Source organism: Thermobia domestica, chromosome 8 (assembly GCF_964235325.1).
Source record: "Thermobia domestica chromosome 8, izTheDome1.hap1.1, whole genome shotgun sequence".
Lineage (NCBI taxonomy): Eukaryota > Metazoa > Arthropoda > Insecta > Zygentoma > Lepismatidae > Thermobia > Thermobia domestica.
This window is the reverse complement of record NC_137461.1, coordinates 137,556,706-137,611,965: the sequence shown is the minus strand read 5'-3', so window position 1 is coordinate 137,611,965 and position 55,260 is coordinate 137,556,706. Positions and strand designations below refer to the sequence as shown.

At 36.5% G+C, this 55,260-nt stretch overlaps 1 protein-coding gene across 2 annotated transcripts; it reads left to right on the top strand.

Annotated features, from left to right (window-relative positions):
* Positions 1-26,149: 26,149 nt before the first annotated feature.
* On the top strand, positions 26,150-52,923 carry LOC145693239 (ubiquitin-associated domain-containing protein 2-like). 2 transcript variants are annotated; one of them, XM_081769046.1, is made up of 9 exons: positions 26,150-26,426; positions 34,858-34,988; positions 37,555-37,637; positions 38,035-38,184; positions 44,477-44,645; positions 47,873-48,097; positions 50,454-50,556; positions 52,116-52,268; positions 52,653-52,923. In XM_081769046.1, the coding sequence occupies exons 1-8, from the start codon at positions 26,387-26,389 to the stop codon at positions 52,253-52,255; spliced, it is 1,041 nt and encodes a 346-aa protein (XP_081625172.1). In that variant the 5' UTR covers positions 26,150-26,386; the 3' UTR covers positions 52,256-52,268; positions 52,653-52,923. The 2 variants fall into 2 exon arrangements, with proteins under 2 accessions (XP_081625172.1, XP_081625170.1); XM_081769044.1 differs by having other exon boundaries at positions 52,116-52,923.
* Positions 52,924-55,260: the final 2,337 nt, after the last annotated feature.

The window sequence follows — 55,260 nt, the reverse complement described above, 5'->3', positions numbered from 1 at the left end:
ATGAGTTCTGTCAGCAAGGTATAATAGACTGTATCTTCTTTGACGGCCGTTAAGATATTACGGACGTTATGTTGGTAGCAGAAAATTCAAATCACCAGTTTCCTGGGATTATATGAGAACAAAACTATTCTGTTTACAGCGAACCAGGTAGACCATATCTTTATAATTTCAATCCTCAGAAAGATTGTAACAACAAAAAGCAAGCTAAAATTTTTGCTGATAATCTTGAAGATTTTAGAAGGGCATTATAAAATCTTACAAGCAATTGGAGGTGATTCTACTAACATCAACACTGGTTGGGAAGGTCGCACTATGCATTGGGTAGAAGTCAAACTCGGTCGTAAGCTAAATTGGTTAGTGTGTGCTCTTCACACCAGCTGGTTACCTTCACGACACTTAGTCACAACACTGGATGGCATAATTTTGTCTAGCAATCAGTGGAAAGGTACAATTGGAGATATGCTAGACGCAGTTACTGGACTTGGAATCGATCCTTCATAGCAAAAACTCCCAATTGGAGAGCTCTTATTGCGCTGAGTGAAAATATCGTAAAAGATTTAACTACAGATCAAGCATACGGCTATCAGACTACACAGGCTATTCTCACTGGAAAATCTCCATGGGATCTGGCGCTTCTTGAAATTGGTTCAGTCAGTCATTCAAGATGGTTGACTACAGCACATAGACTGCGTCGTTTGTGGGTTTTTAAACATAAACTTAACGTCAAATATCTCATAAATATTAGGCGGATAGTGAAATACATTGTTAGTGTCTATTACCCTGCTGGTTCAACATCAAAGTCAAGCATTGCTGGGAAAAAGGGCTACGCCACATCTTGTTTCAGCTGCAGTGACTTCATATGCAGAAGAAGATTGTTGTGGATGCTGTACTTCAAAAGATACTTAACTTGAGAAATGAGGCAGTACAAGGAAATCTCTCTGTACGTCCGGGGAAAACACTTGCTATCGACGCCAATGCTTCGTTCGTGCTAGATATGATCGACTGGTCTAAAGGTGTTTATGAACCTCCCTTGACATGCAAACTTTCAACAGTAAGAAATTTGTAGACGTTCCGATAAAAGTACCACAATGGCCAAATCACGCTCAATCTATAGAAAAGTGTATGAAACAAGTCACAGAGGCAGCAGCAAAAGTCTATACGCATGAGAAACGTGAGGGGTACATGATAGTTCAAGAAGCAAGTCCACAGATGATGTCCGAAAATGAATCAAAACAGGACATAATGAAGCTTGTTTTGTAAATAACTTGTGCTTTAATAGTATTGCTTACTTGTTGCTGTTTCTTTTTACATTTGTATTAAGTAAAACAAGGACAGCTTTATCACAAAATGTAACACAAATGTAGCATATATATAGTAATACTATAGTAGTAAGTAAGAAGTGTATGAATTGTATGATGCAGCAGTTACAAAATAATTCATTATAATTGAAAATTAGTAGTTTGTCACTGTGGTTGAGTAAGGTACTTTCGAAATCAATGAAAAATGTGTTTCTCAAAATTTGTAACACAAGCTATACACTTCAAACATGGAGAATGTTACATGTTTTTTCTAAAACAATTATAAAGTATAATATTGCATGGCATTTTCGAAAGTATTTCAGTATGAAATTCCGAAAACTGCTCTTGTGCTATATTCAAATCTTGATTTACCTAGCTAGAATTTCTTTAATCACAAAACTAAGTACGGATTTGAATTTCTCATACCTAAAAACATACTTTTAAGACCCCTCATCATGCAAAATTGCAAAAAGTATATTTCACCCTCAAAAATGACACTCGCTAACTTGTATTCTTGCTAACTGTTAGGAGACCATGCAAGTGAAACTTATACGGATGTAGTGCTAATACATACATACGAAGAGTGTTCAACAATTATTGTCCCGGACTTAGAAGATCTGTCATTTTTCCACATATTCCCCCCCTCATGGTAATGCACTTCTTCCACCTATGTCCTAGAGCACGAATACCAGTTTAAAAAAAAATTGATGGCTTTGCTCGAAGTAATTCTTCGACAGTCTGTATAACATGCTCATCGTTGGCAAACTTTGATCCTCGCAGGTGCTGCTTAAGCTTGAGAAACAAATGAAAGTCACTTGGAGTAAAATCTGTAGAGTAGGGAAAATGATCAAGTATTCCAAACCCGACATCAGCAATGTCGGGGCAAGAAGGTGACTTCTGTGAGCAGGAGCACTGTCCCGCAGCAGCAGCACTTTCCCTCTGCGTTTCTTCTTGATTGCCTCCCTAACTTTTAGAACCAATTGTGAATAATAGTCACCTATAATTGTCTTTTAGCCCTGGAGATAATCAATAAACAGTACGCCATTACTACACCCCCTCAAAACAAAAATCGTGGCCATAAGCTGGCTCGTATGTACGTTACCCTACTCCATACGATAACTATTGAAAAAAGCGAATTTTTGAATTCTGTTTTTAGCAATAGATAGCTAGAACAACTATCTTGTCTGAGTTTGTTAATGGAGTGACCCGCGTTAACATCTTCACGGGTAACTGTGACTTTAACGATGGCAATCATATTTCCTTTGTTTCAATAGAAAAAGGAATAATTTTAGAATACTAGAAGTTACACATCTCGCCGTTAGATGTTTAACGGTTGATACCAGCCGTTAAAATTGAAACTTTAGTATGTAATTCTGTTCACTGTATTTATTTATAGTAGAGTTTATTTATACGTACAAATCTGAAAATATTAATTGAGATACAGATGGTGATCAAAAAAATGGAAACACCTTAACGAAATTGCAACTTACCAGATTAATATGGTGTCGGGCCACCTTTCGCTTTCAGAACAGCCTTGATGCGATGTGGGATGGATTCATAGAGGTCGTGAATAGTAGCAAGTGGAATTTTACACCATTCCTCGTGCAGGGCATCGGCCAGTTCTGTGAGAGAAGATGGAGGTGGAAATCGTCGCCGGAGTCGTGTTTCCAAGACGGACCACAGATGTTCAATTATGTTGAGATCTGGGGATTGGGCGGGCCAGGGGAGGTGTTGAACTTCATCCCGATGTTCCTCAAACCACGCTGCAACAACGCCAGCTGTGTGAATGGGTGGATTATCATCCTGGAAGATGGCGTCATTGTCCGGGAACAACATCCGGACCATAAGATGCAAGTGGTCTCCTAAAATTGCGACATAATCGTTGGCAGTGATTCGTCTGCTAAGTGTGATCACAGGACCCAATGAAAACTATGATATGGCGGCCCACAGCATCACCGAGCCGCCGCCATGTTTCACAGTTGGGCGGAGACACTGCAGATCATAAGCTTCTTTGGGTGTTCTCCACACATAAACACGGCCCGTGGTTGGGAATAGGGTGAAGGATGACTCATCCGACCATATCACACGTTTCCAGTTCTCAACGGTCCAAGTTGCATGGTCGCGGCATCATTTGCGGCGTGCGAAAGCGTTATGGTCCCTGATGAGCGGTTTGGCCAGTGCAACACGACCCCGTAAGTTCATGTCATGTAATTCGCGGCGGACTGTGATTGTCGAAACAGGGTGGGGGAGGTGATGATTGAGTTCCTCCGTCACTTTCTCCGCAGTGGCACGACGGTTCTGCGTGACAATGCGCTTTAATACCCGGAGTGACCTGTCACGCATGATTTTCTTCCGCTCACTGTTCCGCTTCCCCGATGTGGTTTTCCCGTGGGTTGTGTAGGCCGTCATCACCTTCGACACTGTCCCACGCGACACACCTAACATAGTAGCCACTGCCGTCACACTCACTCCACAAAACGGCGCACCTACAATTTGCCCTCTTTGAAAATTTGAGAGGTCTCCCATTTTACACTACCTCCGTCTGCTGCAGCCACTGGACACTGCTATTCTACTGTGCCTGACGTAGTATAGAGACCGACCTAACACACCACCACCAGCGGTCCGGCGCTGCGGGCGCCATGACACCACTGCCAACCCATACATCTGACGTGTTGGCAACTACAGGTGTTTCCATTTTTCTGATCACCATCTGTATATCTAAAATTATAGTTTAAGTGTTAATTATCTCATTAATCAAAGTACATAATATCCTCTTGCTATTGTCATAACAAAAGGCTTGATGGGGGTAAGTTCTACTATCAGTTTGATCGTAATAGCTGGAGCGCTTTTGAGTCTACTATTGTTGAAAACGAATGACATTTCTTTTTAATCATAAAAATTTACATTCGTCGATTTTCTCGAATAAACGCACAAGGAAGTACGCTCTCGCGTGTCTTATTTTTTCATCCACAAGCTAGCCGAAAGCTAGAACTCATTAGAGGGTTACGCCCTCTGATGGGAAGTGTTCGGCTTAATGCGATTTATCAATTTATATACAGTACTTACACGTTATATTGCAGGCATTCAGCACATGGTGTACTACCTTATCACAATATAATGAAACTTAATAAATAGTAGTTAAAAGAATTTCTTTCTCAATTTTGTTAACATTTTATAACTTCGTTTATGAAGAAAATTCTTATGCAAACATTCATCAATTTCATTATCTTCTTTGACTCTCGAGCTTATTTCCAGTGCCGGCCTTAGGTGGTGCGGGGCCCCAGGTCTATAACTTGCACCAAGGTCTGTAGAACCTATACATACACACACACACATATATATATATATATATATATATATATATATATATATATATATATATATATATATATATATATATATATATATATATATATATATATATATATAACATTTTTTCATCTGTAAAATGCTCGGGTGAAAACGCTCATCCTGTTCATTGCTTATAACAGCTAATTTTTCAGGGAAATAACTCAAAATGGAAATGCAGACACTGAATGAATTTTAAAATACGCATTTCATCCTTGTGCCTCGCAATTTTTCAAGAAGATTTTGTACCAGTATTTCATAGTTTTCTTCTCTTACAAATAAACCTATAGATGTCGAAATTTAGTTTCTAGATCAAACTTGGCAGAGAAGTGCAGAATACCAAGAAACGAGCGTAAGCAAAATTTAAAGTGTTTCTGTCTATAAAGATGGTCGCAGTGGCCAAAAACCTGATTGATCAGAATAAGCCATAATAATGTGTTTCTAGTTTGAGAATTTCATTTTATTTATAAAACGGGTAAAGGGATAAAAGGCAGAAACACATTAGCCGACATCGGGGGGAAGTAGACATTTATCTGAGGGTATGCTATCATGGGCGCCATCTTGAAGTAGGTCATCTTGTACCTCGCTCGATTGCGCCGATGCCTACAACAATTTTCAGTGCCAAGGGGGCTGGATTCGAATTAGGTGATATAGAATTATTAAAAAATAATTATTCATAAAATACGAAGGAACTCCTCTAGTTGTTTTCGAAAAGGTTACAATTTTCTATTTTAGAACCTTTGATTATTGTTGTGATGTAGGAAGAAAATGCAAACTCTTTTCTTGAAAAAATCATTGAGCCTTGAGTGTAATTTAATCTTGATAGCCTAATAATGCTTTAACTTCTGCCTCTGCAAATAGAAACGGACACGTGGGCATCCAAAAACTAATTTTGGAAATAATAATGAAGCATATAAATCCGTTTAAATAACGAATACTTTTGTGCATAACATGACCTTTAATGTTATCATCGTTCGAAGGTAAACGTTAACTATTTTATAAAAGAATACAAAATCTTATCTCTCCATCTGCCGTCACTGAAAACTGTGGAATGATATTATATAACTCATTCGAATGACACGAATCTCCACTAATTTACAATTCAAATTTCTCAATTCACAGGCTTCTTAGATGAAAAATAAGTTAATAGCCATAGTTATCAGTAGAAGTTATTGCTCTTCAAAGTGCTCATGTACTTTAAACGATTATTGACATTTTAACCATAAATACAGTATAATGTCAATTGAACATGTATCGAACATTTTCAAATATGGTTACGAAAGTACGTACTTATACAAGGAATTTTTAATCGTACTTTAACAACTAAATATTAATGTCCAAGTATGAAAGTTATATGACTTACAAATAAAGTTCAGCATTTGATTGTCTCGTAACTAGGCTATATTTGTAAGACGTCTGTATCAACAAAACGTCGAGTTTATCTACTCGCTCAAATTTATCCTACCCAATAATCCAATAACATCTCATATATTTCTGTAAATATCTACTGAAGGAAACAGTATTACCTTTTGAAAAAAAATGTTAAAAACTGAAAAATACTGCTTCAAGGACGAAGTGTGTATATTCATATGTGACTTCTCAAAGTTCTGAGCTGACACATGCAAAATGAAAAGAGCTTAACAAAAAAAGAAAAAAGCCATTAAGTTCCGATGCAAAACTGCTGAAGAGTATTCATTTATCTCATCCACTTACACCAAACAACAGAAAATGCAATATACCACAGAAATATAGGAACGAAATCAATTGCTTAAGACAGTGGCACGCCAAGTTTATGTCACCATTGATACGAAGGGCATTCGTCAAGATCTTGCTGGTCTTGCTTTGTCTGTCTTGGATATTAAGCAACTAAGAAAAAAGAAAATTCTCAGTTGACCGAATTATTATCTCTCCTCCAAGTCACTTTTACTAAGTCTCCTAAAACTGCAAAAATATATGATCTGCGTTATCTCCTCAGCTACAGGGTGTTTGTGAAGTTTTCACCTCAAGAATTTCTGCGATGGTACAGAAGTTAACATCTACGCCACTCTGAAGACATCAACGCTTTGCCTCACTGCTTGAACTGTGCAGGTCAAGATCCGAAAAGCTATCAGAAGAAACACCGAGCTAAACCAGCCTTTTATAATTACAAGGACGATCACTCAGTTAATATTGGCACAACAAAATTTTCCAGAAGATGTAAGATCGGCGCGGCATACTCAACAGAAATCATCGCAGAACAGAACATCAACCTTCATAGCTCCACTAACTTTTATTTCAACCAAGGCACACATCCAAAACATCAGAGTCCACTACATACGCGCAGAAATTCCAGTAACTACTACTACTACCAGCACTACGAATCATGTGACTGATATTTCATCACATCAATGAAGTCATGGATGTATTCAAGGGATTAAATCTCCAAATCATGAAAAAAGTCAAGCTAGAACTGTACAAACTCTACACTCCAATCGACACAGTTATTAAGCTAATTTTCTTTTTGGAAACCATAGCTAAAATCTTCTATAAATGCTAGGATGAGGACCATTCCGCCACATCCGCATACCATAATGTATTAGAATTGTGATTGAATGTCTGATCAAAATCGCACATTCACTCATATTCGAACAGGATATCGACATTGGCTGCCTAAAGGAAATTACTTGAATTACATTAAGCTTTCAAAATCAGAAATTTACATTTTACACACAGAACCCGAAACGACTCAAAACGACACTTCAAATTTGGACACACTTTAATGCGTACAAATGAATTGCCTTCTAATGGTGGACATAAGGAAATATGTCGATTTTTTGACATTACGGATATGTCCGCCATGAACATAAAAAACGTGAGCAACTATAGTATGTCAAAATGATCTACTCCCTTGTTTTCATTAGTTTTGACGGATTAGTATGTTTATGGTTTGATCATTGGTGCAATTATACCATTGTTTGATATGATAAAATTGTACATCAAAAATTTATACACATGCGCGGAACCGTGAGGCGGTTGTCGTTTGTCTCTTGTTATCAGTGTTACCAATGTAGCACTTTGTCGCTTGATCCACAAATTTTTAAGGATATTTTTATAAAAAACAATTGGTTCATTTATCCTTGTTAGAATAGAAATTTAGCACGTTTTAAATGTTGTCTAGTGACTAAACTAGCATTATTTCCACTAAAATTAATATTTCTATAGCGTCTTCTTATAGTATGTTTAGTGACAATATTATTCACATTGTTGGCAGTGTGTTTGGTATCATTACGTCATGTGTGTGTGCCCTATTACGGACAGGTTTGACATATATTTTTATGCCATATCAATGTCTTCGGGCTCTGTGTGTAAGAGAGATTGATCTACTCGAAATGGAGCAGCAGCCACACGAATGAAGAGGGTCTTATACAACCAACTTCAAGTTCCTGTATTGTAAATAAATAGAAACAACAAAAATTACTCTTCTACCTTTACTAGTGGCGTATTTAAGGGGGCTTCCGGTCTTAACCCCCCGAAATTTTATTTATTATATTAAAGTAAATGAAATATCTTGCAGAGTTTTCACATTTCCAGGAATAAATTTAGCAAAGCCCCCCAAAACAAAATCGTAAATATACACTGATCATGACACTTGACTATCAAATTATCGCAGCTTACTTATTGTCCGATACACCATTTCATGAAGATCTCATCGCTCTCGGAATCTTGGTCAGCTATCTTCATAGGGGGCATGAAAACGCTACACATGCATTTCGGAATTTCATGGGTTTTTACTTGATGCACCACTCTCACTCATTCACTTTATTTTAACAATATTTGCAGCCAACCTACTTTTCAAAAAGAGAAGGTTAGCCTGAAATCATTGGCATGGCTTTCTTAGTGAACCTAGACATGGATACACAACCTGAGTCTAACTATGTCCTTGACCCAAATCCAGTCGTTTGAAAAAATGCATATGGACACACCAACTGAAGAAAACCATTCCGGGCGTTGAAGACAATAGGCTAGCACAAATACAGACAAATTCTTTGTCAATTCAACGATTTTACTGCCTTGTTGACAACTGCACTGGACATAAACCCTCGGTTGAAACATTAACAAACCGGACCCAAATCACCTACCAAATTGCTACTACAACAATCCATAGCCCATTTCTGCTAGTACCATCGGAAATCTTAGTACTCGAATAATCACTCAACTTTAGCGATGAGCAAGAAGCTAACCTACCATCCTCAAATGAATACTTTACACAAGGATTAAGAGGCTGACCATTGAAATTTATCGTGTAGAAAACAGGATTGCTACTTTGAGCAAGCTGAACCATGAATAACGAAGAAAAAGCAATAGAGGAATAATTTAGCAACAATGGAGAGCAGTACGATGATGATGTTGCCACGATACAACGCTTTGTTCATCACCAGCTGACAGCATAGAGTATTCATGGGAGCAAGAGAAGAGCATAGAGTCTGAGATAGGAAGAGAGCATAGATTTCAGTCTCCTCCTATCTCAGAGGGGAGTGAGTAAGATTTTTTAATATGTGAAACCTAGAAAGGCTGCAAATCCAAAATCCCATTGAACACAGTTCTTGCAAGCCCCAATTCAAATCTTCAGACTTTTCAACGGTATATTATATGCTGGTTAGTGTTCAACGAGCTGGAAAGACACCATTGGTATCATATTGCCCAAATCAGTTAAGAACGCGAAGTTTCGGCATAATTATCGTTCAATCAGCCTGCTTAATCATCTTATAAAAACATCGAACGGCTTCTACAGTGAGGTTACTCTAGCATCTGACTGACCAATCGATATTCCTGGATCACCTGTTTTTACTTCAGGTCTGCATTCAGCTCTATCTTACAATTAATTAGAAAGTTGAACAAATCTTAACAATATGCACGCTTTAGGATTTTTCATGCGTATCGAGAAAACCTTTCTAAAAATGTAACATTCTGTACATATTTACAAGACGCAGTATCAATGCTTTTTAATATCCTATATCAGGCTAATTATTTCCTTCGATAACGCGTCTCTCAAATTAATGTCTCTTCTTCACTCTCACCACTCATTGCATCACTACCGAAAGTCAACAGGGTATACCTATTGTTTATTCAATTTACAGACTAGACATTCCCGGAGACTCCAAACACATTTCCGAGACTACATTCGCAGATGACATTGTTGTATTTACTCAAGATATAGAAATATCTACTATTAGTAACTATTACCATGGCGACATCGGAAAAACTTTAATTCTGGATCTCCAAGTGGCGCATCAACCTAAATGCAACTTAAACACAATTAGTACACATTTCAAGAAGGTGACGCTACATCCCGATCTCCATTAATCTATGTAACATCCAGCTTCCGTTAAACCAAGAGTTCGCTATCTTGGAGTTTGTCTCAACTCCGAAACATAGCTAACTACAAGCTCACTACTGTTTCCTTCGATCCCATTAGTTTTACTTCAGCATCCGAATTCAAATCTATGATATGATGTTGCGATTTCAGATATTGTAAGCATATTTGGCTGTGTAACTTGTAGCTGCTACCTATTTGTTATCTCTTCAACAAATAGACGATGAAGCCACAGGCTACAGGACATGAAGACGGTACCGATGTACGAAGACTTAAACATTTCATATATAAGAGAAATCATGAAACGTCAATATTATCAATTATAAAGGCAAATTCACCGCTCGCAACATCAGATCAGTAGTGATCAGATCTTGTCAAACACAATACCTTGATGTTCCTCGTTAAGCCCGTGCAATGCCATCCACGTGGTAATTCGTCAGCCCAATAACGATGCTTCACGTCAGCACCCCTACTTTATAACATATTCGCTAATCTATCTCAAGGCATACTTCTAACTGTCAAACGAAACAGATATATATATAGTCTTAGAGCTATTATTACGCTCAGGGAGCATACGGTTGTAGGCTCCAATATTGTTAAAAGTATAACACTTCGAATAAAGCTTAAGTAGAGATTAGGTTCCGATTTTAATAGTTGAACCTATCCTTTTTACTTTTGATGTTCCATAGGGACGTTTGCTAGTCAAAAACGTATCGCTTTATTCTAATATATATATATATATATATATATATATATATATATATATATATATATATATATATATATATATATATATTTGGTCTAGGAATTAATTCGTGCGGTTGGTACGCACACATTGAAGCTGTAGTACAAACACAAAATACATAAATACCTTAAGAAAAATATTGTCCATCGCTAGCCACCACTTTCGCCCATCTGTCAGGCAATGTACGGATTCCGTGGCGAAAGAAGTCCTCATCCTTGGAAGCGATCCAGTCAGAGACCCATGTTTCGATATCTTCTGAAGAAGTAAACCGCTGTCCAATCAAATCGTTGTTCATGCAATCGAACAAGTAGTAGTCCGAAGGAGCAACGTCTGGTGAATACGGCGGGTGGGGTAAAACTTCCCATCCGACATTTTCTAAATAGGTTTTGACCGGTTTTGCGACATGTGGGCGAGCGTTATCATGTTGAACAATAAGTTTATCATGTCTGTTCTCCCATTCTGGTCGTGTTCTGGCCAGAGCTTGCTTCAAACGCATTAATTGTCGTCGATAACGTTCTCCATTCATAGTTTCACCCGGTTGCAGCAGCTCATAGTACACCACACCTTTCATATCCCACCATATGCACAGCATAACCTTTGCACAGTGAATATCTCGTTTTGGTTGTGATGGACCTGGTTCACCTGGTTTCACCCAGGCCTTTTTTCGTTTAGGGTTCTCGTAATGGATCCACTTCTCATCACCCGTAATAATTCGATGCAGAAACCCCTTTCTGCTCTGTCGTTGAAGCAGCAATTCGCAAATGGTTTTTCGTCTTTCAACGTCTCTGTCTTTCAATTCATGTGGAACCCAATGTGACATCTTTTGAATCATTCCCATGGCTTTCAAGCGTTTGGAGACTGTTGTTTGATCAACGCCTAATGCTGCTGCAAGTTGTTCCTGCGTTTGACACGAATCCTGCTCGAGCAATGCTGTCAATTCTTCGTCTTGAATTTTTTTGGCTGTCCAGCTCGCTGTTGGTCTGCCAAGCCGAAATCACCACTTCTAAACCGTGCAAACCACTTCTGACACGTTCGCTCAGCTAGAGCATGGTCACCATACACTTCCACCAAAATACGATGACTTTCAGTCGCACTTTTCTGCATGTTAAAGTAATGCAGCAGGATACCCCGCAAAAACACTTTATCAGGCACAAATTGCGCCATGTTCACTTAACTACAAACTGGTGTTGTTGACGCTTTAATCCACTGCCCTATACTACGAACGATACGCGATGACAGGGGTTTGCAACACATGTGTGGATACACGAAACTGTGGGACGCTCCGTTCGTTGCGCCATCTCTTGTCCACCCGCACGAATTAAAAAATGAAATCTTTAAGTTTTACGTCCCACGATTATGCCGGTTAGGCTAAAGGAGACGGTGATAATGAGAGATGAGTGAAAATGGTGGAATGAAGAAAGTGGGAGGAAACGGGTGAACCCCGAGAAAACCCACGAGCACGGTGTTTGTCCACCCCCGCACGAATTAATTCCTAGACCAAATATATATATATATATATATATATATATATATATATATTTAATGCCAAAATGTTGTTTTCATTTGCTTCCATAACATTACAGAAATACCTTTTGGTAGTTATAACTAAAGCAAATCTTCGCAATTACACAATTTTAAGCAGTGTTGCAAACTTTACCAATGTTCATCATACACGTATCTCCGTAACGAGTTAAGAAATCAAATTGATGTAAACGGAATTTTTATCTGTACGTTTATTGGAAAGCTGCTATGTGGTGGATGTAATACTTATCTAAGCATTATCTCGAAATAAATTCGTCTTTTATTTTGGATGAAATTACCATTTGTGCAAGTGAATGAGATATTGGTGTTCTGTGTATAATAATGCCCGAATTTAACGTTTCGTTACTTTATACGTATATCCAACGCTTTAAGACAAAAATTTAATAATAATTAAAATACTTTCACCACTCCGTAGTAGTAAAATTTCTGTAAGTAAAGAAAATGGCATTAAATGGTGTATGAAAAGACTCATGCAATATATATATATATATATATATATATATATATATATATATATATATATATATATATATATATATATATATATATATATATATATATATATATATATATGCAGGGTGGTCCATTTTCGGTTTCCCTATTTTATGTTGAAATAAAACACAGAATTTCATAGACACATGAATGTAATACCTATCAATAATTACAACACTCAGTTGGATTTTTAGGTGAAGTGTTATTTTTTGAACATCACATCATCTAAATGTCCTCCACCCTTCTGAATGCAACGGGTCAAACGTTTACACAAGCTAGTCATTACTCTGTGTAAGAGATCTGGAGTGATGGCGGATATTTCCTCCTAAATCCTGTGTTTCAGTTCCTCCAGTGTATGCAACCGGTGTCTAAACACTCTGTCCTTTAAATGCCCCCACAAGAAAAGTCAGGGTCAGTCAAGTCCGGGGATCTCGGAGGCCATGGAATATCCCCAAATCTGGATATCACTTTTCCGGTTATCACTCCAACATTTTACATATTTATTAATAAATGACCATGGATATTGACTTTTTAAACTTCAGAAAAAAAGATTGAGTTGAGTTTGAGTTTAACGTCCCTTTTCAGCAGCGAGGCTATATGAGACGTGGACCTACTGATTAACGTGGAATCCGAACCACATGAGCTCCCGCCGGGAATCGAACCCGGGCCTCCCACGCCAAAGGCGCGTACGCTAACCGCTTAGCCACGGAGGAGCTCCAAAAAAAAGATTATCCATAGTGCCTACCGTTATGTACTGTGAGAAAAGAAAACACTGTTTCTACATGTATGTGTTCTTCACTTGTAGTATGATGTTTTATTATGAAAATATTGAGAATAGTAGATTACATACATCCAACAGATTCTACTGGAGTTATTATTTTTTTTTTTTCAAATAAAGGTAATTTCGTCATTTTAAATTGTATTTAAATTTTGTTATCTGTGACACTTTTTATGAGCGATTTTAGGCAGCCAACATTCGGATGCACTTCGCAATTATTTGTTCAATGTTGCAAGTTGACTAATTTCTTACGTTTAAAGCAAAAGCCACATGCTAGTTTCATTCTACTGAACTTCAAATTCGTTTATTCACATAGTGACGAAACATGCAGAAACAATTCACTTTAAAGAACTTACAAATCATGTGTTCTTATCTTGCTGTCAAATGATTCAAAAATATTTCACAAAATCAGAAAAGAAATAAATTATTTCGTAGTAAATATAACTTTTTGTTCTTGTTATCTTGCCGCATAAAGCAAAGTTCAATATTCATTGATTGAAATATGATTTTATTGGACAATTGCTTTTCGCGTGTTTAAGTATTAAACATCCAAGGTTACTGTTGCTTTTAGTATATTGCAATCTGATTGGCCATTGTGTATATTGATAAGTTCAATGACAAAACCTTGATAGTGGTCCATAATACTAAGTTTTCTAATAAAATCAACAGATGTAAAATAGGCTTGCCTCCACTCGTCAAAATTTAGTATAGTCCGGGGGAGAAGACGGACTTAAGAAGATATATATAAGGTTTTTCAGCTGATCTTATATGATTTAGGGGTGCTCATTTCGAATCCGATGAGTGCCACTCTAAACCTTGGGGAAACTTCTCAAAGGGTGGGGTAAAGGGGGCGGTGTTCTATTACTTTCCATGTCTTGAAATTACTGGATTATCTCAGCATAGTTTCATTTTCTCGTTTCCTATGGGCAGTAGAATGCCAATTCATGCATCTGTTATGAATAACCATCCTAGTAACTGATTAACGGAATTTGATAATTTCTCCCAGATGTCAGGGTTTGCCAGCTATCAATAAAATTTACATTTTTTTAACAGAATATTTCATTTTACACAATTTTCACATAGAAAATCTTAAGGGCAAGAGAAGTAGTCCTTAAACTCTCATATGAGCCATGGATAAAAGCCAGACAATCTAGAAGGGAAATGAGGAAATACAAATTTTGACTTCTAAATATGGTTAATAAAAAGATAACACGTTCGAACAATTCAAATATATATTTCTTGTAAACTATTTCCAGTTTATCTCTTAATCTTTGTGAATAGCCTTAAACGTGTTCGTTGTGTAGAAATTCTACTTCAGTTGCCAACTATCACGGAATTATGGTTTTTCGTATTTTGTGTCGAATTTTTCGTGATAAAAACGTAAAAGTATACGAGTTTTATGCAAAGTATATACAATATTTTTGTTTACTCTTCATATAATTTCAGACAAGCAATGAAGACAAGAATTGGAAGCAAAATTTTATCAGAAATTTTGCTTTCATAAACGTACGTTTATCCTTTCTTCTGATGTAGTAACAGTACAATACTAATTTTTCACACATTAAAGCAAACGGAAAGGGTTGTTTAGGCGAGATCGTAAACTAATTTATATCTGAGAAGAATTAGACAATATTTTTTCACCGTAATTCTTTGTTATCTGAGAAGAAAGAAGTTCATTTTAATTGTATACTTTCTTAACTCGGAGTGACTCTTAACATATTTACGAAAGGACTAGCTCAGGAGAGTATTGCTCCAGGAAATAGGAACGAAAAACACAGTTCTGATTGGTTGCCGTTATCCATTGCTTGCCACATTGCATTCAAATAACACAAATCAAAGAGTTGTTGTCGTCGGTCTTCGTGGCCGCGTTGGCTAACGCTATATGCTAGTAACGAGAATCTCTTTTGGCGTGAGTTCAAACCCGGCCCGAGGAAAGTTTTTTTTTACATTTTATAACACTTTTTAAATTAAAATAATATGAAAATAATACTCAAAAAAGTGATTTACTTACTTTTGTGCAGATAAGTAGTAGTAGTAGTAGGAACGGGTTAGAAGCCCCGCAGGGCTCGTTTTGTTCCCCTTGTACTCCATGATATAAATTTTGTGACCAAATGACTAGGATAGCGCGTAAAATAGCTGGCTAGAGTAGCGCGCGGAAAGACGTACTTCCGGAGCATTACTCTCCCGAGCGGGTCGTTTTACGAACTGTTTGTGAAAGTATGAGTTCAGTGCTGGTAACAACAAAATGGATTAAAATGAAATTTGCCTTGTTTTGTAGTAGAGAGAATGTTAATCATTTCATAATGTTAATATTTACTCATGCAGAGAGAGAAAGCGATTGGATGTTACACCTTTGGTCAGTAGAGTCAATGTTACCTTACCTATGCAGCAGATCAGATAAATTATACTCGGTATGGGTCTTACTATTGAAGACAATGCAACAGCTAGCACCAGAAGTGTTTGCAAATTCATGGCTGGTGAACACGTAGTAAGGCTCAAAAAGGGTGTCTGGAATGGGATATTGACTGATCCGTTTATCGAAAGTACATACATGAGATGTTGTCATGAACCTGCTGGTGTAATTGAATTTACCCTGCAGCCGAAAACATATGGGATCTTTCCTTAAACGTGTTTGGTCAAATTCAGAAAGATGTGGACGATGTGAAGACGTACACTGGGCCTGCTCGTATCATCTCGTGATATTAATGTACATGATATGTTTGACAACAAATTAGCTCCACCAACTGCTCTGTTTAATGAGAATGGCGAAATGCGAGAAACCCCAAAAAGTGTGCTTAATACAAACTTGCTGTAATGAAATCACCAAGATTTCACCCATCAAACTGTCATTCTTCACGATTGTGCAATGCTCTGGCACGTAACATGGCCAGAACATCCGGCTACTGTAGAAGTATATGTAAAGATATTCACAGCGATGGTGGAAAGTGAGCTCAAACAAGCCCATACTCTGCATGTGGTATTCGATAGATACTATGAGGACAGCATCAAAGCAGCAACACGAAGAAAGCGACAACAAGAAAAATTCAAGACAATATAAACTTACATTACCAACCCCTTCACCCTAGAAAGCGTTCGTATTGACGTGAATGAATACGGGTGGCCTTTACCAATCCCAGCAAGAGATAAAGTAGTATTGCAGCCAGTTAGAGTATGGGCTGCCAGAATATTCACCATATACACTGTGCATTCCTACAATTCATTTATGTCAATTATTCCTTTGGATCCAGCGTATTTTTCCATTAAGATTGGTGTAGTTAGTTTTGATATCCAAGCAGCACTAGTACATCTATATCATTGCACTTCACCCGTATAGATTGGTCAGGGGTATGTCTAGCCTCTCTAAGAACTATGTGCATCATATTTACGTCAGCTTCTTCGTGTGTTGTTGGTTCATCCCATAGTCCTGCTCCCACTTCAATGGCGGATGGTTGAATCTCATAGATTGTTTATTACTGAACCACAAAAAAGCCTTCGATCCCTCAACATTAAAATTCTCCTGGGCTCTTACTAAAGCTTTTGGTTTGTACAAGCTTGTTAGCAAAATGTAAAAACCTAATTCAATAAGGGTTCTTAAGACATTAGAAGGTTATATTTATTTATATTTCTTATTTAAGTTATTTATATAAGTTTATATTTCTTCTAAAGGAATAACATTATGTGGTAGGTCATTACATAATGAATTCATATAAGCAGCTTGATCTCCACGGATGTTGGAAGATATATCAGAATCCGAGTGAACAATGAAACAATCAACTGTTATCAGAAATACGAGTACATAACCGGAACACTAATATATCTTGCGAAACAGGTAATAGAAAGAAAATTGACTTCAGGCAAGTTTAGTTTCAATTTTATTATTTAAAAGGAATGACTTGTATTGAAATTTTCTAAAGTAACGAAACATTTTCAATTATAACTAATATTATGGATATGGCCCTTGTACTATTTTGAAATAAGAGGCCGCGGTAGTACGGATGGCCTTTTTCAAAAAATCTGTTTTTCGATTTTCGGAAATTTCTTTTTTCGATTTTTCGTCTTTCCGAATAATTTTCCGTTTTTCGAAAAAATCGTTTTTCGTTTTTTCGAAAAAATTCGATTTTCAGAAAAAATTCGTTTTTTCGAAACATTTATCGGTTTTCGTTTTTCGATTTTTTTTTCGTTTCGCGATGATATTTCCTTTTTCCAAAAGTTTTCGGGATTGGTAGAATGATAATGTGGAAGGAAACGGGAATATCCCGAGAAAACCCACAGACACAATAGTGTCTGAAACGAACTTACTTGACCAGGGATCCCAAGAACAAGAGATAAGCATTCAACCACTGAGCCATCGTGCCCCCTTGGGTTTGGATTTGATGAAAGGATATTATATAATGCCTACTATTGACGAAACTCATCCAATCACGACCAAAATTACTATGATTATGGACCACGATATATTTAGTACGCGCGTTAAACATTGTGGTGTATGGGATTTCGGTTAAAGAGTTATTGCTAATCAAATTTGAGTTTGATCAAAACTCAAACGATCTTGACGAAAGTTGATATAATCGTAAATATTGATGAGCTTGGTATGCAGAAGCTCAGTATAAAATATTATGATGTACAGACTTTTTGTACCCGAGTTATTAGCCATTACTGTTACGTTTGGAATCAGTGAAATCAAGAAATTTCATTAAAGCGCGAAAGATGGAACTCATCCAATTTTTACAAAACTTGGCATGGTGGTAGATCTTGACGAGCTTAGTAACTATAAAGGTAACCAAGAAAGTTTTGTCGCTTTTTCACTCAACACTTTCGAACATCGATATGTCACCTAAGACGTACCTGGAAGATCAAACATAGTCAACATCAGCATTGCGATTCAGAAGAGCTGGCTCCAGAGTTTTAAGTTTTTTCTTGAACACGGCTCAACTGCTGACGGTACACAGTTGCGTTGATGCTCTGACCAGCTGGTAGCAGTCCCCGAAGCACGATGCCGCGAACAATCCACAAAACACACAGGAGTACCTTCTTCTGGTGCAGTGCTGGTTTCGGCTGTTTTGGAACTGTTTCATGGGATGCTAACCAATGATGACGGCGCAGTGGAGCTTCGTACAGTACTCCTCATCACATGTCAACACCCTGTGCATAAATGGCTCCTTCCTGAGACGAGACAGCAAAGAAACACAGGTGTCTGCTCGCGTTACCTTCTGGCCCGGAGTCAAATCATGTGGGACCCATCGACCCAATTTGTAGTGCTTCCCAAGTTGATGGGAGTGCTGCCGAATGGTTTATCCACTCACCTTGAATTGTAGTCCCAGTTCCTCACATGTCTGACCACTGTTCGCCTCAATTGCTGCCTGAAGCTCTTCAATTTGTACATGTATTGGTCTTCCGGCACGTCCTGCGTATTCGAGTGTTTCGTCACCGTCCTTAAACTTGTTAAACCACCGCTGCACTGTCCACGTAGTCACGGCACTCTCACCAAAGGCCTGGCATATTTTCCGCTCCACTGCAGCGGTGTTTGACTCCAGTTTGAACTCATACAGCATATACGCCCTTATGATGCTATGTAGAGGTTTCATGTTCACTCTGTCCTTACGCAAGTTCACGGTATAACTGAATTACCACAACCAGATAATATGCTGCATATATCCACATCAACAACTGACCTTCGCCTTATCTCCATTCGCATTGAATGCACGGTGTGAGGGCCAATGAAATTCAGACCTCTACAAAAAGCGACAAAACTTTCTTGGTTACCTTTATATATGTAATATTATGGTGAGCAAATTTTTGATTCCCGAGTTATTGACCATCAAAGTTAGGTTTGACCATTAAATAACGAAAGGATTTCCGTCCATATAACGCATATTATCGACATAAATAATTTAGTCATGACTTAAATTTGTACACTTATAGACTTTAACGCGTTTAGTATACATGGTTAATATTACGAAGTATGGGCTTTTGAGTTTCAAAATATTGTCCAGAAAATTTGGGTTTGAAGTTAGTAAAATCAAGAAATTTCATTAAGACGCGTTAAACTCATCCGATATTAGAAAAAGTTGATATGGTCATAGACTTTGACAGGCCTGGTACGCGTCCGAGCTCAGCACAAAATATTGTGATGTACAGATTTTTAGTTCTCGGTTCTCGAGAGATATAAATTAGAAATAATAATTATCAAAGATAAACAGTGTAAAATTTATATTTTACATAATATTAAAATATAATCATTTATTAATAGTGATAACTGATGCGTTATCAACAATATATTTTATAATGTAAAAAAAAAAAAAACTAACAAATTATCAAAAAGAAGATTCCTGTGTAAACTGATCGTGATAGCATAAAGCGACTCTGTAATAAATTGATTTTAACAAAATATTAAACATGAAGTGATTATATGTACTGATACTGATTCTAAAGACTCCTCACTAAGATCCTCCATTCATTTCTCTTACTCTCTATAAATATAACTCAGTACCAAAAACAATTTGGTTGCTTTCAAAAACAGGCAATTTAATACTAACAAAATACTATTGAATGGTTTATTTGTTCTAAAGTTGTTTTATATACGATAGGATAAAGAACTATCTGACTATAATAATCTCATCAAACGAGAATTCAAATTTTAAACAGATGGGTCTTCGTTTTCGTATTAGTTTTTACTGCTGCTAACTTCAGTAGAAGAATACTACTAAGATGATATTTTTTTCATTTGGTTGTTTGTTGGAGTTCTGCGTCCCTTTTCAGTATCGAGCGAGACTATACAAGACGTGGACCTAGATTTTAAAGTGGAATCCGAATCACCGTAACGCGTTCAATGCTTTCCCACTCAGAACCCTGTGCAACAAAGGAATACGCGCTAGCCACTAGACCAGTGGGCAATACTTGAAATCTTTTCTTGGAATTATGAAATTACATATTTAAAAGAAACGTTTGTCGCTTCCTAGTACCTCTCTTGTTCTATGAGAAAAAAAAATATTGTAACCTAAGATTTAGTAAGTATTTATCACTTTCGGCTGCATTAAACTTAGAGATGTAAACTATTATTGTGGCACAGAATCCATATCAAAAACTGCTTCCAACTATATTTCTCTCTCCCTCTCTCTCTCTCTCTTTACTATGAAACTGGAAATGGTAGTTTCTCACCATTTCCGGTCTACATAGAGGGATAGAGATTAAGATAATCACCTTTGAGTCCTGGATTCATAAAAAAAAAAAAAAAAAAAAAGTCTCGTTAACTCTTATCATTTTTGCTTTATGCTGATCAGTATTGAAATTAGAAGTGGTAGTAAATTTTGGAGATAGTCTATTCCCAAGGTACTGAATTCATGCTTCTCGCTAACTATTACCATGCTTGCTATATAGTGATCAATACCGACCGTTTTTGTTCTATGGCGATAAAGATTGAAGGCAGGAATGGCTAATTTGAACCACTTTCGGCTTGAATAGAGGGTTACGGAAAGAGATTGAATCTATTCTTAGGATGCTGAATGGATTGCAGAATACATTTCCTCGATATCCTTTATAATTTTTGATCTATGAATATAAGTATTGAAACCGAAAGTAGTAGTGAATTTCAAGCATTTCCAATTTCAGAAGAGTTATGCAGGTTATGACGATATGTTCTCTTAAAAATCTGAATCGATTGCAGAAGATAGACCTACACTTTGGAAGCTGAATCAATTGCAAAAATCTACATACCGATATCTCTTACTGTTTTTGCTTTATGTAATTCAGTATTGAAACCGAAAATAATAGTAAATATAAACAATTTCTGGTTTTGATAGAAAGTTGTGGATAGTTACATGTTATCTTAAGACGCTAAATTCTTTGCAATAAATCGCTTCTCGCTATCTATTGCCCTTTTCGTTCTATAGCGATAGAAGTAAAAACCAGAAAAGGGTATTTGAACCACTCCCGGCTTGAATGGAGAGTTAATGGAGGAGATGGAACCTATTTTAGGGGCTCTAAATCGACCACAAGAAACAACTTCTCAATACCTGTTACTGTTTTTGCTCTGACAGCTGTCAACAGACAGACGGATAAAGCCGTTCTATAAGACTTCCGATACTTACGTATGCATAGCTTAAACTGGAAGTGTAATAAAGGCGAACATTAATATATTCTTGGGACACTGAATTGGTTCTGGAAAACTGCGTCTCTCTCTCTATATATATATATTACTGCTTGTGTTCTGTGATTATCAACAATGTAGCAGAAAGCGATAGATCTCTACCACTTCTGGATTAAATAAAAGTCAAATGGATTAGATGAATCTATTCGTGTTGCAAAACTGTGCTTCTCTCTATTTCTTACCGCTCTTGCTCTGACGCCTGTCGACAGACGAACGGATGGATAGACGGACAGATGAACATAGCCGTTCTATAAGACTTCCTATACTATACATAGTATACTGAAGTTTGGAAGTCCTAACAAATGAAATGAATTCAGTTTGCTTTACGAAAATTATCCGTTTTCCTTTTCTTGACAAAATTCTCGTTTTCCGTTTTCCGAAAAAAAAATAGTTTTTTTTTTAATTCGTTTTTCGATTTTCGAAAAAGTTTCGATTTTTATTTTCGAAATATTCCTTTTTCGAAAAAGTATTCCCCACGTAGTAGGTGGTGTATATTTTTTCTATGGGGTTTCAGGTTTGATCCCAGCTCGCGCCAAGTGAACTTTGTGGTGGACAAACACCAATCTCCCATTTCCTCTCATTTTATTCATTCCAGCATTCCATTCATTTCTCATCATCACCGTCTCTTTTAGCCTAACCGACACAACCGTCGGACGTAGAATTTAAAGATCTCATCTAATCTCATATTTTGAAATAATTTAATTGAAATAATGTAATTTTTTAAGTTGTAATTAACTCGCAATAGTTTTAAGGTAACAAATTCCCTGCACGATAGAGATATTTATTGATGTCAGGCAGACAGGCCACACAGATAGCAACATTTATTAGAGTTACTGTTTGCTATTAGAAGTTAACATGATGCACAAACTGATAAGCTTCTCTTTTATAATTAGGATCTTTGGAATATAACAGAGTTATAGCTCCTTTTACGAAGGATATAGTCATTGGCGTCTCTGGCATGTAAAATTTGGGGGGGGGGACATCAAAGAAAATGATCTAACTGCTAGTGAGTAATAAAATATTGAATATTTCGTATTTCAAAATATTGGGGGACGCGTCCCCCCACCAGAGACGCCCATGTTGGATATACTATACTGTACGGACAAATTTTACGGTATTCAACTCCAAGACTAAGCAGGTTCATCTTTGGCATACAAATATTTAAAAAAGAAAGGAAATGTTAAATGGTATATAATTCAATTTACTTACATCTTCTTATTTGTTATGGGAGATACTCAGTGCACTTGTTAGCAAGAGATACATAATTTTACCAAAAATGACTAAAATGCATTAAATCTAATTTGGTAAATAACATTGCAAAATCTTCACATTTAGTTTTAAGTAAATTTAAGAATTCTCTACATTATTTTCTTTAGAAAGACAAAAAAATAATTAAGCCAGCGCTGTCCGTTCTAGTCCCTCTCCCCTAACCACGGGTCTGACCGTAATTGATTTAATAGATGCTCTGAAATCTTACTATTTTTTTTTTATTTTATGAAGTCTTCCATATTAGCATAATATATCCTTAATGAGGAACAAATCTAGTAGAGTTAAGTACACCACCGCGCTGGTGAACAGATGGAAACAGAATAGAATATCTTTATAGTGATTAAGCAACATTTGTTGCAGTAGATAGCGTCACAATTATACAGGGTGTTCGGAATGGGACTGGTGGTTTTTAAAAGTGTATAGTTTTAATATGGTCACAGATACAGAGGAGAAAAACATAAATTTTAAAGGAGAACTCAAAGTTTATTTATTTGGTCTTACTTACAAGTCATTTTAACTCAGTGTGACTCCACGTGAGCTCCATTTGTAACTCTTATACAATATCTAGCCTGAACTCAATCTCTCTCCATGTATTCTGTAACATCTAAAGTGTTACTGAAGGTATTGCACTCCTAATACGGTTCTTCAGTTCATCAAGATTACGCACCTTTTCACCATAATACACAAGATCTTTCACATACCCCCCACAGGAAGAAGTACAGCGGGGTAACATCAGAAGAGCGTGGAGGTCACCTAATTGGCTCATCACGGCCTATCCAACGGCCAGGAAATTCACTATCAATGCCCTCACTTGTAGGCTACAATGTGGCGGGGCACCATCCTATTGGAATATCACTTGAGGTTGCAAATGTTGAAGCATGTCTAAAAACACATTTCCTGTTATGGTTTGCTCTATGAAAAAGAAGGGGTTTATAACTGCATTATGTGTTAGAGCACACCAAACATTCAATTTTGGGATTGTCTCTAGGATGTTCTATGTACGCATACGGATTCTCAGATCCCCATATCGTAACATTGTGATTGTTAACACAGCCATACAAGTGAAAAATTGCCTCATCAGAGAAAACAACGTTCAATAGGAAATTATGGTTATAATTAATCCTGTTCAGAATTTCAGTAGCAAATGCTGCTCTCTGTGGCTTATAATTGGGCTTAATTTCTTGCAATAATTGCACCTTATACGCGCGCAAACGTAATCGTTTGTGTACAATCGTGCACTGTTGACTTTGGAATTGCCAATTGCCTGCTCGCTGCTCAAATCGACTTCCTCGGGCTACGTGAGAAACACTCTCTTATTGCTTCCACATTTTCTTCTGACACACGCGATTTACCACCGCTAAGTTGTTTTACTACACTTCCCGTTGATAAAAATTGATCCTTCCATGCCTGAATACTGCTGCGTGATGGAGGATCCACGTCGAAAGTTTCGTTGAACTTGAACAACACATTTTGTCTCTGCAAACCACGACACGCATTGCGCCTTTTCGACTGCCGACGCCATTTCTGTTTATAGGCGATACTAGCGCCGTCACCGGTAGTTGTTCAAGTATGAACATTTGCTGAACAAAACTTTTGGGGTTTTCATTCAATATGATTTTTTTTTTTTTTTTTTTTTTTTTTTTTTTTAATCTCTGACCATATTAAAACTATACACTTTTAAAAGCCGTCAGTCCCATTCCGGACACCGTGTATATAGAGAAAGAAAGAAGTTACAATTTACACCGTTTTTAAATTCCTCGATACTATATATAAAATTACTTACAAGAAAATATTTACAGTGGTTTTTCGAAATCGTTACTTCACATTATCTATCGGTAATGTATTGCACAGTCTCAAGCCTGTATACTTAAAACTTTTTTGTGTTTTGCTTAGCCTAATAAGGGAACTATTTAAATGATCTTTATGTCTAGTATTATATGAATGAATTAAGCTACGATAACAAATACTATTCTGATTTTCTTTAACTTGCAAAAGACAACTATAAATATACATATAGGGAACAGTCATGATCTGCAGCTTCTTAAAAACTGGTCTTGGGTCTACACGATATAGTATCAAATAATCCCGTATTGTTCTTATAGCTTTCTTCTGGCAGTTAAAGACAGTGTTATGCGCTAGGTGAATTACCCCACAATATTATACTGTACTGTAAATGAGAATAGGAAAAAGCTATAAGAAATAGTGTTTTGGTTACTGCTGTTCTAAGCTTACGTATTATGAATAAATATAAATCTATTATATTATAGATAGCTTCCATTTTGTATATTTCCTTTTCAGTATGTATGTTCCAGTTTAGTTTCGGATCTAATAAAAATATATAGTTTCTGTCTTAGATTCATTAAGATAAAGTTCTCATATTTTAACCATAGCTATGACGTTTCCAACTTCAACTGTTTTTAAATTTTATATTTATTAAATTCTGATTGGTACTTAATTTTATTATTATTATTATTATTATTATTATTATTATTATTATTATTATTATTATTATTATTATTATTATTATTATTATTATTATTATTAAAGTTTAACATCCCACAAGTATGCCCTTGAGGTTAAGGGAGACGATGATTACAGCAAGTGAATGATGATCGAAGAATTGGTGGAATGAAAAAATGCGAAGAAACGGGAATATCTCTGAGAAAACCCATGGACACGATGTTGTGTACCACAAACTTACTTGGCCGGATATCGAACCAGAAACCCCATGCACCTCAGGTAAGCGCTCTACCACAGAACCACCGTGACCCCTTATCAGTACTTAAAAGAGTTGTGTCGTCTGCATATGAGACTAAATTATAAGGTAAAAAAAGACTTGGAAATCATTTATATAGATAAGATTATAAAGGTCCAGTACACTTCTCTGAGGTGCCCCAGCTGTTACATTCAGAAAATTTGATCTTTCGTTTATAATATAGTATACGGACAGTTTATCATGCAAGAGAGAAATGAATTTGTTAATTATTTTCTCAAGTCGCAAGAAATTTGCTGCAATTGTCAACTTGGAAGCAACAAGAATATGCAATTGAGCACAATGACTTTGCAAATTAATCTTTCATAGATTGTAAATATTTTTTGCTGCACCGAAATATCCGGCTACTTCTTGTCCAATTTCCAATCACAGGTGCCGAAATAAATCTGCTGGGTTACTTCGTATTCACATAAAGGATTACATACATGTTGACTGCTGAAGTTTGAAGGAAAAGTGATGGAGTGGTGAAATGGCTATTTGTAATTTAAAAATACGTGCTTTCGCGATAATAAGTTTTATTACGGACCAAGAATTGTAGAACATACGACATTGAAATAGAACTGAAACGATAGAGACTAGCGTCGTTATTGTACGGTTAATTATTTTCGTTTATGTGAACTGCTAGTTTGGCAAAACATTATAATGGCTGCGATATTGTCACAATACAGTACAACAGGCTTCTGTAAGTATTTTATGCACACCACACAACTTGTAAAATGATAACAATGGTATTTAGTGTATATATATTAAAGTTAAGAAATAGTTTTATATTTCGTCGAATATTCTCGTAGTAAAACCTGTTAATTGAAAGAAAAGTAACTTTTTTAAAATTAAAAAGGCAAATGTTACATAATATACATATTTTTTTTCAAGGTTTTATTAATTGAAATGGAATTAAATGACAAAGCAGTAAAGAAGCCGAGCAATAATTGCGAACGAAAAAGTAATGTTGAAAGACTAGGATTCTAGAATTCTAGATTAAATTTCAAAGAATGTAGAGCTATTTATTCCATTCTAGTTTCAATCTTTCATATCTTAACTCTCAATGTAAGCTTTGCACATTCGATGTAGTCGTGGTATCAAGTTTAGGTTCACCACATGTTGCAAAATTTACAGGTAAAAATCAATACTCTGTATGGAAAGACATTTATAAGGGAAAAAATTCCGCGTGCAGCAGAATTAAATACGAAGTAAGGGAAGGCGTTTGAACTCTGGCTTGCACAAATAGGTAAAGATGGTTAGTAGTCAGGTTGATTCTTCCTTTATCAATGCTCAATACTCAATGCCGAGCGAGCGATAGCGAGTAAAAGCGGGCTAGTAGCCAGGTTGATTACTTTCTTTATTACAACTTAATGAATGTGGACCAGTGCTCTAGAACCTTGTCCCTAAGTAATACTGCTATATATCAGGTCTATAAGTGTAGGATTACAGCTGTAAAATCATTACAAGTGCTGCCTATTGTTTAGCTTTGGAGGGCCAGCTTTTTCACCTGCTTTTTTACGATATTATATTCCGATTCGGTCGTTTTATGGATTCATACGTAAAATAAGGATCCATAGTATAACTAGTAGTAAGAGGAGGAGGAGGAACGGGTTAGAAGCCCCGCAGGGGTTCGTTGGGTTCTTTTCTCGTCATAAAATGGGCAGTCATTTCCACTTACCTTTACAGTTTGTACGGTCCCCTAATGCCTTCAAAAAATTGTGTACAGTATTATATTAACTACTTGAACACCACATTTCTCCTGTTTTTTGCCGCTTTTGGCCCCCCAATGATAAACAGATACCCAAGTGCTTTACGACGCACATAGGGCCAAAGTAGCGAGTTACGATGCCAAAAATAAAAAAGTTGATTTTATTGGATATCCTGCTCAGAAATCCTCATGAGATGACTACGCCTGTATGCCTTTATGGGAAATATGATTAAATTTTATTGTCTTATTGCCGAGTACGATTATTGTTGGCTGCAATTGCAATATTTGTGTTTGTACTTCTTCATAATCTGATTTCACATTGTGAACTGTTTCCTTTTCATCTTAAAGGCAACTGGTCGGCACTACCTTGTCGATGATGGAGTCATGTTCTTCCAAAATATTGTTCTTACAATTAGATTCACATACGTGCAATGGCACAATGGTACATAAAAGTGTGTTGGAATCCACATATTGGGAATTATTCGCGAAAGTTTGTTTATATATGCTGTGGCCACCGCTACTATCTAGGCCCCATTTATAATAAATGTCGATAGTATCACAGTCCTCCGAAATGTTGTGCAGTATTACATCACTCTTTACGTGTACTAAACTCTGTGTAGTATGGTTGAGTAGATCTTTTAGTGGCACCACAGCCTCGTTTTCAGTTATCATAATATTTGCAGGATAACACTTCTTTTTCGTCTCTGCTAGCACATATGAGGGATAAATATCTGCTCCTCTTTCTTTTGCTCCAAGTCTCATCCTTTTCTAACCTTCCTTTGTCAAGCTAAGATCCACTAGAACGCCTAAAGCTTCGTCAGGGCTGTACGGACGTATAATAGCAGATTATGTGTCACGGATCGCTTTCATATTTTTTCAGTCTCTTAGGCGAAGACTGGATCCCTAATTTCACAACTTCGGCTGCAGTACTCCTGCCAGATTTCACCAAACTTGATTCTGCAGACAAGCACAGCTTTTTGGAACTGGTATTTACAGTTTCCCTCCCATATCTTTTCTTACTTCGTTGTGAACTCTCTTCGAACACTTTTCTTGGTCTTCCTCTTCTCATTTGCTCCGAAAGCCGTGATGTTGAGGGACGCTGTGATTGTTGTAACACCGGAAGTGTTACGTCTTGATCAAGCCACTCCACATACTTATTTCTAAACCACTCGTACATGTAATTGCATGCCCACCATTTTGTCAAAATCTTTGACACAAATACTTCCACTACAGTTATCCGTTTATTTCCACATTGTTCAGCAAGTTCACTGACACCACACTTGTTTAATATATACTGTAGTAATTGTTCATTACATTTTAATGAAGACCTATTGTAAAAGTGCTCTTTAAATAACACTATAAAGAGTTTTCTCTTCTCTTAGTTTTCATGTTCTTCATAGCACGTTGCCACAACTGCGTGTAAACAATACGCTCCTATCAGGAAAGGGGGGACGTGTGTTTTCCTGTTCTATGTCCAATATAAGATATATTGTCGAAGTGTCCAAGAATAGTCGCGGTACTCTTTGGAACTTTAAAGAAAACTCTATGTATAGTAAATATTTGTTCCTTGTTTCGACACCGAACTAGTCCTTCATACCACCTGTACTATATTTACACGAGGCTCACTTGTTAAGTTCACAGTCATTTCAGATGTACACTATATATCTAACTCTTCAATATTCGTATTGAAACCTTGTTACTGTCACTTTGGGGAAATTTAGCACGAGCTGTTTCTCCGGCAGCAACTCAGGCACAACTAACTGCTGTTGGTCGTTCGAAATAAACTCCAAATTTGCGCGCATACGCTGGCTACTGTGTTGCGTTAACGAAACAAATTCTTACGGTACATTATGGACTGATGTATAGGGACTGTTTTAAAGGCACTTCTGAATAGTTTCATCACAATAATTTTTCTATTTTTGGCGCCGTAATTTCGTTTTTCGGCCTAAATGTAGTTTTTTTTTTTTTTTTTTTTTAATGAGTTGAAGTAAGGGAATTGTAATTAATTTGTCTCATTTAAGAATGTAATAGAAGTACATTTTGTAGAAATGAGAAATGCAAATGTGTAGGTCAATTTTTGGTACACTACTCGAAGTAATTGTTGAAAAAATATAATTTTTTCACTGATTTCGGCATTTATTCCGAAGTTGGACGTCCGATAGTTTTCTACCAAAATCTTAATAAAAGCTATTAAAATTTATAATTTTTCAATTTCTACGTTCCTAACTGACTTTAGGCTTCCATTCGTTACATCGCAAAGTGGGGGAAAGGTTAGGATCTGGAACAGAGGTAGCCTTGAACATATTACCCGCCATGTTGGTAATATAAATGCTCATTTCTTTCCCACAATGCAACTATTCCGTTACCTTGCGCGAAGTAGTTCCCTCCGCTGGCCGAGTAGTCCCATGTTTATAACCGCTTAAAAAGTAACAAATAAACAGATTTGTCGAGATCTTTATATATTATCAAGCACACAAACTATCAAATTATCTATATTTTCCCTGTAAATTTTATAAATTTTCCTGGAAACGGACGTCCAACTTTGGAACTTAACCCCTGATTTCCTTCTTATTAACCCTTAAAAGATTTGTGCTGCGCGACATGAAAAATATCTCAATTGGCATAGATGACATTTAAGGGGACCACCAGAAATAATTGTTGAAATATCATAATTATTTCACGGATTTTGTTAGTGTTCCAAGATATTTGCACTGAGTGACATGATAATGCCCAACCTAGTATAGATGAAGTTCAAGGGGACTATCAGAAATAATGGTTAAAAAGAAACCAAACTGTGCTACATGACAACTAAAGGCACGAAAGCTATCTAACCTGGACAGAGCGGAGGGGGTTGTTGGACCCGCACGTGGAGATGCGTCCGTAGGGAACAGAAACGTCGGCGATTTTGGGTATACGCAAAAACGACTATTCACGCGGAAAGCACATTAACCTTCCCTAGGCGACCGCCACAACAGTTACATACTTATGCTTGAATCTCACTGCATCTCTAAGTGAATGTCAGCTTTTTAATACCAGTCCTATGCTCGTACAATGTTGAGAAAATTGGTCTTGATGTATTCTCCTTAGGCTACGGCCATATGTTTGAACGTAACTATAGAGAAAAATCCATTTGTCGCTTGTATTTTTTGAAAACATTGCTTTACACTTTTCCAAGTACGGTTTGGCTTCTCTTCGTTTCCAATGTACTTGCCTTTCCCAACATTTGGAAAATCCCGGTTCTCTTTTAAGTGTGACTTGGTACTGAAAGCTAACATCAGTTAATTCGGTCACTTCGTTAAATTTGTTGTTCCATGCAAACGGTTCACACTTAACATCGCAAAAATTCAATTCGTTTCGTATTTTTTTCTTTTTTTCTTTTCTTCCACAATGCTAATGCTGGGTCCAGATTCTGTCCCAGTGTGAGTTTGTGACGTTATACAGTAATGGATGACATTACACTGCAATGAGAGTTTACGTATGTTCATGTGTCAGTTTCTGCTGTAATAGTTTATGTTTCATTCTATAGTCTGCAGAAGTTTGTTCTTTATAAGTGTGCCTTTTCATGCAGGTCATTGAATTTTATCTGTAAATTTTCCAAAATGTGGTGTGTCAAAACTTGACCAGCACCAATGCGAAACGCTGTAGAGACTATGTGTACTTAACAGAAGCGCACATAAAAGAATATTAATACAATGATGGAAGTAGTTAGCTCTAACCTAATATTAACAGAAATTAGTGGAATTATAGCAATTTTTACGAGAAAGAGCTAGCCCGCTTCAACTGAACATTGGCCGAAAATAGTATCTGATACAATCCTCTTCCATATGTACTTACTTATTTTGGCCAATGTGTTGCAGAAGGAGGCCATTTTTATACTATGTCAAATTTTTGTACTTTAACAACATATTTCAAGTGGAGTTTTTTTTTTTTTTTTTTGGCTCTCTTCTGTAACACTTCTTTCTTAAAAATTTATTTTTCCTGTGTGAATAACAACTTAGTAAAAAAAAAATAGTAATTGTAACAAATAGATGTCTTATAGTAACACCATATCCTATAGTACTGTCTTCCTATAATACGTAAACAGTTAAATGTAAAGAAACTCATCGTTTGTCATTATATATATATATTTGTGATTTTTCGATTATTTACAAATACAAATGATACAATAAATCAACACTTCTTGTAGGTCTAGGAACAACTTCAATTAAATTCCTATAACTAGCACATTCCCAACAAAACTTCACAAGTACGAAATCTATACAAATTCAAGTTAGTAGTTTCTTAAAGGTAGCAGTGGGGCCGCGGTGGCTCAGTGGTAGAGCGTTTACCTCTGGTGCTTGGGGTCGCAGGTTCGATCCCAGCCCCCGCCAAGTGAACTTTGTGGTGGGCAAACACCGTGTGCGTGGGTTTTCTCGGGGTTCTCCCGTTTCCTCCCACTTTCTTCATTCCACCATTTCATTCATTACTCATCATCACCGTCTCCTTTGGCCTAACCGGCATAACCGTGGGACGTAAAACACAAAGATTTTATTTTTAAAGGTAGCAGTGTTTCTTCGCAATACATTATTGGTAATATATCTGCATCACGGCACATGTTGGCAGCTGGATGCAGTATGAGTTAGGGAGGTCTCAGTTTTCAATATTTACGGGGTATTTAATATTCAGCCTACATGTAGAACCAACTGGAACAAATAATTCAGATATAAAGCGTTGTAAAATTTAGCTTGAAAGTTGCCATGTTTATTGTACAATAGAGCAGCAATGTAGTAGTGAGTAATTTATAGGCATTGCCGACTGCAAACTCAGGGGTGCAATAAAGGGCATTTTTTCAGTTCATGCGCTTATCTACATGTCCCTCCTGCACGACTCCAGTCCTTTCCTGGATTGTATGAAAATTAGCCGTTATTGACATCCTTGTGCAGTCAGCGACCAAAGTTCTTTTCGTTTCGTAAAATTTATTTTGGGAATAACGGTGGTAGGGCTGGAACGTGCAGAAAATTACGTTCTTTTTAATTTACTGAAACCTGTACTCAAATTGTTTTCCCATTCTGATGTTTTTATGGATTTTACAGTGATGAATTTAGTAGCAGGTGGTTAATGTGCAAAATAATTATTATTTGACACTTTGCATATAACCAAATTGGATCCAAACGTTGTCGACATATTTCCAAAAAAACAACGTATGAAATATTTACCAATCATTTTGGATCTCTACCGTGAGACTACTGAGCAAATTGGAGACTGTGTGTGAAAACTGAATATATCTATTTGATACTGAAATGAAAAATCATAAAATGCCCCATCATTCATCGCCTAAAATGATAAGGTTCAACAGTCGCATCTTTCGAAACTTACAAAATCCTTTACTTAAGATGTTTCCATGATAATGGTAAAGTTGGTACGGAGTGTAGATTTGAGTTGCTGCGAAGTCTGCAGGGTTCATTATTTTTATGAAGCTGTTATTCCATAGATAAGCATGTAATCCTAGGGGCTGTTATGTGTGTGGGGGGGAGGGGGAAGGAACTAGTTTTAAATTCCTAACACATCCTAAATTCAGGTCAAAATCTTTTCTTTTGGGTATCCACTTTACGAGTAGTATTCAGTCATGTAGTCCATAGCTTCAAGCGAAAAGTAAACTAGAAAATTCTTCAGCATGAATAGTACCTAAGTACTAAACATAATCCCACCAATTTACTACTCTCGATCAGAGTTTGACATGAAAAAAGTAATACTTTCGTATTCTGTTGAGTTTTAAACTTGTTTATAAATCTTTTTCTTTTCTGTCTTAAATGGATTTTGATTTTGATTTGATTTTCAGTTTAGTGTTCCTTTCAGCAGCGATACTAAATAAGACGTAGACCTACAGCTTAACGTGGAATCCTAACCACATGAGCTCCCGTCAGGCATCTTAAATGGAGAGCTTTACATCATAGTCCTTTCCACTGTTAATGTTTGTCAGCATTTAAACTTGCGGGATTATTGGTGAATTGTATAAAACTAGGATTGAAGATCCACGAATGGTGTTGAGTAGTTCTCGACTTAACTGTTCATACAAAGCGTAGTAAAATAACTATTAGAATCTTTGTTCTTCTTTCTCTTGTATTCAATCCAAGGTGACATTCACTCAGAAGCAAAGAAGAATGCCTTATACATCAAGTAACAGGTACCAATCATTAAAAGAAAAAAATGAAATGAAATGAAATTTTTGAGTTTTAAGTCCCACGGTTATGCCGGTTAGGCTAAAGGAGACTATGATGATGAGAAATGAATGAAGAAAGTGGGAGGGAACGGGAGAAACCAGAGGAAACTCACGCACACGGTGTTTGTCCACCACATTGCTTCTCACAAAAACATTCCGTGAAAAAGCTTTATAAATGTAAAATAAGGAAGAAGCGATAATGGAAGATAAGAACCGTTCAAATGCTTTAGGGAAAAGGCGTAATTACAGCCTGCTAAATCAGCTGGATTGCCTTATGTACAAAATGTCACTAATCTATATATTAAAGCACTCCATATTATTACTATAAGTACGTCAAGATATTATTAAAAATCAACAAAGCACTGATCAATAAAGATGCTGTAAATTTATCACTAAGTACGTGGAAGCTCCAAATTATAAGTAATTCTTCGCTAATTATTTGTTTGAAGAAGCAGTCATAAATATGTTTAATACTTCTATATTTAATAGTCATTAGTTTACTTGCTTGAATTTCTATGACAGTTAATTGGTTATGGTATAATATTGGTGAAGTTACTGCCCCTCATAAAACCTTTCATGGAGTTAAGATTTTGAAGTCGGTAAGAAATGTTAGGAAACTTGCAATATGTATAAACTATACTTACTGTACCAAAAATATTTGTGGATTTATGAAATCATAGTACTGAGCATTATTAAAATTGTATTGAATGCTTGCGTACATCAGAAGTTGCCTTGTCCATAGTAAAGGTTTAAATAAAGGTAAAAGTCGTGGGAACTTAAAAAGATTGCATAAGTAACAGGTTTACTTCCATACAAGTTTGTATCATCTTATTTTCAACAGTCTCAAAATAATAACGTGCATGAAGTGCCTAACGACAGTTATATTTTATGAGTAGATGTTACAACATTTTAAAATGAATTATACAATGATTTCTACTAACCCATATTCAAATTAATGTAAATTTGAGTATTTTTGTAGGTTTTTTAAATTTAATTGTAACTTTGTTAGTACGAATGATGTAGGAAAAGATACAGTAATTTTTTTCCCCAAAATCTGTTTTCAGTTCTTTGTTATGAAGTTGTCTTTTTTTGTCCCTTCCTGCGATCAAATAGATTCCTTCCTGTCATTTTGGTTGAATTTTACCTCTTCATTTGATAAGCATCCATCATCTCTTTGAGAATCATTCGGATCTCAAATGTTAATTAAGTTCCATTGTTTTTCAGATAAAGCACCAGTTTCGAAAGGATTAATGGGATGCATGTTCCTTACCTGTACAGCTATGAACATGCCACTTCTCGCTCACATGCGCAGATATTTAATATGCAAGTTACCGGATGTGTTTACAGGAAGAGAGGTAAAATATAATACAATTTTTACTTTTAATCAGCTAAAGTAGTATAGTTAATTTTTGACTGAGGGAAATTATTGGATATCTCGTAATTTATTATGTGTTTTTTTTAAAAATGTATTGAGTTTCTTCTCACACATTCTATTAGCAAGATTGACTCCATATGCAGATGAAATTATTGGAGATTATCAGTGCAGATTTAGGCGAAATCGATCGACTATGGACCAGATATTTACTATTCGACAAATACTCCGAAAGAAATGGTATTATAATACCCTGGTACTTCAATTATTTATTGATTTTAAAAAAGACTACGACTCGGTTAGGAGGGAAACATTGTATAACATTCTTACAGAATTTGGAATACCGAAAAAGTTAGTTAGAATAACTAAGATGTGTTTAAATGAATCCCAAAGTGAAGTCCGAGTAGGAAAATTCTTGTCCACAAGCTTTAATATCGAGAATGGCCCGAAACAAGGAGATACGTTGTCGCCGTTATTATTCATCTTTGTTGTGGAGTATGCTATAAAGAAAACTAAACAGCAACCAGGGCGTAGGGCTGAATGGTATTTACTAGATTTTAGCGTATACTGATAACATAAATATAATAGAGGATGATAAGAGAACAATAGAAAGAAATGCAGAGGTTTTATTAAATGCTTGCTGGAACATGGGTTTGGAAGTAAATGCAAAGAAGGTTAAATACATGAAGTTCGTTGAGATCGTAATACTGCAAATTATGGATGCGTCAAAATATCAATTAACACTTTCGACAAAGTAAATACGTTCAGATGTGTAGGATCAGTATTATCAGACCAAAATCATATCCACGAAGAAATTAAATTTCGACTGGAAGCCGGGAATTCGTGTTTTATTCAGACTAAAATCTTTTGTTGTCGCGAATTCTGTCGAGGAATTTGTAATTTGAAATGTATAAGACGATAGTCATGCCTGTTGTGCTGTACAGTTACGAATCATGGTCGTTTACTCTGAGGGAAGGATGTAGACTTAAAGTATTTGAAAACAAGATCCTGACGACGAATATTCGAACCCAAGAGGAACGGGAATGGAGGAAACTGCATAATGTATACCGTTTACCAAACATTATTAGCGTCATTAAATCTAGGAGGTTCAGGTAGGCAGATCATGTAGACAGAATGAAAGTAAGTAGAAACGCTTTGAAAGTTTTTGCTAGAAACCCAATCGGAACGTCCATTAAGAAGAGCTAGGCGCAGATGGGAGGATAATTTTAAGATGGATCTCGCAGAGATAGGAATACAAAGTAGAAATTGGATTGAGTTGGCTAAGGACAGAAATCAGTGAAGAGCTTTTGTGAACGCGGCATTGAACTTCGTGTTCCATAAGCCATAGAGTTAGTTAGTATTGATTTTTAATTATTATTCATGGGGTATTGGCAGGAGATAGTTGGTTGGATAGAAAACTAATAACAGAAAAATCTTTGGGTAAACCGAAGAATATAATTGGAGGACAGCGTAAGCAGAGTTCTGAAGGATGCGTCCTACTGGATTAGATTGGTACAGAATAGAATCCATGTGTTTTACCAGTTCATTTAATATTTTTATCCCTAAGAAATGCTATGTGGCCATGAACTTCTAATGGAAGCACGTACTTCTTGTCATGCCATCAAAAGATAGCAGATTCCCTCAATCTACTTAGCATAGTCCAGCCTAATTTAGCCAGGCAAAGCAAAAAACCTTGTAGTCTCAGATGCAGTAGATGGTAGTCTCAAAAAATCTACATTCTTTTATATTGGTCTCGTGAAATCAAAATCTAATTCTACTTTATGTCATTTTAATTTAGTATAAAGACAACTCTGAAACATAGTAAAGCTTCCAAAATATATTTGGAAGTTTCAACTCATATTACAGGTTGTAAAGCATGCCACTTCTGTGCACCCTTTAGAACTGAAATTAGCAATTCAATGAACTAGTGTGTTGAACTGCATCAGTATCTTCGTTTGACATTGGGTGATGCCTTCCTGTAGAATCAATAGAGTTGAAGCACCTACAATCTTTAAAACGTCGCGAATTGGAAATAAGCACTAATGGAGGTTTGCTGTTTTACAGGTGGAAATCTATATGCGGTAGCCGGCCACGTGGTAGCAGGGTCATTCCACGTCACTTCAACCATGGGCTGACACCCATCTGTCTCAGAATGGAATGAAAATTCACGTGCTTATGTAGTTTTTGATGCTAAATTCAAAACTGCAAACCGTTTGAAAATCGGTCCATTGATTCTGGAATGGACCTTCGAAATTGAAACCTGCAACGTAAGAAAAAGTAGTCGCGAGAGTGAATTGCACATTGAAAAGAGAGTGTAACTTTCTTCAAAGTTAACGTAGAAAGATGAACTTTTTTCTCCCTCTATAAATGTACTTTACAGATACAGAGAAGTTATTCTCGCGCCACGGTAATATGAAAAGAGAAAATAATCAGTAAATTAAAAAACTCCTAACATGTTCAGGGTTCTAGAATTAATAGGAGAAATTAAATTTTATTGTAGATTTGTTTGATATGAATGCTTATTTGTTAATTATTCTCTTTATTTTCAGATATGGAGATTAATTACGTCACGCATTACGTTTCTTGACACGAAAGATTTGGTATGTGGAGCGCTTTTAATTTATTATTTCAGGTAAGAGTTCACATGTGTGTGTGTATGCATAGTGTGTCTAATATGGTCCTAATAATATAGCATAAATATTAATTATATCGGATTCATTGTGTAAATATAGAATTTATACACGGTTACTTATTATATACATTGAATTGGCAATACAGAATACTCTTGTTACAAACAGTGGGGCAACAAATGTATTTTAAACACAAACTAATTGAAACTTGATGCTGGTTAATTGTAGTTTGTGTAAAGTTATTGATGTTCAAATTTTCAACATACATATCATTTGAATTTTACCTAAATGTATGAAACTTCTAAAAATTTTTGTTTTTTGGTACTTAATGGCTTAAGTATCAATAACAACTTGAAGGTCCTTTTGATGTTCTTAAAGCACTATTTTCTTTTGTTCCAGGATATTTGAAAGGAGGTACGGTTCACACAAGTTCGCGTCTTATTTATTAGCAACATGTACAGTTGCAACCATCATAGAAGTAACAACAATTTTAATTCTTCAGCTATTAGAAATTGACATCCACAATGGTGGACTTCTTCCTCCAGGACCGTAAGTACTCAACCATTTCATATTTTATATCAATTAGACATTCGTATTTGAAGGCTACCGTAAAAAGGAGCATAACATTCTCTTTCACACACTGATAATTAGGAAACGAGAATGATTTCTTTGTTTCGAAGATTTTTGCTTCGTTTAGCGCCTCACAAATATCCATCGAGACTAAGGGAGACGAAGATGATGAAATGAAAAGAGTGGGAGGAAACTGGAGAATCCCGAGAAAATCCACACACGCGGTGTTTGTCCACCACAAAGTTCACTTGACACAGGCTAGGATCGAATCAGTAGCCCACGTCGGAGATATGCGCTCTACCATTGAGCCACCTGGCCCCTGAATGTTAGTTTAGGGTCAGAAGTTTTTCATAGTGGTCAATCTTGCCTGTAATCTTGGGAACACGTGCAGAAATTTCCAACTCGGCAAGTCACCATTGTGACGCGTGATTCGGCTGTATAGACTGGAGTTGTGATGTTTCGTCATCATTTCAACAATGGAAAAAGAGTGAATATAAAGTTCGATGCGCGCCGTGCACGTTTAGGGAAAACTTCAATGGAATCATTTAACGGAAAAGTTTATGGGACAGTTACCTTTCTCGTGGTAGTGTTTTTGAATGGCATAAGAGGTTCAGTGCTGGCAAGGAGTCTCTGCAACATGACAAGCGCCCAAGTGTAAGCAGATCTGTCTCGGGTGGATTCGGTGCCTACTTGTGGTGCACGGAGTTACTGGTTCTATACCAGCCCGTGCCAAGTGGGCTCTGGTGAACAAACACTATGTGCGTGAGTTTTCTCGATGTTCTCCCGTTTCTTACCACTTTCTTTATTCCACCATTGTCATCCATCTTTTCATCACCGTCTCCCATAGCCTCGGTGCATAATCTTGGTGCGTTAAATTGAAAAAAAGAAGAAGAAGAAACAACTGTTTGTCAAATGATAAGGATGTAAAGAATGGAACCTATGAGCACGTTGCCTACTCCATTCTCTAACGGAGGAGCAGAAACTGGAGATAGTGCATCAATTTTCCTGCACACAACCCAGTAATTACTTTCGTTTTCCTAAGTTAATCAGTGCTGAAGAGTTGCTTTTTTGACAGTTTTTCCATTATCTAGAAATCAGTGACGAGAACTCCTATTACAATCCAGAATTCGCATAGTTTTAAAGCTTCTTTCGTGTGTATTATTGGAGGGCAAGGTGTCTCGGTGGAAGAGTGCTTATCTCTGGTGCGTGAGATCTCTGGTTCGATTCTCGGCGAAGTAAGTTTGTAGTGGGCATCATATCCGTGGGTGTTTTGGGATACTTCCGTTTCCTCCCACATTCTTATTCTACCAGTTCTTCCATCATTCACTTCCCTTACCCTAAAACCCACAATCGTGGAACGTTAAATATAAAGATTTCCTGTGTATTATTCCGCTGCGCTGCCAAACTTACGTCATGATGAAGGGATTTTTCACACTGGAAATTCCCATGATTCGAATAAAATACCTTGTAAAATTAAAATTTGTATCATTTCATTTCACACTTCCAAGTTAGTTAGTACAAAAATGTTGAAATGTTCCTCTGGAAAGACACTTAAATAGGAAGGTAAGTGTTTCACAGATGTTTGGTGTAGATGCTGAACAGGGTGGATTGATTTAAATCAGTCTGATTTAAATCACTTGATTTTTTAAATAAAAATCGCTGATTTAAATCAAATTCCGAAATAATAAAGTGAAAATAAGTAAAATCCCGTTTCTGTTCTGTTATTTCGATTACGGAAGTTAATAATCATAATACAATGAGAGACAAATATACAGCATAGTATGAAAACAACTGTCATGCAGAGGATGATTAGGGAAAATCCCATTTTGAACAGGTAAGAGAGCAATCCTGCTTTCTTCTTTTCGTAACACTGGGTTTGGGTTTTAAAATCGTTAACTATTTCAACGGGGAAATCACCATCGACATTTAGGTCGAAAATTCTTTTTTATCCGTGTCTGTTTGTTTGTTCTAAGATAATAGGATGTATTTAGAGGGGTCCTATCCCCTCTCCAAATTTTTTTTTTGTTAATTTTATAATTTTAGGGGAAACATATGTATTTCATGCCGCAAGCTAGTTCTGAGTTTTTAAAAATAGGCCCCTGCCAAATATCAGTAACTTTTGTGAAAAAAGTGTCATTTTGATAAACGTTGCTGTACTTTTCCCTTAATGCTTAGCCTTTTAAATTATATCACCTATTTTTAGGTGATAAGATAGAATCTTCATTATTCGATTTAAAAAGTACCAATAAGGCTTTTTACTTCATTTTCTTCAAGACTAGAGGCATTTTAGAACACGTTACATATGCTTTCACGCCTTTCTGCGTTGAGGAATAGTGTGTGATGACGTCACAAATTTAAAAAGATGTTTTTTGTTATGCGTATTATTATTATTTTTTGGCAGGTTACATTTTGCATTCAGAAGACTGAAATTTTGCACACTCGTTCAGTGCATCCCTTAATAATTTTCAGGTGTTTTCAGATCTCTGCGTGGAAACATCGGGGTCCAGAGGGGCAAAAATGTTTTTAAAAAGGATATTTTTAACAAAAATAGCTTTTTCGTGATTTTCCCGCCTCAGATGGAGACATATGAATGGTACCGTTTGAAAGGCTGTTCTATTCTGAAGAAAATAATGTACGTAATGCTCCTAGAATAAATAGGGATGTCTCAGGGAACTGTTACCTGAGATCCTGTTTTATACGGGAATCTGGGGTATTTGGGGAATATTATTTTTCGCAGGCTTAGAATACTTTTGCACCAACAAGATTGAAATTTTGCACATTTACTCAGTGCACTCCTCAGTATTTTTCAGATTTGTTTCAGATCTCTGCCTTAAAACAGGGGAGGGGTCCACAGAGGTAAAAAGTTTTTAAAAAAGATATTCTTAACAGAAAATTCCTTTTTTCGTGATTTACCCGCCCCAGATACATGATGGAAACATTTGAAGGGTACCGTTTGAAAGTTTGTTTTATTCTGAAGAGAATAATGTACAAATCATGATCCTAGGATAAATAGGGATTCTGAGGAAATTTTTATATTACATCTGGGTCATCTGGGACATTGTGGGAATGTTCTTAGCTCATGTTAAATAATTTCCTCACCCTTACTACTCAAGATAGAAGCTTGAAATTTTGTACACACATTTAGTACACCTCTTAGTATTTCCCAGTTGATTTTGAGATCTATTCGTTAACACAGGGGAATCCAGAGGGGATCAAATTAAAAAAAAAAATTAAATTAAAAGAAATGCCGATTACTTTCAAAATGTCCCGCTTCATGAACATAATAGGGAAATGTAAATGTTACCGCTTCAAAAGCTGTTCTATTCTAAAGAGAGTGATGTGTGTACCATGATCCTAGGATAAATAGGGATGATGCTGTAGCTGCTTGACTGAAAGTCTATAATTAACCTTCAAAAAAGAGCCATAATTTAAAAGGGTTAAGAAACATTGCTTGGGATTGATATAGGTTCACGATTGGGGATAATTCAAAATTCAATCCCAATATTTTCAATTAAATGGCATAATTAGCATTTAATACTAATTCCTAATGCTTTTTCTTCAATTTGTGACTTGTGTTATACGAGGAGAAAGATTTGATTTAAATCAAAAAAAATCGATTTAAATCAAAAAAATCAACAAAAATGATTTTTTTAAAAAAAATCATGATTTTTTTCCACCCTGATACTGAATACTACGTACCAAAGAGGGTGAATGAAGCCTTTTAACTATATGTGTCATAGTTTAATACAGGAATGTTAAGGTAAGATGTCATTTTCGTTACAAATATTAAATGTGCGTCCTATAGCACCCATCAGCAAATATCCACAATTTAAATTTGCGTGATAAAGGTGTTGCATCACTCATATTGATTCTATGCAACGGAATGACATATTTTTATTCTGTGTATTAAAAAGGCTGCACATACCAAATTTTGTGACTTTATGTAAAATACTTAAAAATAAATGGAATACGGACAAAATCTCGCGGCCGGAACATAGCCTCCCAAAATCTCGCGTTGCCAAAACCTCGCCGCCCGAAACATCGCGGGCCAAAACCTCGCCGCCCAAAATCTCGCGTGACCGAAACCTTGTCGCCCAGAATCTCGCGTGACTAAAACCTCGCCGCCCAAAACCCCGTGAGCCAAAATCTCGCTTGGCCAAAAATTTGCGGAATTAAACCTTTCCGTAAAATATAGCAAATGAGTTTCTTCATATGCAATTTCATATTACAAATAATAATAATAATAATAATAATAATAATAATAATATACAAAACATTGTGTGTGCGGGCTTTCTTGGGGTATTCCCGTTTTTTCCCACTTTCTTCATTCCATCATTCCCTTCATCCTGACCATCTACGTCTCCTTTAACCTACAGGACATAATCGAGGGACGTAAAAACTCACATATTATTTCATACTTTCATAAATATTATTCGATTTAGTTAGAATTTCCTAAGATCACCGTCAAAGTGAAATAAAAACCATCCCAGGCTCAAACTCCATCTATATTGAAAAGTTGATCGAGACTGGTCGGGTGGTTCAAGAGTTATTAAGTCACAAACGCAGCCAATTTAATTTTTATGTATTTCTATGTTCCCCCTTTCCCTCCGCCTTCCCATCGAAGTAAAATGATAAAAACCATTCCAGGCGGTAACCTGATCTGTCTGGCAAATTCGATCGAGATTGATCTCTTGGTTCAAGAGTTATTAAGTTTTATTTATTTTTATATATCTCCCCCTCCACTTCATTATGCCGTCAAAGTGAAATTACAAAAGACATGCCAAGTCCGAACCTCATCTATGTTGAAAATTTGATCGAGATCGGTCGGGTGGCTCAAGAGGTATGATGTCACAAACATAGTAATTTTCGTTTTTATATATACAGATTTTCAAAGCACGCGTTAGAATATTTTCTTGTCATTATTTTAATTCAATTATGTGTTATTACAAAATATATATACATATAGCAATATATAAAGCATTCTACATCAAAGAAATCGTCGTGACGAGGTTTTATACTGACGACATTTCTTCACAGGCAAGATTACGTCCCGCGTAGTTTAGACCAGGCGAGATTCTGTGTCCAGAGATCAGGACCGCGAGGTTTTGTATCCAAGCCAAATAAATAAATAAATTTGACCCTTTCGGGTTAAATTTTTGATAACTTGATGTAAAACTCAGACCCAAGTGGAGATATCATCAAACAAAATATGATCCCAATCGTGTTTTAGTTTGTTCATGTGATAACACCTTATAAAGTTTAAATATGGGAAAATTTCATTTTTGTGGTAAGTATAGAAATTGTTTTCTTATCTTGATCATACAGTAATTTACGAACGTACCATTTATAATCTCATTATGTGAGGAATGTCAGAGATGCGAAACTGGAGACATTGAATTTCAGATCTGAAATCAAGGCTTCAGCCTGGAACAACTTATATGTATTTATTTCCCACATTACGTTGTATAGACTTCATTGGAAATCGGAATCAAGACCACGTCAAAGACGAACTTAGGCGTCGAAAGTTTAGATCTATGCGAGAACTCATTACAAACAAAACGGTAATTTCAGTTGAAATTGTTGTATGCATGTAATTCTTTTATTTTATTATTGCAACTTAGTACGGTGTAAAGTCGGTTCATTGTTAGGGCAGTCATTTTTGTAGCTCTTACCTAATTCCAAAGCAAGTCGTTAGTTTTAATTCTTGGCTATTTGAGTCTACCACGTAGCCGTATAACCGGTACGCTGATTAAGCACGTATGTTATGGATCCCTCAGTATAGTGCCAGTTCATTTTTCAAATAGCATCGGTGTTGAAAAGGAACATTAAAAAGCACATGAATAAAATTAATTGGTACTACCTACCGGTAGGCTGTAAGTAGTTGCTGTTAAATCAGGCACAAAACAGACTGTATGGTTTGGATATTTGCTTTTGTTCGCATTTGTACATATCAGTGGATATTTTAATGAAACTTAACACACTTCAAATCTAATACTTTATTTGGAAATTCAGTGTGTAAAAAAGTGCGAGTGGACCGAAAATTGATCCTATGCGCGTATCACTACTTCACCAATCCCCTGTTAGACAAGCCATATATCTTCATTCTTGAGGTGGTTCTGAGCCTTTCAAAACACAACTCCATTTTATCTTTTGTCTTATAATATCTTGTTACTTATTTTTGAACCTGAAGTACGAAATTTAATAAATATTTCAAAATATTCTTGGTAATTCATGTGTGAAAAACTAATTCCTTATTTCCTTCTCTTTGCAGATACGGATTGATTTTTCCACTTTTTGTAAATTTTTTCTTTGATGTGCCGCGCGTGGCACAAACCCATATCCTGGGCATTCCAGTCACAGGTAAAACACTTACATACCTGCTTGGCTTGCAAGTATGCTCAACATCAATGTCAACGGTTTTGTCTGGAGTGGCAGGAATCGTGAGTTGATTTTACATTTCTACATTATTTGTGCTTGTTAAACTGATCTTTTCTTACCTTTCTGTGATTGTTAGAATGTACAGCAAGAGACTTCGACCGCACATTTTACGTAGTAATAGTTGCCATTAGTGAAAAGATTGGCAAGAACTTTACAGTCATGATTGTTTCAAAGGTTTCAGCTATAGACAGTGAGTTAAAAGCACTGGCTGGCTATTTTAGATCATAGGACATTACAAGTGTTTCAGTATGAAGTAACGAAGTTAAATTTAATTGATATCCTTAAATGTTTATACTTCTACGTCAAAAGCCGTAAATGCAATCCACCTTAGTCTCGATTCAACAAGTTTTAAGTTTACTTATGTATATTTACAATACTTCTTTCGTGAATGCTGTAACTACATAAGGTCGGTCAATATTTAAGAAAACGAAGTGGAACGTCCGCCAGGGGCGCTAGAATCGCACAGCAGAGCAATCAGAAACCAGTTGTGTGAAGAATCCGGTAGCAGAAAATGAAGTGCTCCGAGTGTAAAATGCCTCCAAAAGTGACCCCATTCCGGGAGGGGTACATCACCACTCTTTCCGATATCAGATGCAGCTATATTGCAATTGTGAAACAGTGTTCGTCCAAAGGTTTCACTATTTCCAAGCAGAGTATTGCCAACGTACTCAAACGCAACAAAAATACACAGCCAAAGGAAGCGGGTGTGCGCACAGTGGCACGAAAGCAACAACCCGTTCTAAACGTACAAGTGCTGCAGAAGTTGGCGACTCAGGAAATCAGCCGCCAAAAAGAGACATTGCCAGGGGTGTTAGAAGATCCAAATCAACTGTGCAGAGGACAATCAGCCAGGATTTACGCCTGCAAGTGAAGCATAAGTTCACACACTCACAGCCAAACACATCCGAGAACGCAGGGTCCATTGCAAACGGCTCTTTGAACGGTATTTAGCGGGTGACAAATGGAAATATGTGGTCACGTTAGACGAGGCCTGGATCTATATTTGTCAAACTGCAAGCGGGTTCGAGCCATTTACTATCATCCCAAGGATGCCAAGGACCATGCCAATTGGGTCCGCACATGCCGTGAAAGTTTTACCCGTTCCTTCATGGTGGTTGCAGGTTTTTTGCCATAAAAGGAAACTTCCCCTGCATAGAGTTGCACGAAATGTGAAAATTCCCGCAACATACTATCAACAACATGTTCTGGAACCATTATACCGGCAGCATATTCCGTCGTTGTATGCTGGTGAGGTGTCGAAAGTCTTCATTCTTCAAGACAAAGCAGTCAGCCACACGGCTCGAACAACTGTTTCATAGATGGCCCGCAAAGCGCGTGAAACTGGAATCCATGTTATCCCATATTCAAACATCCCTGTCAAGTCTCCCGACGCTGCACCAATGGACTTTTGTGTTTTCGGGTGTTTGAAGCGAGCGATTTCCTTACGTCGCGCACGCACATTGACAGGCTTGTGGAAAGTTTGCAAGGAGGCGTGGTCCAAACTTGATCAGATTTCTCTCGTGATTCCATATTCATCTAGATTCCAATCAATACATCTTAATCTGTCTCCCATTAAATCAACTAACTGTTTACACAGTATATCACCAGCAACCTACTAATATGGGTGTGTGTCACTATATCAAAACCTTGCAAGCCCGTGGCCTCATCCCATACCTATCAACAGGAAGATAGGAAGAACCAAATGTTTTTGAGATAACTTTTTGTCTAGTGAGTTACTGGTTACATGTCTTGAGAATACATTTAATTAATGTCAACATTTTTTTATGTGAATATGTACATATTAAAATGAAAGTAATGATAGGTTTGAACAAAAGCACTTTGAAAAGACTTAAATAAACAGTAGCAAGCGTTATTTTGTTCTCAGGGCACAGAAAAATTAAAGAAAAATGCAGTAACATGTATCGTGGTATGCCATGTTTGAAGCAGTGGTAAACATTAGTCATATGCAATCAAAGTAATCATTTATCAATGTAATGGAAACACCTGAAAAAATTCAGTTTAACCAGGTTAAGTATGGCGTTGGACCACCTTTCATCCTCAGAACACCTCTATGATTTTGAATGGAGTAATAGAGGTCTTAGAAGTGGAATATTATACACTCAGCTCCGTGAGAGAGGATGGAGGCTGAAATCTGAACCGAATTTGTCTCGGCAAAACGGACCACAAAGTTCAGGTCCTAGGATTAAGTGGATCATGGTGGATACTTAATTTCACCGTGCTGTTCCTCAATCCACGCCGCAATAGCTCTATCTATGCGAATCCGGGGATCTAGTTGTTATCATCCTGGAATACGGCGCCATTGCCCGGAAACAACATAGAACCATACCCCTAAAATGGCGACATTATCACGGACAGTGACGCGATTGGTACGTGTCAGCACAGGATCCAGTAAAAGGCAGGATATTGTGGTCCACAGTGTCACAGGCCGCCACTATGGTTCACGGTTGGGCGGAGACATTGGATCACGCGCTTCTTTGGGTGTCTGGCAATCATAAACACAGCCCGTGGTTTGAAATAAGGTGAAAGGTGATTAATCCGACCATATCAAACATTTCCAGTCATCAAAGGTCCATTTTGCATGTTCGCATCACCGTTGACATCGTGCTAAAGCGCTGTGGTCCCATATCAGTAATTACGCCCGTGCAAGCTAGCCCGTATTTTCATGTCATGTAACTCGTGGCGGACTGATTGTCAATATAGATTGTGTGAGGTGCTGCTTGAGCTCGTTCGTTACTTGCTGCACCGCATGTTGTTGACATAAATGGTTCTGAGAGACCACCCGCTTTAACTCGACAGAACCTGTCACTGAGGGTTTTCTTCCAAGCATTATTCCTTTTTGCTGAGTTTTGTAGGTCGTCGTCATCTTGTACACAGTCCTACGCGATAGCCAACACATATCCCACTGTCTACACACTCGCACCACTTAATTGAGTGGCAACAATTTGCTCTTTTTGGAAACCAAAGAAGTCGTCGCCCATTTTACACTATCACCGTCTGTTCAGTTCACTGCACACTGCTGTTTTACTGTTCCTCACTTAGAATGGAGTTTGCCCTAATACACCACCATCATCGCCACCTGGCCGTTGCTAACCGAGATATCTGTTGTGTTTCCATTAAATTGATAAAGATCTGTATATAATGTGTTAATAATAAAATAAAAAATAGAAATATTGTTAAACTGAGTACATTTGACCGTTTTCAATTTTAGCTTGCTGGTTTGGTATATCGCTACAATGTGTTGTACATTCAACAATGGTTTGTAGTTCCTAATTGGCTAGCGAAAGTCAGCTCTGCCACATTGGGTTGGTTGCTGAAATCAGGTGCACCTCAAGAAGGTCCAATCGGAGCAACATTAGAAATACAACGGCAGCAGCAGTTGGAAATTCTGGAACAACAAGTACTTTTAAACAGGGCTAGAGAATTTCGCCGACAGGTAAGTTCAGTAATGTCTGATGAAAATTAAATTTCATTACCAATGTGATCTATGTTATATCTATTGTTTCGCGGTGCTCAGTGGTAGAGCGTTCACCACTGGTACATAAGTCCCAGGTTCGATCCCAACTTGCGTCAAGTGGACAGACACCGTGTGAGGTGGGGTGCTTAATCTCCTGGTTTCTTCCACTTCTGTCATTTCACCATTTTATTCGTTCTCCTCATCACTGACTTCTGTAACCTGCACAGCATAACCATGGGACATAGAACTAAAAGATCTCATTCATTTTATTGTATATGTTTTATATAGGATAGTTGTAAGTTATATTATTGAGATGGATTTATATCCGGAGTTATCGAAGTGTTATGCATAATGATGTTATTCTTTTACTGCTTGTTTCTTTATTCAGGTTAGAATTGTTTTGATTTTGATACTGGTTATTTAAAGAAAACTAAGTTAGGTATAAGATTGTGGATTCGAAATAGTTGGAATTTGAACAGATAGAGTCTGATAGGCTCATGTAATACAGGAAGTAAAAAATAAGGTTGAGTATGGTTGTGCCTTACATAAGATAGTAAGCTTAACTGTGTTATAGGTCTGACATCTACGCGACTTCTGTTTATAGGTAACAGTTGATTATTTGGTTCAAATTCCTTTATAGAGCCAATTGAAAATAGGTCTGATTATTCTTCTAATTGAATTTCCAAACATACGTATACGTGTCAAAAACTTTCTGTGTATATTAACTTAAAGTGATAAGTGGAGCCGCGGTGGCTCAGTGGTAGAGCGTTCACGTCTGGTGCTCGGGGTCCCTGGTTCGATCCCAGCTCGCGCCAAATGAACTTTGTGGTGGACAACGCCGTGTGCGTGGGTTTTCTCGGGGTTATCCTGTTTCCTCCCACTTCGTTCCACCATTTCACTCATTTCTCATCATCACCGTCTCCTTTAGCCTAACCGGCATAACCGCGGGACGTAAAACTCAACGATTTCATTTCATTTTTAAAGTGATAAGCAGCCAGGTTTGTTTCATAATTAAGTCCAAAATTTAAATAGTAGCATATCCAAAGAGGTAAATCATGGGTTAAAATTTCTCGCAAAATCTGAGAATGAGGTACACAGGAATAAACAGTACATTTGAGTTCCACTATTTTTTGCACCTAAATCTCCAGTAAAAGTATATATCTTTCCCTGTTTGTCCTTTTATTTTCAGAACAAGTTGGTGGATATGCATATTTATTTACACAGGATTACATTTTCACAGATGAACTAGATACATAGAGAACAGTTGAAGTTAGTTCTTTCATTCCGAAATTACTGAAAGAACAAGTAGGTAGGAAGTATACTCTTGTACTGCCTACTGTGCAAGTAAACAGCAGGAAAAATATCAAGTAGTTAGTTTAACAGTGTATCCAGAGGCTTCGAAAATAGGAATTGTGGATTTAGAGTGAAATTTAACCGAATGTCCAAAATTGTCTCAAGTTTTGAGAGTATTTTCTCTTTTTAAATGCGATTTCTGTAAACATTTAAGATAAAGAAAATTAACGAAATAGTAAATTTAAAGACCTTAAATGGGAAAATTGAAGTAATAGTTTGTGAAAACTAGTATCTTCTTTTTTTGATTACTGAATGATCCCTATTGTGTTCAGGTTTACAATGATTTCAGAAAATAGCAATTGCCAGGTGTATTATTTACTTTGTAAACGATGAACTTCAATATATATATACACAAAAGACTAGAATAATAATGAAAATATCCCCGCTGTACTGTTATACATCTTAAATGACAAGTATTTCGGAAAAATGGAGATTTAAAATATTTTAGTAGATTAGGCATCTTATTGAAACTGTAAGAGTTTTTAGAGAATCCCTCGCATTTTGGTACTGTTTTCTCTAAAAATAAATAATTAACTAGGAAAAACTTAACAGCATTCATCAGTGCTATAACATATTCTTAAATATTTCCCCGGGCTCCCTCGAGGTTAAGCGTTTAGCATACTCGCCTTTGGCTTGGAAGACCCGGGTTCAATTCCCGGTGGGAGCTCGTGTGGTTCGGATTCCATTTTAATCAGTTGGTCCACGTCTCCCATAGCCTCGTTGCTGGAAGTGACGCTAAACTGAAATCAAATTAAATATCTCCCTTTGTAAGATTAAAACCAACATCCCATTGGTGGATAGTAAATTGGTAGAGGAACCTCTGAATTCGTCGAAGAACATGCCTTTATTGAGTCTGAAATTTCGTGAAAGAAACTGCAGTCTCTTTCATTAGAATTACGCTAATAGTAGCAGTACAACTTTTATGACTGTACTGTGATATTGGTCACTTTACGTATTTTAATTTGTAATTTTTTTGATGTAGGGTCAAGGATATGCCGAAACTCTCGTAGGTCCTGAGAATTATTGGCCTAATCAGAATGGTACCCTCTTTGGTGGATTTTTAAGAAATAGAAGGAACAATCAAGGTAATAACGAAGGCAACTTATTATAGGATATGGATATGCGTAGATTTTATAAACCATTAATAAAAATGTTTGTTTAAAAATGTTATTAATTCATATCTGTAAGACTATTGTATACATTTAATCCATACTATGCTTGTAAGATCGTTACATATCCGAACAGTAAATCACATTAGGAAAATTCTACCAAAACGAACACGAATAGTTAGGTATTATTGAAGCTATAGGGTAAATACTCATAAGAAACAGAAACCTTCCTTTGTACCTCGAGGTTTTTTACATTAATTGTATATTTCAATCTGTCGTTTGTGGCAAGTGTGCTTTCCTATATATATCTGAATTTGCCCAATGTGTTTCTGAAAGATATTTTTGCTTATTCTTTAAGACAATAATTCATAGAAGTAGAAGAAAGTAATTTTTTGTAGTTCAAACTCTCACTTGGAAAACCTCAATAATTAAGACGTTATGTAATGCTATAAAGTATTAAAACTCAGAAGCCATTCTAAAGGTGTCGATATTTTTTTAATCTTAAAACATTTACCTTTCCAATATTTGTTTCACATAATAGAAAATCATTGGTAACCATAGAGTTTACCAAAAATGGAGAATAAAACTACAAGTGATAATTAAATAATTTCTGCTTTCGTGTTTTCATGTTAAAATGTTCCCAATTATGCACACACATTGCGTGATAAATTCGCAGTGGTTCGTTCAGTATTCTGTTTTAGTTCACAAATTGTTCATGGCTTATTCTCATAGACCTGAGACTTTTAAGATAACCCCACAGAAAGTAGTCCAGGGAGAGATTACACGAGCACGGTCAGTTCACATCACGATTTCTCGACAAAACACACAGACTACTACGTATAGCTGTCGTAGTGTTGGCAGAACACAATTTCAAAGTTTTGATCTTATTGGTAAACTTTATACTTGCACAGTTCTTCTAATGTTTATTGTTAAATTTGTAAGTATTTCGAAGATATAGATTCACGATGCTTGTCAGGAAAGTACAAATACAAACGAAAAATAAGAAAAAAGGAAGTGTACTGTACATAAGGAAAATTACACTGGTACAGAGGCTATTTGTGCACTAAGTACCACCATTGTCCAAACATTTGTTCAAACGCGGAACAAGTTTTTGTATCCCAAGATCATAAAAAATCTGACGCCTACATCAGGAACCACGTTGTGACTTTTTTCCCTAAATTTTAAAGTGTTTTCCACCAAGATGTTTTTTTAGCTACAGAAACAGATAGTAGTCGCTGGGTGCGAGGCCACCGATGGACGCTTTCATTGTGCCTGCATAAACCTAATTACGTTGCGCACGTCACAATTCGGTATTGCCGCTGTCTTTTTCCAACGCGTGCTTCTCGCACACACAAGACTAAGTGCAACACTGACGAATTACTCCCAAACTTCGTCGTTTGCATCAAGGCTACTGTCAATATTGCTAACTTCTGTACACCTTTTTCCATAAAATCCAAATGTGTTTGTATCTGCTTTCCTGACAAGTGTTATACATATATTGGTTTATCAAATAAAATAATTCTATTTATTCCTAGGAAACACGCCTCCGCCATCTGAAGAGCAAGTACAAACTTTAGTGGAAATGGGATTCGACAGGCAACGCGTGATGAGTGCTCTTCGCAATGCAAATAATGATATCCAAGTAGCAACAAACATATTGTTGCAAGAATCGTGAAAGGATGCGAAATGCAAGTGAGATATAATATATTGTGTTTTTCAATAAGACTTCATTTGTGTCAAACGTTTCTGACAAAAAGTTTGAAAAAAAAAAAATACCGATTATAGTGTAATTTTCATTCTTTAAAAAGAAAAAAAAGAACGGTGATATGTCGTGAAGATCTTAGTATTTGTTTACGTACGCGTTGTATATAAGTGCAATAGAAGGAACTAAACTATTTACTGTAAAAACTCATGTGTGTATATATATCTACACAAACACACACATATGTAAATGTGCGTGTGAGTACTTGTACATACTGTAATATGTCTTGTTTTAATTGTTTGTGTTACTGTTGTGGAATGTATTTAATGTTACGTTGATTTAAAGATATTTTTTTCTGTTTTTTTTAAAGGAGTAGGAAATATTTGCAGATGAAATTAAACGAACTGAGTGGAAGAAAAAAAACGCAGTAACAGTTTGGAAGAACTTTCGAATTAAAAGAAAAGTGATAATTTTATACTTTATTTTATATCCAAATTACAGCAGAAAGGACATTACTAAAGGAGATTGGGGTAACTTCGAGAACTTAAATATAGAAGTATTCTTTTGTGGTTTATTAAGCACAAAGATGTAAATCGTTGAATGTATTTGGCTGTTATTTATTACATCCATTCTCCTAGTTATGTTGCGTATTTTTAATTTTATTACATTTCCATTTAAGAGCTTGTTGCCTTTACATTTTCTGAGGAACAGCATAATGCGAACATCCGTAATAACGAAGCATACTGGTAAAGAAAAGAAGATATTAAAAAAGTTGATATTACCAAATCTCTTGAAATCCCGTTTAGTGCACAAAGGAAAAGTATATTGTCGCAAAGAGCATAAATTGCAGTCGGATGAATCAACCTTCATCATTCTGTCATTTGAACATGAAGATGGTTTTATCATTGCTTAGATCAGATTGTGGTTTACGTGATTATATATTAATACTAGCTGAACCTGCGCTCTCTACACAGCGGATCATTCACATATGAGCATGAATCTCCTTGTCATTCCTCACATCTGTAAATGCCGCTTGACAGACACAAATGAATAACGTCTTGATTAAAAAAAAAAAAAAAAAAAAAAATGGCTAGGGTTATCATAAAGGGGAGATTTTTTTTCAATATCTCGCACTGTTTGCAAGATTTGAGCCTACTTCCAGTTGGAGTTTGTAATTCATGTATGATCAGTGTTTTCTTTCTTCTTGCATGAAGTATGTAATAAGCAAATACATTACACATACAATTAATTATGTCAGTAATATATGGTGTTTATTGGGCAAAACACTCCAAACAATAAAGATTTATCTTAGACTGGAGAAATGGTTATATTTCGTTTTTCATTATCATTTGGCCGTGAAACAAATGCCGGAGAGATATAATAACCCCGTATACAAGTGTTTGGTGTTGGGATGTATAACTCGTAGACATTATGCTTTACTTTTTAAAATTGAAATACCTCCGGGGTACCCCTAAAAATATAATAAAGAAATAACGGCCATTTTTTAAAAATATTTAATTAGAACTGAACAATCTACACAAAATTTGCAATCGATCAGTGAAAACAGCATCTTTCTAGAGACCATGGTTCCCGAGATATCATTGTCAAAAGAATTCGCCGCAAACATGTAAACGTCCACAAACATATATTTTTTTTGACCACAAACATATAAATCTAGCATTTTAATATATAGGTGATAAATGGAGGAAATTAAAGAATTTATCTCACCAATACCTCTATAGATGCTAATTCAATTATATACAAAGGGTGAAAAAAATCTACAACTGGGCCAAGAATTCATTCCAGGTCTTCGGCTTATCGTGCCAGGGAATTATCCACTATGCTACCCAGTCCACTCTCTGAACAGTCATACATTTTGTTGGTTCTAGACCACAGACGCAACATAACACAAACCATGTCACAAAATCAGTTATAGAAGCCACTCCACGAAGTTACGGATCATAGTAGATGCCAACAGTCACTGCAGCCACATGTATAAAAGATCAGACATATAAGTGACTGATCACTGACGCCATCGGTTATAAACTGATCACTGACGCCATGGACCCCATATGTACCAGAGTGCAAATTTATTGTTTCTTTGCAGAAACAATGTCCTAATGCCTTAAAAAGGCTTATTCTATTAATGATTCGTCGTTTTATTTCTACCATGCTGAAAAAGACATAGGTACCATTCCTACTTTCACTAGATCAGGCGAATATCACAGGGTTACCATACTGAAAGTGTAGGTGCAGGCTGTATTTACTGTAATTGTCACGTTATAAAACTTCAATCACAATAATTATTCTCACTGATTAGGAACTCTAAAAAACTATTGTACTAACTGGGACATGCATTAAGAAAAAAAGCCTGGTACAATTGGGCATATACAACTCATGTGTCCTTTGACTTCTGTGACCATGGCATGTATGTCCAATCATCTTTTTGCATTATGCGGTTCCTATGACTTCAGTGAGCTATTACTGAACGCATGTGTTGTTTATGACATGGCATGTATGTCATGTGGCGCATGTGACCTCCCATTTTATCACTCCTGAGATCGGTGCTCACACATCCAGACTACTACTGTTGTGCTTAAGCTTACTAAAGCACATATGTGCAACTACTGTTGTGAAAGCCTGGGAAAAAACCGAAAAAAGTTTTTTACCGTTATTTTCCCGAGCTTGGAAACACCGGAAAATTGAAATTTTCGAATATTTTATTACATTATGCTTTTAAAATGAAAACTGTTTTATATTTACTAGTCTACAGTTAAGATCTTTGGGTACTTATGTTTCTTGTACAGGGTGTCCACCCATTGGGAAAACCCGGGAAATAGCCGGGAATTTCATGAACCAGAAAAAAAACCGGGAATTTCTCTAAAGAACCGGGAAACACAACGATGATAACCAAAGAAGGCCGAAAGTTAAAAACGCAAGGCGTAGCTCAATTGTTTTCTACCCATAAGTCACTGGGC

What these genes read in the sequence shown, in the direction of transcription:
- LOC145693239 (XM_081769046.1), top strand. Translation starts at nt 26,387, where the DNA reads ATGGCTGCGATATTGTCACAATACAGTACAACAGGCTTCT. An exon ending in ATGTGTTTACAGGAAGAGAG is followed by an intron (nt 34,989 to 37,554) that starts GTAAAATATAAT and finishes CTTTATTTTCAG; the next exon opens with ATATGGAGATTAATTACGTC. An exon ending in GGACTTCTTCCTCCAGGACC is followed by an intron (nt 38,185 to 44,476) that starts GTAAGTACTCAA and finishes TTCTCTTTGCAG; the next exon opens with ATACGGATTGATTTTTCCAC.